Source organism: Nicotiana tomentosiformis, chromosome 2, assembly GCF_000390325.3.
Source record: "Nicotiana tomentosiformis chromosome 2, ASM39032v3, whole genome shotgun sequence".
NCBI lineage: Eukaryota > Viridiplantae > Streptophyta > Magnoliopsida > Solanales > Solanaceae > Nicotiana > Nicotiana tomentosiformis.
The window spans coordinates 104,807,207-104,879,295 of NC_090813.1; the positions used below are offsets into that span (position 1 = coordinate 104,807,207).

At 39.3% G+C, this 72,089-nt stretch overlaps 4 protein-coding genes and 2 long non-coding RNA genes across 8 annotated transcripts; 3 read left to right on the plus strand and 3 right to left on the minus strand.

Moving 5' to 3' along the window:
• Positions 1–598: 598 nt before the first annotated feature.
• On the plus strand, positions 599–8,483 carry LOC104100695 (glycine-rich domain-containing protein 2-like). Of its 2 annotated transcripts, none has more exons than XM_009608000.4 (9): positions 599–795; positions 924–1,142; positions 3,109–3,226; positions 3,322–3,576; positions 4,206–4,661; positions 5,215–5,753; positions 6,241–6,442; positions 7,628–7,783; positions 7,881–8,483. In XM_009608000.4, exons 2-9 carry the CDS (start codon positions 985–987, stop codon positions 8,013–8,015), a joined length of 2,019 nt encoding a protein of 672 aa, XP_009606295.1. In that variant the 5' UTR covers positions 599–795; positions 924–984; the 3' UTR covers positions 8,016–8,483. The 2 variants fall into 2 exon arrangements, with proteins under 2 accessions (XP_009606295.1, XP_009606294.1); XM_009607999.4 differs by having other exon boundaries at positions 600–795; positions 967–1,142.
• Positions 8,484–10,286: 1,803 nt separating this feature from the next.
• Positions 10,287–13,116, plus strand: LOC104100693 (uncharacterized). Of its 2 annotated transcripts, XR_687308.3 has the most exons (3): positions 10,287–10,492; positions 10,711–10,808; positions 12,843–13,116. It is a non-coding gene; the product is annotated as an uncharacterized lncRNA (long non-coding RNA). The 2 variants fall into 2 exon arrangements; XR_687307.4 differs by having other exon boundaries at positions 10,711–13,116.
• Positions 13,117–14,085: 969 nt separating this feature from the next.
• LOC104100694 (transcription factor GTE7-like) lies at positions 14,086–17,288 on the minus strand. The gene is made up of 3 exons (XM_009607998.4): positions 14,967–17,288; positions 14,671–14,872; positions 14,086–14,582 (listed from the first exon to the last, which is right to left on the minus strand). Exons 1-3 carry the CDS (start codon positions 16,497–16,499, stop codon positions 14,500–14,502), a joined length of 1,818 nt encoding a protein of 605 aa, XP_009606293.1. The 5' UTR covers positions 16,500–17,288; the 3' UTR covers positions 14,086–14,499.
• A 6,774-nt stretch (positions 17,289–24,062) lies between these two features.
• Positions 24,063–24,653, minus strand: LOC104100697 (uncharacterized). The gene has a single exon (XM_009608002.2). It carries the CDS (start codon positions 24,651–24,653, stop codon positions 24,063–24,065), a length of 591 nt encoding a protein of 196 aa, XP_009606297.2.
• A 15,150-nt stretch (positions 24,654–39,803) lies between these two features.
• LOC138905330 (uncharacterized) lies at positions 39,804–40,331 on the plus strand. The gene has a single exon (XM_070193841.1). It carries the CDS (start codon positions 39,804–39,806, stop codon positions 40,329–40,331), a length of 528 nt encoding a protein of 175 aa, XP_070049942.1.
• A 22,158-nt stretch (positions 40,332–62,489) lies between these two features.
• LOC104105547 (uncharacterized) lies at positions 62,490–64,525 on the minus strand. The gene is made up of 2 exons (XR_688397.4): positions 62,976–64,525; positions 62,490–62,653 (listed from the first exon to the last, which is right to left on the minus strand). It is a non-coding gene; the product is annotated as an uncharacterized lncRNA (long non-coding RNA).
• Between the last annotated feature and the right edge of the window lie 7,564 nt (positions 64,526–72,089).

Here is a 72,089-nt window from a genome sequence, read left to right on the forward strand (position 1 = left end):
TCAACGACCAAAAAATAAATGTTATGGAACCAAAAAAGAAGCTAAAAGAATATAATATTTACAAAATATTGGAATGTATCAAACATTGGTTTAAAAAACTATTGTTTGCTTCACGTTAAGAAATTCACGAAATTGACAAATTTTTGAGAATGACATCAGCAACGGCAAGATTAAAAATGGTGATTAGAACTGACACGAGGATTTAATTTGTAAGGGAAGGGTAGTTTTGGGTTTTAGAAAAAATGAAAGGGATAGTAGGGTAAATTATTTGGTCAAACATAAAAAGCTTTTAAGCCAAAAAGTAATAAGTTGGACAACCCCAACTTATTACTTTTAGCTTGTTTTGAGTATTTCAGCCTAAAAGCATTTGGCTTAAAAGCAATTTTATGATCTATCCAAACATTCAAATAAGCCAAAAAGTCATTTTAAGCTGATTTGAACAGCCAATCCAAACATAAGCCAATCCAAACACCAGACGGGTAAATTTGACCCTTTTTCGAAAGAAAAAAAAAAAGCATGTTATCAGAGGGTAGTTTTGTCATAAGAAAAGCATGGTGGACTTGATCAAGTCTAGAACTCGTCGTACTACTACTCTTATTCGCGGCTTCGTCCACATGCTAATCTATAAATATTGATTGATGTTCAAACTCGAAGCTTTCGTTGAAATTACTCGGCAAAATCTACTTATATTTGGAGTCACAAAGACTTTGAAAACCTCAAACTCCTACACAATATAAAAAAGAGTCGCTATCTCCATAGAGTTGTCCGGCGATCATCGTTTCTTTTGTTTTCTCTGTAAGTTCAACAAGCAAATTACTTAGTACTAATTGTGCATTTTTCCTTCTGTGCGATTCTGAATTAACTTTCTCCAAACTGGTGATTTGCCTTGGCTTTTCTATACCCAATCTTTTTAAAATTTATAGAATATCATTCTGCAATTTACCAATTGCGTTGTCAACCCAATAGCTTGTGGTCGAAGAAGGCATGGAGATGGAGCAGCAGTTGGAGTGGGATGAAGCACAGAAGATTGTGATAAATGTAGACCTTGTTGCTGCAGCCAAACTGCATCTTGAGTTTCTTGCTACCCTTGATAGGAACCGTTGGCTCTATGAGGGCCCTGGTCTGGATATGGCTATTTATAGGTAATCCCCAATTTTGAAATGTGACGTCTGTTGCAATTGTTCACTTAGCTATGATATTTTTTTATTATAACGGTGGTGTCCGCCCAGCTTGCACGCAACTTGACTATTCTATTGGGTACCTGCTAAATCGTATCCGCACAAGTACTATCAGCATGTTTGGATGGTTGTTACTTGTTGTATTGTATCCTATTATTACTTTAAATACAATGTTTGTTTTGATTGTTACTTAAATTTTATTGTATCATATCGTTAAATCCGTCGTTACGTAACGACGAAAAGTGTCGTTACGTAACGACGAAAAGTGTCGTGACCAATTTGGTATGGTCGCGTCGTTACCTTATTTTTTTCTCTCACCATGCCCTTCCTTATTCTTAAACAATCTTATTTTATGTTTTACCCTACCTTTTTATATAATAATTTTACTTCGTACCTTACTTTTTTTTATAATGACATCGAAGTGAGGCTGGACACACAAGTCATACCTAAGAGAGAAAGTTTTAAGTATCTTAGATCTATAATCCAAGGAAATAGGGAAATTGACGAGCATGTCACACATCTATTGGAGCGGGGTGGATGAAGTGGAGGCTCGCATCCAGCGTTTTGTGCGACAAGAATGTGCCACCAAGACTTAAAAGTAAGTTTTACGGATTAGTGGTTAGACCGGTCATGTTGTATGTGGCAGAATATTGGCCAGTCAAGACCTCTCATGTTCAGAAGTTAAAAGTTGCGGAGATGAGGATGCTGAGATGGATGTGTGGTCATACTAGGAGGGATAAGATTAGAAATGAAGATATTCGAGATAAGGTGGGAGTGGCTTGTGTGGTGGACAAGATGCGGGAAGCGAGGCTGAGATGGTTCAGGCACGTGAAGAGGAGAGGCACAGATGTCCCAGTGAGGAGGTGTGAGATGTTGGCTATGGTGGGTCCTAGGAATGGTAGAGGTAGGCAGAAGAAATATTGAGGAGAGGTGATCAGATAGGACATGACACATCTTCACCTAACCGAGGACATGACCCTTTCAAGGATTAGGGTTGTAGGTTAGTAAGTAGTCGAGCGTATTTCTTTTCCAAACCTGTACTTTCTTCCATAGCTGTAGTACTAGTGTTATCCTCGTGTTCCCTATTTTTAGATCGATATTATTACCTTATGTTTCCTTTGCTTCGTTGTGTTTTTTTTCTCCCTCTGGATGTTGTTACTATTTCGCTTACTGTAGTTTTTTTGCCATAACTGATGCGTTTTTGCTTTATTGAGCCGAGGCTCTTCCGGAAACAGTTTCTCTACCTTCACAAGGTAGGGGTAAGGTTTGCGTACATATTACCCTCCCCAGACCCCACTTGTGGTAATACACTGGGTATGTTGTTGTTGTACCTTACTTTTTCTTTATAATATTGCAAGTTTATTCTTCATATTATTTGTGCATGACATCATGAAACGGCGGAAAACTATACAACCTATCCAAACATATTATACATCAAAACGATACACTACATTACAATACAATACAATACAATACTATACGATACATTATGAAGCGATACATAACAACCATCCAAACAAGCTGTAAGTACTCTGCCTACCAAGGTTTAGGCAAATTAGAAAAATCACCTAGTGGTTTTTTGCCGCTACTGGGATTTGAACCTGAGACCTCATGGTTCTCCGCCCAGTTCACTTAGCTATGATGTCTTGTTGAGAATGCTTTCTTAATTCGACATTTTATCGTGTCTTCTGGTCTTAGGGTGATACTGGCAATTAATATTGCATTGGTTTAAGTATAATATTCAGTGCTAGATACTGATTCAGATTTTATTTTCTTTGGCTTCTCGCTCATGTCGTGTATTATACTATTATGTTTCGTGATCCTTGAAAAAGACTTGAGATTGTTTCTGTTATCTTGGGGGATTTGACCTTGATTCATGTATTTCAGTTTTCTTTATTTGGAAAACTTGCAATGAAAATCTCCATTTCAGGTATTATTCGTGTTGGCTACCGTTATTGGCAAAACACTCTGAGTCCCCCTTCTTTGAAGGACCTTTGGTCATTCCCCTTGATTGTGAATGGGTTTGGCATTGTCACAGACTCAATCCTGTAAGCTTCTGAACAGTTGAAACATTTGTTTTCAATTATACCTTTGTGACTGATTGCTTTTATTGACACGTGAAATGGTTATTCTACCTTTCCAGGTTAGATACAAGACTGACTGCGAGCAATTATATGGGAGACTTCTTGACAACCATAATGTTGTATCTTCTTTGAAAGGAATATCAAATAGGGAAACGGAAGAAATATGGAAGCACTCGTATCCAAATGAACCCTATGACTTGGAGTCAGAAAGAGCTCTTTCAGATAATATCCCTGTACAAATTCTAGAATCTGAAAAGTGCAGTAACTATGATTTAGTCTCTGCTGTTAAAAGGCAAAGCCCTTTCTTCTACCAGGTGAGCAAGAGGATGCTAACACTTCATTTTAAGTAAATCACAGGCCAAACAATTAGCAAAATTCAGTTTTATAAAAATCACAAACTTTAATTTTTGTTACAAGTCTTATTTGAATGTAATGCTTGAGTGCTTGACAATCAATGGTACGTGACAAACTTTATAAACAGAATGATATAAGACAATTCTGAAAGGGATAAATAAGGAAAAACCTGAAATGGGAGGTAGAGGGATCATTTCTCCTGCCTGCCTGCTCATCCTTGTCATATATAAAGGAGATAGAGAAGCGAAGTAGCAAAGATCAACTATCTAGGACAATTCTGAAAGGGACAATTATGAAACAGATAAATAAGGAAAAACCTGAAATGTGAGGTAGAGGGATCATTTCTCCTGCCTGCCTGCTCATCCTTGTCATATATAAAAGAGGTAGAGAAGCGAAGTAGCAAACTTCAACTATCTCTTGCAAATTATTGTGGATGGTGATGTGGCTATTTGGTCTTTATATCTTTTGCATTATTAGGAGTGGCCTATAAGTTAGCACGTTTTCTTAAACTTTTTATTAATACCACACTGTTCAGACATGCTAGTATAGTATGTATCATTTGCTGTCTTATATCATATCTTTCTTCCAGGTGTCTAGACCCCACATGAACAACGAGCTCTATCTTGAAGGAGCTGTGGCTCGATACAAGGGTTTCTTACACTTAATCCGGAGAAACAGAGAAAGATCAATCAAGAGCTTCTCTGTTCCGACTTATGACATTGACCTTATCTGGCACACTCACCAGTTACATCCGATTTCTTATTGTAAAGACCTTGTTGATATTATGGGTAAGGTGTTAGATCATGACGATACTGATTCAGACAGAACAAAAGGGATGAAGCTGGACACTGGGTTTTCTGGAACTACAAAGCTATGGGAGGAAATGTATGGTTTAAGATATTGGAGAGCAGGTGCAATGTATAGAGGAAATGCACCATCTCCTCTTAGAATTTGTCCTTATCCTTCCAATTCCATGAGCAAGAAGGCAGATACATTCCATGCAGATCAGAAGATAATTCATCTTCCAGAGATGAAAGTTCTTGAAGTAATTTTCTGAATCTTTCTAGTGTTTCTAAAGCCTGTTCTGTTTTTGTTTTATTTGTTGGATTGTTGATATAATTTTGTATATACATCCAATGAAATTCATTACCAGCTTTATATCTTAAAAAATAGTGCAAAAAGGGGATCTGGAGTATGTGATGACCATATAAAATTGAGTTGTTTCCATCAATCGGTGTGCAGGGAAAGTTAGAGATGATAGGGGAACCACTACTTCCGAGCCACTTTAATCGGGCATAGATTATTTGATTAAAACTTTAACCTTGATTAGGAAATTTAAGACTGCTGTCCTTTATAGTATTTTGTTAGCTTGGAATTGGGTTAAATCATTTTTGTGTAACCTAGACCGCTTGATCGCCAAAAATAGAACAGAAGCCTCCTTTTCTTCTGTCTCAATCTTCGAGCCTTCGACAGAACTATTGCCATTTCTTCGGTTCTTCATCATCCATACCTTATCTAGTTATCATCTGTTAATCTGATTTTAGCTTTGGACTATGTGATGTTCAAAAGTTTGTAACTTCTAGCAATTTCTTTTGCAGGTCATGTTGGAGATCATAGGCATAAGAAACTTACCCGAAGGTCAAAAGGGATGCTTCTTTGTTTCTTTTAGCAAGACACAGCCTGATAGGATCTTTAATGCAAAAAAGAAACTTACTATTTTCTCTGAGAGTGGAGAAAAGCAGGTTGCTTATTTCCAATGTGAACCTAGTGGCCATCTTCTATTAGAACTCATGTCCCAATCATCTCATGGTTTGCCGATTTCAAAATCTGGTGAAGTTCTGGGTTCTACTGCCTTCTCTTTAGAAGATTTGATTTGCCCAGCTTCGAAACTCACAATGGAAAAATGGTTGGAAGTTGTGCCAAGCACTAAAATAAAAGTACTGGAACCAATCTGTATACGAGTAGCTGTATCGGTTACAACACCTACTGCAGCACCATATGTTTTTCACATGGTTCGCTCCCGAGCATTCTCAAAAACTTCTTGTTTTTTCCCACTACCTGGAAGTATTCAATATGCAAAGAATTGGACTCGTGTCATTGATGATGCTGGTGATGAGCTCATTAGCCTGCAAATGAGGTATGTAGCTTTTGGTATTCTTTGTTGTTAGTGCTGTTCTAGTTTTTGACTTGCTCATAAATCTGCATGTTGTTTGTGTATATATCTACTTTACTTTTCTTTTCCCTCTAATTCAAGATTAAAATTTTAATCAATCGTAACATCTTGTGTGGTCATATAGTTAACACATCGGTAACCTTTAACATCACCATCAAAATATTGAGAAAGTTATTGTTCCTTTAAAACAAACTTGGAGTAAATCCTTTTCGTGTTTTTAATTAAGCCTAACTGTTTGATTTGGTGGAAGGGGACCATCTGATATTTGAATGTGCGTAGAAGGATGTGCTTGTTTTGACTTAAGTGAGAGTTCTAACCACTTCTACAATTCCATGGAACACTTTCAATTAAAACAGTTAAAAGACTATTGTCACCTTTACTTCTTGCTGTTTGAAACTGTCAGCTGTATTGAACTTGAGCTATTCTCATGAAATTCATGTTTTGACTGCAGGAACTCCAAGAAATCAAAGAGATTGAGCAACTCTACATTGCAAAAGGAGGTGATTGGCATCAGCAAGTCTGGTGAGACGCATTCTCTTGCGGAGTTAGTCGGGAAAGAGTGGTTGCTGTTAGATTCCCACTGGTCCCTCCAACTTCAAACTTGCAGTGGTGATGAAGGTTACCTTTTGGAGTTGGTTGGTGGTTCCAGGATTGTGAGTATTCATCCACTACACCTTACAAATTTTTTCTTCTTAAAACAGGATAGATTGGTAAACATGCGCATTAAATGCCTATGATTTTCACTTATCACTCTTTAATTTCACTCATCGACTGAATGATTGATATTTTCCATCAGATTTTAGGAATACTTCTTGCGGATAAGCACTATGTGTTGTTCCTTATACATTCATTCAAAACATTTCTCATTGATTTTTATGGGAATACAGTTTTGCTACATCTGAGTTCTTCTATTTAGACTTACTCCAGTCAATATCATACTATTTTGCTTCCAGCTGTACTGTCCAAACTTCAAAAGCTTAATATGAGCAGCCTTTGTCAGATTTGATTGTGTCAAAATTAGGTGCACAAAACTTCCAGTCGCCAAAAATCAATGAAAGACCTAAAAAACTTATACCTTGTGTGGTCGTTGTCGTCTTCTGAAGAATTAAGATTGTGTTTGAAGTCTCCTCAATCATTAGGAATTGGAGGTGGTGGTTAGTACTCCTGAGATTGCCTATTTTCCTTTATGTTGAGAATTTTATAAGAATAGCTCCTTGTTTTGCTTTTTTCTCATCTTGCTTTATGAAAATTTGTTTGGAAGAAAAATGAGAAATCTACCTTATCTCCACAACTTTAAATTATGTAAATAAATAACAAAGCATTAGCATGCACCATGAATGTTCAGCAATGAGCAATCTAAGGAATTAGAATCAACCAAAAAAAAAAAACCAAGGGAAAATAAGAAAAGAACTTAAGGAAGTAGCACAGAGGGGATACGGTTTAATAAACTAGAAAGAAGCAAAAAACCATAGTTGAAGATAATCTTGGTTTTGGATTAAATCTGTTCTCACTCACTTCGTCAAAGCATGATAATGAATTGCTTATTTGACAGGAGATAGAAATGGGTCAGTGGTTCTTAACTTAGAGAAAGAGAAGAGGCGCAATTAAGGTTTAGAGAGAAAGAAGTGAATCCAATTGGCAGGTGGAAGTTGGTGAGGAGGGGAGGGGAGGCGGGTGTTCAATGGTTTTCTGCTATGTAGGACTAACGAAAAGAGAGGATAGGAAGATGGATAATGCATAGCTTCTAATTATTTCTTTTGATTGTAGTTTTGAGGATCTCACAAGTTTGCATCGTCTATGCTCTCCATGACTTTACACTTTCCATACTCATTTCACAGGTAAAATTCTTCCCTGGTCAGAGATTGGATTATGAGCACAAGCATTGTGCAAAGCGAAGAAATCAAGATGATTTTATGACAGCAGTTGAATTCTCTTCAGAGCACCCATATGGAAGGGCACTGGCGTTGCTCGACTTAAAATGTGGTGTAATCAACGTAAGTCTATTAAATTCATTTACAATATTTTGCTTGTTTCAATTTCAAAACATGGGGTTACATCTGCCTGACTGCACGTGTTTCTTTGAAAAATCAGGTGAAAGAGGAGTGGTTACTTTTGCCTGGCACCATAACAACTTTTATACTAGGTGATATTTTGAGAAAGGAAGGGTATAGTAGCTTGCTGAGCAGCGGCAACAATTTGAAGGATAAGAATAATTCAACTGAATAAACTAATGCATGCAATGAATAGAGCAGTAAAAATAATCTACAATTTCAGATGCTGAGAAGACAACGCATGTTGATGTAGAGACTGCGAAAGGAAACGAGTAAATGCTGCCAAAAGGAGGAGCAAACAGCTGAGGCAGTGGCACTAGCAATGGCTGTGGTAGTGTCGTAAATAGCATGGTTCTCGTGACGGTGGTTATGGTGGCTCTGTGTGTGTGTATGTTTTTTTTGGGGGGGGGGGGGGGGGAGGGGGGAGTTATCTTGTGCAAGTAGGTTAATGAGCGGCGGTTGTGATTGCTGTAGGAGCAGAGATGTGGCAGTGGCTGTGCTGATGAATTTAGAGTAAAAATGGCGTGGGGTAGCCACTATTTAAGGTGGTATTTATTTTTTATCCAGCAATTCTAATGTTGAGCAAAAATAGCCACTACTCTATTAAAATTAATATGAAAAGACATTTTTACCCTTTCTTCCATTGCTTTTCTTCCCAAACCCTCGCTTCTCTCTCTCAAGTTCGATGCAGAGACATGTTTTATTGGATGCATATGTTGTTTGTGATAAAAATGTTGGATTGGGTTTTTTGATTCTTGTGAATTTGATGACTTTGAACAGTTACGAAGATGAAAAATGATATCTTGCTGTTTTTCTAACGAGGGTCAGCTTTGTCTTGTTTCGTGTGATTGCCACCTTTATTCGGTTTTTGCCTTCAATTTTAAGTATGGATTCAATGCTGAATTGGGTTTCTGATTCTTGTTGATGCATGTGTTGTTGAAAGGATTTGGTCCTTAACTTATAGTTACAAGCACAGAAATTAAGGACAAGTAGTCCTGAACTTAGAGTTACAAGTTCAAAAGTTAAGGACATGTAGTCCTGGATTTAGAGTTACAAGCTCAAAAACTAAGGACAGGTAGTCCTTACCTTAGACGTACAAGCTCATAAATTAAGGACAGTTAGTCCTGAACTTATAATAACAAGCTTATAAGTTAAGGACACTTGGTCCTGAACTTAGAATTGGAAGTTCAAAAATTAAGGACACTTGGTCCTTAACCACAAAAATTAAGGATATGTAGTCCTGAACTTCGAGTTCCAAGCACAGAAGTTAAGGACATGTAGTCCTGAATTTAGAGTTACAAGTTCAAAAGTTAAGGACAAGTAGTCCTAAACTTAAACTTACAAGCTCATAAATTAAGGACAGCTAGTCCTGAACTTACCGTAACAAGCTCATAAGTTAAGGACACTTGGTCCTGAACTTTATGAGCAGAAGGGTATTTTCGTTCGGGCGGGTAAAGTTTATTAAAGCAGTGGCTAAAGACTAAAGACATTTTAAACAGTGACTTAAAAGTAAATACATGTCTTATTAGTGGTTAACTGTGCACTTCCCACGGAGAAAGGTCTGGACCAAAATAGTATTTGAGCTAATTTGGTCCTACTGATGGGTTGATGCTTGTATGTTTGTAGAGGTGGAACCACTCCCAATGTGTACATATAAGCACTTCGGGTTCTTGATGCTAGAGTGTCTTAATCATGATCTGGATGTTTGGAAATGTATTTATATAGTTATATGGTCTTCTGTGTGAAGCTTTCTGAGTTCTCAATTATTTACTTGCTTTGGTGGGGACTGTTACAGTCAAATTTATGAAAACCGGGTAGTAACAATAATACTTTGAGAGAGACTAACTAAATTGACAGATTCTAATGGTTGTAGGAGAAAAGCATACCGATGACCTCTTGACCACACATCTCGACTTAATGATGCATAATTTATTTTAATCGGTTTTGACTCTGATTCTTTACCCAAGTAGTATAATTTTACTTTGAGAAGCTCGACATCAAAAGTCTAACCGCAAAGAGATTCATAACGTGGCACAGTGGAATCATTGTCATTCAGCACAACGTGGTCCTACACACTTAACAAAGTGGGAATTGGGGTGTTGTAAGCATTTGCAAACTTTTTCACTTAGCCGATTGGTACAGTAAAACTTGCTATTCATTTTCATGATGTATATAGTATATTAAGATAGCGAAATTTTACCCACTCATTTTAGCTCCAAATTATGTATACATTGTTAAAAATTGAAACCATTATATGCGTGGTTCAATAGGTTCGAACCATTGACCTAAATCCTAAATTTACATGTCTGTGAAAGAGAGTAAAGATGCAGACAAATGATAGTGCATAACGCATCCAAGGAGTTGGTTCAGACAACTGTATTTGACCATTCCAAATGAGTATTTTTCGCAAAGATAAATATGATTTCATGAGTTAGTTGAGGTATCATTTCCCAATTTCCAAAATATTCTGTCATCTCTTCTATTCCAAGTTATACTCTATGCTTCTCCTTAATTTTGCCGTCAGCAGAAAGAACAAGAGGCAAGAGAGAACAAAAAAAACCACTCAAAATTTATCTAAGAATGACCCTTACCTAAAAGTTGATACGACTTTAATACTGATCACACAAAGTGGTGCTCTCTCAAAAGAATCAGGTCTCAAGTCTGAACATGTCCCTACTCTGTTCCTATAGCTTTTAAATTCCTTAGAATTAAAAACCCGTGTCTTTTTTTGCTCTAAATTTATATGGATTTGCTTATTTACTAAATGAAAATCATAGTGAGTTGATCTCCAAAAGAAAAAAAAAACTTGTGTGTGAGCTGGGTATAGCTTTTATTAACCAATTAAAGTTCTGTTAGTCATTTGATTTCAGATATGTAAAGTAAATCCAACTCTGAGTTCTTCTGAAGGTTGATTTGGAGATTCGGATGGCTTTTTTTTTCTCCAGAAACTTGCTGCGTCAAATTGAAGGTATGTTTTCCTGCATCTACTCCTTTTGAGGATTTACTTTGCGATCTGCAATTTTTTTTTTCCTTTTGTGCTTTATTGGTGTTAGAGTATGAATTTAGTCCTTTTGATTCAGTCACGGATCTATTGTGACGTGATCTACTGTGATGTGATGTTTATCAATGCTCTGTGATCCACTCTGCAGGAGTTTCTCGTGACTCTACTTTCTGTAACTTAGGGTCCATAAGCTTCTATTATCTTACCTGCAGTGAATTAGGACGTCGAAGTCTTCATTGTTTTAAGTAAAATTTATGCAATTAGGATTTAAATAAAAATACTATGAGTTACAATTTTTATGGTTTAAATTGTATCAGAAATTGTTATAAAAGGAAAAACATATGTCAAACTATTGAGACAAGGAGTATTTTGTCATCAACTTGAAGTTAGAGGTGTTAAAGATGAACAAGTGTTTCCATTTGATTAGCAATGGGAGGAGATAGCATCTAAAGATGTTCAGTAATCCTCAATCTCATTCTAGAAGTCACAGGTTTCATAGGAGGAGATAACTAGTTCTTAGATTGTTTTATGTTCAGCACTTGTGAAAATAAGTGGGAGATCTGATGGATTGAAAAGGATCTTGCTCCCTTCTTGGGTGCATGGTTTGCAAAGAAGCGTCTTGTTACCATCCAACAAGTGTCACAGCACGACCTTTCTGTAGATTAGCTATGTAAACAATTTACATGTGTGATTTGTCTCTCCTCATTCAAATAAATCAGAGATGCTTAGTTGTAGTTGAGGGAATAGAAACCTTTATTTTTGTACATCCGGAATCTAACCTTTCCCGTTGCCAGTTCTTTTGGGATTGAGTAATTCCACAGCTTTAACATTGTCATTCTGAAAGCTAAGAGGGAATCAGTTTTAGATGGAGCTTGTATGAGTAAAACTTCTGCGAGCCTTATCTGTGGGTCGTCATAGTGGTCTTTATCGCAGATGTTGGAGTAGATGAATAAAAGACGAAAGGATCGTGTGGAGTTTTTTTCCAGAAATTCCATAGCCTAATCTTCCAAATGCTGGTTTTAGTTCTTATAGAAGAAAACATCCTTCCTGAATTTGATCTTTTTGTCCTTCAGCTTAGAGAATATGAAATCATGCAATCTCTCTAAGCTAGACATTATTGATTGACAAATTCAACTATTACTCTTTTTCTCTGGAATCAGCTATTAGTGTAGAAGATTTTTAAGGCAAACATGTAACAGGTTTTGTTTCATGTCTTTTGTAACAAAGCTATCACATTTCTCTGGCAAATGGATGTGGATTTTGAGAGGTTTCATAAGAACCGGAATAAATAAATAAAAACTGACTCTTTTGCCATTACATATTCACAAGATAAGTTGGGAGATCTATTTGAACGGACATATATTAATCCTTGTTCCATCCCCGACTTTTGAGCAGGTCAACATTTTGCCATCTATACATGGTACTATTTATTAAACGTATATATACTTGACTCCACATATCCATAACTGCAGTCAGTCTGGATCCTACTTCCACGGACACTGATTAAGTGATTATTCTTTCCACTAGCATCATTTACTTTAATGTACAATTAGATATTTAGGAAGAAATTTCTGGTTTCAAATTATGAATCTCCCCTTAGGTTGACTATAACAAAGTCGCAACCTAAGTTGAATCAAATGGTAAGCGCGTAAAGTGTTTTTTTCACAATGGCCATAAACAATTGCTTCGAGGATGGCCAAAAAACACTTAGCTGATCAGATTTACTGTATTTTCAACAATCTGGATTGGCAGAATGATCTGTGTCATTTCCCAACTTTGTTTTTATAAATGATATAACTCCTAGTTTGTTGGTAGCAGACCTGTTTGATAGCTAAACCACTATCTCCCGTCTAACTCACCTTCAGCAACTCAAATTTTTTATTTTTCTTATTTCTGATCAAAGGAATGACATCTTTTTAAATCCTAACTATTATTAGCACGATATTGGAAATCTTATTGCTATTACTCAAACAAGCATGAAACTTCTGGGGTTTTCAACAGATGAACGGCTAACTAGATCTGATTTGTCAGATCAACATGAAAGGCATTTGCAGTGGCAGCATCTGTTGTCTTTCGGGTTTGGTAAGGGGAGCAGTTCATAGAGCTTATAGATGCTTATTTGACTGTACTGATACTGCAGACTGTTCCATTGTTCTTTCTTGCTGCAAGCTTTGGCTAGATAACATCATTGTGATTCACGATATTCAGAACTTTAGTGTTAGTAATGTTTTATCTGGATATTCAGATCTTTAGTTTTAGTAATGTTTTATCAGGATATTCAGAACTCTACTTATTGTCAACAATGTTATCCATTTTGTCACTTACTCATTCAAAAGGAAATAACTGTTGAGCGATAACTCTTCATAAAATACACTCTCCATAAGATAAGCAGCTAATCTTCTCGACTCTCAAATTGGTTCATAACAAAATGTGATCGTCATTGTAGGAGAAAATAGTTGATGTATAATTAGATAACAGTTAAATGCCCTTGTTTTTAGGCATATTCGAATGCTTTTGTTAGGTACTTGATGCTATCAGTTGCTACCAACTTGCTGTTGCAAGATCTCTAGTGTATAGTAATCTTTGTTGGGATAGGCAGCCACTCAATCGACTCCTAATCTTTAATAAGGGAATCAGACATTTGTATTTACGATGTTGCCTATGGGGATGACATTCTCTTTCTGTAAATCCTAGCAGTTTTAGCACTTCCCCTCTTTCTGAACGATTAAATAACACTACAAAAGCCTTTAGAGTCAGAGTAGCAAATTTCTGATGCAATAATATCACAACAGGACTACAGGAGCCTTTTGAGTAGGCATAGGAAGCTTATCTTTTCATGTGGTAGCAGGTTCCACTATTTATAGTAGTATTATCTTTTTCCTTTGCAAAGAAATTATTGAATCTCTATTACCGATGTTTTACTAGTGTGCCTCATAATTTTGAGTTTTAATTTATCAGTTGGACCTTGTGGCCATTGAATCAGTTCTAGGAGCTGTCACCTCACCCTCTAGTATTGGCAATTACTTGGTTCATGAGGTGAAAAGCATTTGCCTTCTCTTTGCTTTCATTTGAGGTCGCTATCCTGCTTTAATCAAATATTTGATTGATTTGCCTGTTTCAAATTTGTGCTAATTGTTTTTCCATAGTGGCCCAATTTAAGGGTGAAATGGTATTCCTTTCAGCAGAGCTAGGGATAAGGAACAATCTCAAAACAAAAGCTTTAGAGAAATAACAAGCTTTCAAATAGAAGAGCCAAACGAGAGATTTCTTCATCTTTGGGTCAATAGAGACTACAACTTTGTTTCGTAAACTCAGTCATGTCTTCACTGTACAAGTTACTCCTATCCTCCCTAAACACTGAAAATCAGCAGGTGGTTTTCTGTATACAAGCAAAAAATAAACCCAAATCTTTGTTGTCAGTCCCCAATTGTAACATCTACTCTGAAGTTAACTAAAACCTCTCAATTCCTAATCTTGAGCTAGTCATAATTCCAAAAAGCCAAACCCAGCCAAACTATGATCATCTTCTGAGCTGCTGCAAAAACAGATGTACAAAAACCAGCCAAGGAAAAAACCTAATACAAAAACACCAAATTCACTATTCAATTGACCTAAAACCCAGCAGCACCGACATTTCTTAATCAAACCCATAAATGGCTTATATCTCTTTTGCTTCAACATAAGGTGACTGTACACTATCCTCATCAGAATCACTCTCAGACGAACTTCCTGAATCTGAATCTGCAAATTTACCATGGCAAGAGTAAATAATACATCATACCGATTTACCAAAATGAATGACGAAAAAAAAGAAATATCAGAATTTTACCACTGGAAGAGGAATCGCTGCCAGAACTTGAGCTACTAGAACTGCTTGACCCACTACTTGCACATGGGGCATCCTTCTCAATCTGCACCGGAGGAAAGTTTTCAACTGGTATTTCCTCCCCGATATCAACATCCTCTTCCCCAATGTCCCCCTTCTTGTTTTTCTGCATTGCATGCTCTGGTGTTGGTGCCTTCTCAGGCGACTTAAATCACAGAACCAACAGGGTGATCAGAAAATGAGGCATAATAATATTGATTAGTTAACAAATGTATGAAAACTCCAAATGCTATGCTTACCTTGTTGAGCTGTGTGGCAGCAACATCTTCAGTGATTCCTTGTCTCTGCATTGCGCTCAGAGCCTTCCTATGGTAACTTACAAATCTATCCAGTTCCCATAGCGTTTCATTGTCAAGGACCTCGAAGTCGAGCTCAATCTCGTCATCTTCCTGTGCCACATTAGGGTTCCTCCTCTTCACAATTTGCACCACATGACCCATCTTCTCTGGTGGAAGATTCTGCAAGTTAACCCCTAACTTTGCCTTCTCCTCAAAGGTCATCTGCCTTTTGTTTGGATCCTTAGTCTTAGGCTTGGGCAATTTAGCTGTGCGAGGCATAATGACAGGCTGCTGTGGAGGAGGAGTTTTCACTGCAGGGGTTACAAAAAAAGGTGCAGGTGGTGCACTCAAATTCTGTACCTGAAATTGGTGTTGATTCAACAATGTGGAATGCAATCGCTCAGGGTCTGATCTTTTTGTAACTGGCAATGGTCCACGTAACACATTTGGTGGCGGAATTAGTGCAGGCTGAGACAGATTCTTCTGGCAATTCACCTGCATAATAGTTGCAACCTTCTGATGCTCAGCTTCATACTTTTTGTAAGCTGGTTTAAACATCTCTTCAAAGTCAACTAGGAACTTTTCAGCCATAGCATGCACATCCTGGCCTTTAGGGTTATAAGTCATGGCATTGTTGAAAGTCAGTCTCACATCAGCTGCAAAATCTTGTGGCGTTCTGTACTCATTCCTGTCCAGCCTTAATTTCACAGTTCCGAGATCCATAGGGTGCTTTATGATATCAAAATAGTCATAAAGTCCCAGGCTCTTAACATCCACTGGTGTATTAAACACCCAGCCATTCTTATGCTTCATTAATTTCGCCAATATCTGCCGGCACTTCCTCATCAGAGTTACAAAAAACTTATCCCCTTCGACCACTGGCTGCCGCTTAGGTTCTTTCCCCGATGCTAATGCCGCTAAAGCTCGCTTTTGTCCAGAGAGCTTCTTGCTCTTGCTCTTTCCACCAGGTTTCTCATGATGCGGGGGCAATGCCGGTTGGTTCTGCTGAAGCTCTGGTGCTACCGTCGGCTGTACGAGTTCTCTGGACGTCCTGGAGACGAAATCATGGGATTCGATGCTGTTCAGAACGCCCCGGACCCGATTTAGATCAGAGATTAGCCGCTTCTTGAGATCCTTCAACTCTCTTCTCGAATAAGAAGCCAAATTGAAAGTCACGTACTCTCTGTGAAACGAGTCGCTGAGATCATGAACAGCATTTGGTTTCCAACTGAACGGCGGCACATTAGTGTTAGCCGTTTCCACCGCCGGCAACGGAACAGCCCTAGGCAATGGCTCGTTGCCTTGCCGGAGGTGAGGTAAGGCTGAAACATTTTGGACTTGTCTGCTAAGGTTAAAATTGGGGTTAGGGTTAGGGTTAGGGTTAGGGTTGAACCGGCTGTTGAGCTGAGAATGAGCAGTGGAATTACTTGTATATTTCCTCATAAAAACATCCCAGTGCGCTTCATTTCTGCTCGGTAAAACGGCCGATGCCATAGAAGTTTACAGGTTTCATATAAGGGTTTTCGAAATTCCGACAACTAATCTCCGGCGAGGAAATGGCGGGAGCCCATCATTTCAACGGAAAATTCAATTGCACCGGCCGGAAGATCAAAAGTGAGAAACCATAGGGAATTTTTTTTTTCCCCAGCGGAATGAAGTGGAGAAGAAGCAAAGAAAAGGCGAGGGTTTCCAAGACCCTCTCTTTAACCTGAACGAGGAAAAATGTGAAGGCCACGATCTCCTCTTAAAGACAACAAGATCTGCCCCTTTCTGTTTCGGGCAGTTTTTGAGCCCTTTATTCTAAATCACACGGTTGAGATTTTCATCATATATGCTGCCCGACATACTAACCTTGCCATCTGTCACGGACGGCCTAGATTTACGTTACGTACACGTGGAGAGAGATAAAAGCTGTTGAGGAAACTGTGTTTTCCTTTTGGTGGGAAAAGTAAGGACTCGTTTGGCTATAGATTTTGTCAAAATAAACTTGGGTTTTATTTGGCAAACACATGTTTGGCCATAGATTTTGCCTATATTTTGGCCAAATTCCAAATCCCAAAACCAGTAGCTGGTTTTGGACCAAAATATCACTATTATTTTTTTTAAAAATTACTCCAAACTTTTGTATTTTATAAAAGAGCCCACTATTTATTATTTTGTAATGATGTTGCTTCGTTTTCTCGGTCATATGATAGTGTATCATGTAGTTCATTATAAAAATGATAATTTTGTATCAAATTTATATATGTTCAGGATTATGGTTTGCGATAATATAATGAATGTTATTGATAATGGTACTGTTGGGTATTTATGATAGTTTTTAGAACTTGTGGGTATAAGTCATGTTTCATGTTTTTCCAAACCAAACTTCACCCAACACAGATGTCCGAACGCATTTTCATCTTCAAACCAAACTTCACCCAAATTAATTTTTTCAGAATAAATTTGGGAATCTATGGCCAAACGCTAGTTAAATTTTGGTTCGGGAATTTGGTTTCAAGTATATTTGGCAGGCGGTTGGACATGAATTCCATTTTTTATTTTTTCAAATTTGAAATTTCACTAAAATTTGAATTGAAGATGAAATTGTGTTTGGTTATAATTTTTGCAAACATATTTGAATGTCATTTTTTAAATATGTTTTGCAACTAAACACTAACAACCTTCCCATTTTTAATTGAAAAATTGATTCTCACCAGTTTTTTAAATTTAAAAATGTATTTTCAAGTGAGATTGAAAAAATTATAAAATTTTGATAAGCAAACATTATTTTTTTAAAAAAATTGAAAAAAAGAAAAAAAAATTTGTATGTCCAAATGACTCTTGGTTGGCAAAAAATGGAGCCTTACAGGTTGGACGTGATGACGTATTATGGATGGGACCCATTGGACCGTCGAAAATATCTATTGCGATGTGCGGTGATGTAGCGGAATTTTGTACCGGCCTAGAATCAGAGGATTATCTTTTCTTTCTTTTCGTTGCCAGGTCACCACCGTTAAAAATTTAGTCCACATGTGCATCCCATTATTTTGTGAAAGGTGACATTAGGGGTGTGTAAATGAAATTGACAAATCATACCAACTCGATAATTCGAGTCAAATCGAAAAAAAAATTCGACTATAGTTTGGTTTAATTTGGTTTGGTGTTACAAAAAAAATCCGACCATATTTGATTTGGTTTGGTTTTAACTAAAAAAAGTCAAATCGAAATCAAACCAACCGGATATTATATGTATAGAAGTTTTAAATATAGTTAATATATAAAAATATTTATGTAGTGTAGTTTATAAATATTTCTTAAGCTTTTTCATAGTTTTATCTTTTAACGTATTATTTCAAGCTTGGACTTATAATTTTTGGATGCTCCAATAAGTTTTATAGTCCATAAATGTTAGTAACTCAAATAAATCCTAAACCAAAATCAAATCAATACTAATGCTAATTAAAAATATTCAATTCAATTGTACTATGAATGAAAATAGTGTTGGATATATAGTTTTTTAGTTTTTTCATGGTTTAGATAAAATGTATAACTTATTTTTCTTTTAGTGGTTAGTCATGTAAATAATACTAGTACTTATTAGTCATAATTTTAAATTATGTTTGTTTTTATTATGGCTTATTAATAGTAATATTTTTTTTATGCGGTTTATTATCTTTATTGTTGAATATTTTAATACAATGCTATGACTCATCTCATATTTATATTATTTTTATTGAAAAACACCTTATATAGTTCTGTCTTATTAGGATTAAAGAAATATTTGGAGCACAAATTTTACGTTTTGTGCTATGAAGACTTTATGAGGAAAAAACAAAAAAAATTCGAAAATCCGAGATTAAAAAAATTGACTTTTATTAGTTTGATTTGGTATTTAAATTTAATAATCCGATATAATTGATTTGATTTGGTAATTAGAAAATCCGAACGTCATGTACACCCCTAGTGGACATAAGGAGGGAAGAGGGAAAGACTACTTCGGCTGACTATATTGGCAAAGATAAGCATAGAACTTTGCATAGATCGCCTGATAAAAATAAAAAGCTAGATAGTAATGCATGTTTGATTATCCACATGCGTAAGCACAACGTTTGTTATGTGATATTAAATACTAATAATAATCTAAAGACATAGATGCTCTTAAAGAGATAATTCTTGTGTAATATTCTTTATATTATCATTCGTTGCATAACAATTTATTCATCAACGATATTTAATTATTCACAACTTAATCCCTTTTTTTTTTTTTTTTGTGATAACGCTAGCAAAACTAGTATATGTACCAAACGACTGAGATTTAAACCTACATCTACATTTAGAGTTGAGTTATGATCTACTAGAACTCTAATCGATCCAAGTCATGGACTCATGAGATGCCTCTCTAGATGTTTTTTTTCTTTTTTCTTTTTTGATGCCATTAAAAATAATAAAACATCAACTCAATATTTTCCAACAAGTTTCGTTTATTTCAAATTGTGCAACGAGATTCTTTTAAAAAAAATTATTTCGGTGGGAGAAGCCCAGTAAAGGAAAGGAAAAGAAAGAACAGGTGAAACGCTGAACCTCTGTCGCATCTTATTACCCTGTTTTTTTTTTTCATGTATCCTCCTTTGTCGCACCTTTGCGCATTACGCTGGTTACTCTTCTGCAAACGAGGTCTAAGCAAGTGTTAAATCTGACATTGAGGATGAGCTTGAAGCTCGATCTGGAGTTCCAATGGAGTACTTCTAAAGGATTCTATGAGAGAGAGTTTGTGAGAGATAAAAGTAGAAATTGGAAAGTGAAAATCTGACTCATTTCTCATTACTATACCGAGTATATACATGTGTGGATACAACTAATGCTGAGTTGGCCACTAACTACACAACTAACTCTACTCAATTATAATTAACTAACATCACTAACTATACAATTAACATATAACAATATAATTATACAAGTCTTAACACCCCCCTCAAGTTGGAGGTGTTGTGTACACTGCCAACTTGCTCAAAATTGCTGAGTGCTTCACTCCTGTTAGAACCTTGGTAAGGACATCAGCCAACTGATTGTCTGTTGCTACATGCTGAAGTGAGATCAGTCCCTCTTGTAGCTTGCTTCTGACAAAGTGACAATCCACATCTATGTATTTTATCCGCTCATGAAACACAGGATTTCTTGCTATATGTAGAGCTGATTGGCTATCACAAAAGACTTCTACTGGTTTACCAAAGGACACATTGAGCTCTTCAAGTAATCTGCACAGCCACACCAATTCCCCTACTACTTTTCTGAGTGCCTTGTACTCTGCCTCTGCTGATGACAATGAAATAGTCTCTTGTTTCTTAGATTTCCAGCATATAGGACTGTTCCCTAATAGAATTAAGTAACCACTCACTGATTTTCTTGAGTCTGGGCAAGCAGCCCAATCAGAATCACAATAGGCTCTAACATTATAGTTTGGATCATGTGACATGAATATTCCCATGGAGGGGCCACCCTTCAAGTATCTAAGCAGGTGAAAGGCTGCTTTCAAGTGGGGTTCTCTTGGATCTTGCATGAATTGGCTAAGATGTTGTACACTGTAGGCTATGTCTATTCTTGTGTTGGTGAGAAAATTCAATTTCCCAACCAGCTTTCTGTAATAGGTGGGATCAGTTAATGCAGTCCCCTCTTTAGCTTTCAACTTTACTGTTGGATCAAGTGGAGAGGCTAGGCTACTATAATCTATGCAGTTGTACTCTTTTAGCAAATCAAGCACAAACTTTCTTTGTGAAATTACAACTCCATCAGCTTTATAGAATATTTCCAGCCCCAGAAAATAGTGGAGCTTACCCAAGTCTTTAATCTTGAAACTTTCATGTAGAAATGCCTTCAGTTCCTCTATCTCCTCCTTGTTTGTTCCTGTCAGTATTACATCATCTACGTATACTTCCACATATATTGTTGATTCAGTTGTCTTCTTGTAGAAAAGTGAATAATCATACATAGAGTGGGTATATCCCTTACAACATAATGCTTCACTCAATTTTGCATACCATTGTCTGCTTGCCTGTTTGAGGCCATACAAGGACTTCTTGAGTTTGCATACTAGATGTCCATTGTCTACTACCAAACCTTGTGGCACTTCCATATACACCTCTTCATGGAGGTCTCCGTGAAGAAAGGCATTGTTCACATCTAACTGAAATATATCCCAGCCTTTCTTGACTGCTACAACTATGAGAGCTCTTACTGTTGTAATTTTCACCACATGACTGAATGTTTCTGTGTAATCAATTCCAGCTTGTTGGGTATATCCCTTTATCACTAACCTGGCCTTGAACCTTTCTACACTGCCATCTGCCTTATGCTTCACTTTATACACCCATTTACACTCTATGGCTTGTTTCTCAACTGGTAATGGTACTAGCTCCCAAGTGTTGTTGGCATGCAATGCCTCAAACTCTTGTGTCATTGCTGTTTGCCAGGCAGGATACATAGCTGCTTCCTCATATGAGTTAGGCTCTTTGTCACTGTAAGTGCTTCTCACAGGGCACTGATTATCCTGATTTAGATTCTCAGTAGATATGTTAATGTGAGGAGAGGATAAAGCATTAACAGAAAGAGAGGCATTGGTGTTTTTGGCATTTGGTTTCAGTTGGGGTAGTTTGTGAACATAATCCCTCAAGTATGTGGGAACTTTGTGTGTTCTATGAGATTGCCTTGGTGCCAAGACATGTTCAGGTGAGGTATTCCTAATATATCTTACTGGTGAGTCATTTTGTGGATCTTCTGGAGTATGTGAATCAAGTGAATCTATGTTATTGGGGGAAAGGGATAAAGGATCAGATGACAAATCTGGATGTGTGACATTTGAAACCCCTTGATCATTTGATTCACTAGTTTGACTTTGCTCATTCTCACTAGACATATGATCAATAAAAGGAATGGATTGAAGGACATAGGGAAATGAAGCAGTATCCTTAGACATACTAAAAGGGAAGATATTTTCATTGAAAATTACATCTTTAGATACATGTGTTTTCTTGATGGCCAGACTGAGCACTTTGTATCCCTTTACCCCAAAGGGATATCCAACAAAAACATGTGGTGTGGTTCTAGGTTCAAATTTATCTCTGTGGACCTTGGGTACTGTAGGATAGCACACGCACCCAAAACTCCTCATGTGAGAGTAGGTAGGTTTTCTGTTATGTAATAGTTCATATGGTGACTTTCCCTTGAAGTGAGAAGAAGGCAGTCTATTTATTATATAGGTTGCACATAGGATACATTCACCCCAATATCTTAGAGGTAATTTTGACTGGAATAAGAGGGCTCTGGCTGTTTCCAATAAGTACCTATGCTTTCTTTCCACTATGCTATTTTGTTGTAGTGTATAAGGGCATGTCTTTTGGTGGATAATCCCTTTAGAAAGGAAGAACTGATTTGCTTCTGTATTATTAAACTCTAGGCCATTGTCTGACCTTATATATTGGATAGTGGTATTGAATTGGTTTTCAATAATTGACACAAAGTTTTTGATGACTTATAAGGCATTACTTTTGTTGGTTAGTAGGTGAGTCCAGGTGGATCTACTGTAATCATCCACCATGGTGATGAAATATCTGAAATTGTCATAAGTTGGCATATGGTAAGGACCCCAGAGATCAACATGAAGAAGTTGGAAGATCTTGGTAGAATTAGTGGATTGTTTTGGAAATGGTAATCTCCCATGTCTTGCCATTGGACAGACAGAGCAGGTAAATGGTTGTTTTGGTGAGAAAGATGCTGGAATACTGGATATTCCCTTCATCTTGGTAAAGGGCACATGACCCAGTCTGTTATGCCATAACACATTTATGTCATTACTTGAAGGAATGGAAGGATTGATACTATTCACAATGGGGAGTTGCACTTTATTATTTGGGGAACATGTATTTACAGCTGAATGAGATGTGCAATTATCCCTGGACAATGAGCTATTTACAGTGGAATGATGAAAACAGTGTGAGTTGTGTGTGCAACAATTGAAAGAAACAGAACTAGCAATTGAACTATTTACAATTGATTCTGAATGGTTGTTCCTGAGACACCTTGGGTAGAGGAGATAGAGTCCATTACTCACTTTATCAATTTTCAGAGGCCTCTTTATTGAAGGGGCATGCAGAATACACATGTTATCAGTAAAGGCAACTATGCTATGAGGAGTTAAACTAGTTAATGAATGAATTGATATGAGGTTGTATTTGAAGGAAGGTATGTACATAACCTTATGCAAAATGATCTTAGGAACACTGTCACACTTCTAATTTGTGTTACTCTTACCTTATATCCGTTTGGAAGAACTACCAATAAGGGATATGGTAAGGTTACAATGTTGGTTAATAAGGACATATTGAAGGTCATATGATTAGATGCTCCTGAATCTAATATCTAAGAGTCTGCCTTGTTTTTGAAGCACTCACAGGACAATTTGCTAAAATCAATAGAGGAAGTGCATACTATTATACCTGCAAAGTTCACAGCACCATTGACATAGTTTGTGCAACTGGAGCTTTCTCCTCCTGTTCCAATTTAAAAATGTTGCAGCAACTTTAGGATCTGTCCATACTGTTCCTTAGAGAGGTTGACTTGCCCGACCTCATTTCCATCTTCTAATGGCATTGCCTCATAAGGAGTCCCCTGCACACTAGCTACTATTCTCCTTCCTTTGTTGAACCTTTCAGCTTGGTTCATGTTCTGTCCTCTATTTGGATTCTGAGTGTGTGAATTTCCAAAGTTCTGAGGGTACCCGTGTAACTTGTAGCATTTGTCCTTAGTATGTCCTAGCTTCTTGCAGTAGTCACAAAATGGACGGGGCCTATTGCCTCCAGTTGAACTGTTATTGGCAGCATAATTTGTTCTGTAAGAACCAGATTTTGATGTGTTGACACTTAGGGAAGCAGACTCAAATAGCATTTGATTATTTGTCTTGATCTCTCTCTGTTTCTCATCCTGAATGAGTAGTGCGAAGGCTTGTGCAAGATTTGGTAGCGGATTCATCATGAGAATGCTTCCACGTACGACCGTGTAGACTTCATTAAGTCCCATAAGAAATTATTTCAATCTTCTGTCCTGCTCGGCCTTGTGCATATTCTCCTTGGCACCACACGTACAGATACAACTGCAATGAGTCTTTTTGCTCAAAGTATTTAGTTCTTCCCACAGCTTCTTCAGCTTAGTATAATAACCTGTAATATCCAGCACACCCTGAGACAAGTCGTTTATCTCCTTTTGGATCAGATATAGCCTAGCACCATTAGTCCGCTCATATCGATCCTCCAATTCTCTCCACAACTCAACATCATTATTAGCATATTCCACACTGTCCGCGATGTCTTTAGAGAGTGAATTTAGAATCCAAGACGTTACCATATCATCGCATCGCTCCAATTGTCGGAATCTCTGAGATTGAGGCTCTGGTGGTTTACATTCTCCACTTATAAACCCAAGCTTATTTTTGACGGACAGACCACGCATAACGCTGCGTCTCCAAGACCTATATCCAGTTCCACTAAAAGGAACCGAGACGAGCATCGCTCCAGGATTATCTGACGGATGTAGATAAAGAGGATCGCTTGGATCTATTCCAAAGTTTGTCGCAGCGGTGACACCAGCAAATGTGTCTTCCTGATCTAATGTGGCCATGAGTGTAAGATTTCGTTGAGTTACACACTACTTCCAGTAGAAATTTGAAGAATAGATTGTCAATTTGCGATTTGAAGAAATTAGGGCAAAAAAAAAATCCATCAGACCAGAAAAGCAGAATTATGGGAAGGAAAAAATGGGGAAAATTGATGGAGACGATGATGGATAGTCGAGCATGAGCGTCCCTTGCTTTGATACCATGTTAAATTTGACATTGAGGATGAGCTTGAAGCTCGATCTGGAGCTCCAATGGAGTCCTTCTGGAGGATTCTATGAGAGAGAGTTTGTGAGAGATAAAAGTAAAAATTGGAAAGTGAAAATCTGACTCCTTTCTCATTACTACACCTAGTATATACATGTGTGGATACAAATAATGCTGAGCTGGCCACTAATTACACAACTAACTCTACTCAATTTCAATTAACTAACATCACTAACTATACAATTAACATATAACAATATAATTATACAAGTCTTAACAAAAAGTATAGCTTTGCTGGGACTTGGGAGTTGGGGACCAAATGTGTGCCCAGCTGGAAAAGTTGGTCCTAGTGAATCTTATGTGGTGGGCACTCTTAGCTTGACTCATAACTGGAACGACAAAAGGTCTTGTTATAGAATATTGCAAGCAGCAAATTTGGTCGAACTTTCTTCTATCGGTTCAAACCAAAAAGAAGTTCAAATTGGTTAGCAACAATTATCAATAAATGCACATCCATTGGGATTTTATTTCTTTAATGCGCTGAATGGTATTGATTGCTCGTTCCGTGCTAATGAAGTGACTCTCATCAACCAATCAATATGACCGATGAAACTGTAGCTATTGAATGGTAATCTTGTAATCAAGTTATAGTTGTTGTACTCTATTAGTACATCTTCTTGGCTAAAAGGCGTTTTCGGGGCGAGCCCTAAGGCGAGACGTACCAAAAATACTCTAGTGCGATGGTGTGAGGCGAAAGTCTCAAGAGGCATACGCCCAACAATTTGGGGCGTACGCTCGGGCATTCGGGACGTACGCCCGGGCATTTGAGGCGCGTTTTTGTAGTGAGGCGTAAGCCCCAGAGACTTTTTCAAATTAAAATAAAATTTATTGTATAATTGTATAAGTCCTTCATATAATACCCAAATTCTCAAAAGTCAACTTGTAATTACTCACTATACTATATTAAAAGCATGAAACACCTTAGCGAAATATTGTTCACCTTTTTTATCCTCTAAAAATAAATTTAACACTTGACAAAATTATAATTTTAAATATTTTCCTAATATTTAGGACTTCTAAATCAAATAAAATTTTAGTCATTAAACTTTTTCTTATTTGGACTAGGTAAGAAGTCCTAATATTTAGAATATTAAACGAGTAATATTACTTTCCCATGTTTACTTTTGTGGAAGTTGTAAAAGTACGTACAACAACAAAATATATTATCAAGCAAACTTGTGTCATGTATATGAGGTACAAATTTCATACGGAAAATAATGGCAATTACTTTAAAAATGTTATTCATTTTTAATCAGCTATAAGTTTGTTTATTTAGTCATTGCTTTGAACCATGTAAAAAACCAAGTAAGAAATTTTAAATAGGAATTAAAATCAATTATTATTTAATTATTGAATATAAATTATTTATTTATTTTAAAAAATGTAACTTAACTGTAGTGTGCTAATTTTATAAAAATAATGGTTACCACTTAAGAAAGTTATCCCTTTTTCAAAATTAATTAAAATTTTATTTATTAGAGAATTTTTTATTTGAACTATGTAAGAAATCTTAATATAAGCATTTAAAATCATTTAATATCTAAATTATCTAATATAAATTATTTATTTATTTGGACAATGCAATATAATTATAATTATTTATTTATCTTTGAACTATATGAATGAACGATAATACATTTTCATATCAAATTTGGGCTATTTTTCATCAAATAATAAATTTTTTATATAATATTTGAAAACTGCATTTAATAATTAGAGCAAGCAACTACACTTAAAAATATAAAAGATTATAGATCGGAAGAGAGAGATCAGAAACGTAGTTGGCAAGAATCAATAACACTAATTGTTTTGCAAACACACAAAATTCAAAAAACAAATATGACTATATCAGTTTTTTGACCCTTTTCACATAATTCATAGTGGATAGATTATAATTATAGTTAAATATTTATATCATGAGATTATATTTAAGAATTTGAATCAATAAAAAATAAATTATTTTTGTTAATGCTGTTAATAAATAGTTAAGTCTCTAAATTATATAACTAATTCGCAAAAGAATCCTATTAAATTCCCCCTGTCGAATGGGTGTGGGTACTTTTTGTTGGTTCTTTAAAATGCACTAACAATTAGCAAAAAACTTGATGCGATCATATGGGATCCTTGCACATCCTGGACATGGTACGTGTCCTTGAAAAGATCTGTGTAACCTAAGTGGTTACCTGCATCAGTTAATCACACACGTAACCTTAGCCGTCTATGTAACATACTCCCTCCATTTCATTTTATATGACAATGTCCGATGGGGCACGATGTTTAAGAAGAAAAGGACTGCAAAAAAGGCTACTCAGTGCTCTATACCTAAAGTTTGTATCTCTGCATGCTATGGTTTCTTTCCCCTCTAACAAGAAGACTTAGACTCTGTGTAGTTTTATATTTCTTGCATAATGATATAGTGCATCTTTAATCAGTTATGTTGCGATTGATTGCAGGTCACAATCTGTCTAAATTGTGGTGATGAAGGTTGGACTAACGCATTTGTTTTCTGTGTGAAATGCCTGGAAGTTGCTGTGCATCGGTAAGTTGAATCAACACTGATGTTATTGTTATAGTTCAAACATTGTACTCTCTTTATTGCAATTTTATTCTCGAGCATGATCTTTCGATCACGGCTTGGGTCGTGACTGGCGCTATGTGAACTTGGCTCACCTAGAAATCCAACCTATTTTCATGACAAAAATTTGGCAGTTTCTATACTGGTAGCATTCCAATAATCCTGCTTTTAACCAATCACCACAAAAGATCCACCAACAAAAACCACAAACACAGAGACATTAACAATCAATATTTAATAGAAAAATGTCAAGACATCATAACGAAACTGTCAAACAAAACAATGAAAAATAATGCTTATCATAGAAAGTGTAGGGATTACTTTGGGCAACTCTCTACTAGTGGCTAACATATCTTCTTTACTAGTGGCTCACATATCTAGAGTAGTAGTATCAGACATCTAACGAATCTGTAAAGGATGAGAAGAGGGGGTCAGTCACTGACGGGTGAGTGGGATAACTCAACAATAGTCGTTTTGTTTGGGGATTAGTATTATACACATACACATACAATTGGAAAAAACATGTAAAGTAACAATGAGAAGAGACTGTGAATACACAATATTCGACAAAAGTGATTTATTACCAGAGGTATGATCAGAAGCGCCTGAGTCCATGACCTACGGTCCAAGAGTACTAGACTGGGAAACACAAGCAAAAAAATTACCAGCAACAGAAGTATCAGTCTGAGCAACCGGGACTACTTATGGAGATGTCTGCTTACTTGCTCGATACTGAAGGAATTCATTATATTGCTTTTCAGATAAAGAAAATCCCTGGTTACTTGTAGTCTCGGTCTGAGCAACTTAAGCGTATTTGGGCGGTCGACCATGTAAAGAATAGCACACTTCACGAATGTGTCCAAGTTTATTACAATAAGAACACTTGGGTCGAGATCTTCCAAAATGACCTCCTCGTCTATTCTCCATAGTTTGAGATGCTCGATTTTCTACTGTTTGGGATGCAGCAGAGGAGTCAAGTGTCTGTGATGAGATCACTTGGTGACTGGGTGCTGTAGCAAGGCGAAGTAATTGAGAGAATAATTCAACAACTGTAGGGACAATCGAGCTAGCCAAAATCTGGTAACGTACTGAATCAAGGTCATTAGAAAGTCCAGTGGGTATAAGAGCTAGAAACATCTTTTGTCATTGCTCTTGTTGCTTTTCAATACTAGCAGAAACTGCATCAACTTCTCAAATTCTGCAGCATGTACTTGTCCCAAGTAAGTAGACATATCCAATTCATGTTTCTTCAAGCTTGTCATTCGCAATATCACATCATAGAAACGAGATATGTCATTAGTGTATAAAGTACGAGCCTTTTCCCAAACTAAATGACATGCCTGGAATGGACGAAACAAAGGCATCAACATGGAATCAATAGATCGCCCCAGGATACTACATAACTGAGCATCGATCTTTTCCCACTGTGCTTTGGCCTTTATCTCTCCCTCACTAGCTTTTTTGGTTAAGTGATCTTGAACACCTTGACCCTTGCACCACAGTTCAACAGAGGCAGGGTTTTGAAAAGCGGTCGTTTCCTTGCTTAAAGCGAGAAGCGAAGCGAGGCGACCCTATGACCGCTTCTGCTATATGAAGCGACTTAGGTAGGCAAAAACGTGCGCTTCCCACTAAAAAGCGAGAAGCGCTGAAGCGAAGCGAGGCGACCGAAGCGAGCGATTCCCTGTTTTAAACACATGCCAACCTATTTAATTAAAAAGAAAGGTGTTCTTTTATTAAAACATACGAGCAACAGAGAGAAAGAGGCGACTAGGGTTCCAAGTCTTGTACACTTTTCAACTTAAACATATGACCAACAACAACAGGTATGTGATTTCTTCTTTCACTGTTTCAGCGTCCAAATAGCAGCGAAATACTGGCGAATTTTTTTTCCCCTTCGGTTCTTCTTTTTCAGTCTTCTCATCTTCGTTGAAATGCTGCCCAGTTCTTCTTTCACTGTTTTTATGCTGCCCAGTTTTTAACAGAATGGTATACTGCCCTTCCGCTTCACTTCAAAAAAGCGAGCGCTTCGCTTCTCGCTTTAAGCGAAATGGGGGTTGTCGCTTTTCCTCGCTTTACGCTCTTTACAACACTGAACAGAGGAAGCCTAAGCTAAATACTTTGAACTTCCCATTAAGGGCTCTGAAGTAATTATGAAGCTTGAATTTTCAGAATCCGTGTTTTTAGGACCAAATATATCAAATCCCAAAGACATCGTTGGATTGGAGAGAGGTCTAGAAACAAATAAAAAAAATAGTCAATTGTATCTCACTAAAACAGGAAGGAAACACTGTTTCTGCCGGGAAAAATCACTGTAGCTGCCGGAAAAAATTGAAAGTGATCGGAATAAAAAGAAAATATTATGGGTAGGTTCGGAATTACTAGACGATCAAACTATCCAAAAGAAAAAATTTCAAAATCTGGCCGGAGTAGACCGCACACGCCAGCACGTGGGACAGACGCACTGCCAGAAACAGATCTCCGACAGGCGCTTGGGGGCGCGTGGAGGAGTCTTTGCCGGAGAATCTTTCTTGGGTTGGTCGCCTCTGTCTTGGGAACCTTGTGGCGGTGTTGGATTTTGCACAACACCAAGAAAAAAGGAGGGAACACAAATCAGCCCTAAAAAGGTCGCCGGAATTGAAGCACGACGACTGTTTTGGCTGGGTTTTCTTTCCAGGATGTTTTCTCACTGCCGCTCTGATTGCATGTGAGAAATAATACATGGGAAAAATATTGTTTATGTATTAACAATAATACAATGAGCTCTATATATAATACATCTATTCCTACTACATATGGGGCTAGGACTAATTACACATATACATATTCTAACATTCGATATTCAGAGGCGAGTCCTAAGCAAGAAAAAAACCTGGAAAAGATTCTACTGGAAATGGCTCCACATGCCGGCACGTAACATTGACACGTTGTCCGAGCTTTTGGTGGCTCGTGAGGGTGCGTCTAGGGGTGTTTTTAGCTGCGGCTGGTAGGGGTTTGTTCGCCAATGCGAAGAACACCTGACGCGCAGTGATTTAAACACTCTAAAATCGGGGTTCTCTTCATTTTTCACTATTTTCAAGTTTGAGCTCGGCCTAGAAGCGATTTGAAAGAGGTTTTTCATCCCAACTTCAGAGGTTAGTAAATTTTAACTTGTTTCATTACATTTCTATAAACACCCATTGATTTTAACCTTTAATCAATGCTTTTTCATGGTAAAAATTAGAGATTTAGGTAGAAATTGGGGATTGTTTGAGAAATTGCGTTGTTTTGCATTTTACGACCAACAAACAAGAATTCCGCCTAATTCCCATATTTTCGTGTGTTACAGCCCACGCCTTCCGAGTGGGCCCGGACCCCGATCGCCTAAAACTTTTTCAGGCCATAGAATATGACCAAAGGAACCATAGACACCACCCCTCCATGAACGTTGATCATTTTTTTGCATTTTAGGCCAAAAAACTTGAATTCCACACGATTCCCATATTTTCGTGTGCCCCACGCCTTCTGACTGGGCCCGGGCCCCCCAAACCCTGATCGCCTAAAATATTTTTGGGCCATAGAATACGAACTAAGGAACGATAGTTACCGCCCCGCCATGACCGTTCCTCGTGGTTTTGCGTTTTACGACCAAAACCTAGAATTCCGCACGATTCCTATATTTTCGTGTGCTATAGCCCATGCCTTCTGAGGGGGCCCGAGCCCTCGAAACTGGATCGCCTAAAACTTTTTGGGCCATGAAATATGAACTAAAGAACCATAGTTGTCGCCCCTCCATGACCGTTTCTCGTTATTTTGCTTTTGACGGCCAAGAAACTAGAATTCCGCCCGATTCCCATATTTTCGTGTGCTATAGCCTACGCCTTGTGAGTGGGCCCGGGCCCCCAAACCCGGATCGACTTAAATTATTTCGGGCCATCAAATATGACCTAGAGAACCATAGTCACCGCCCTGCCATGACCGTTCCTCATTTTTTTATGTTTTACGGCCAAAAATCTAGAATTCTGCCCGATTCCTATATTTTCGTGTGCTATAGCCCACGCCTTTCGAGTGTAAAAAAAAAGAAGCCCGGACCCTGACCGCCTAAAATTTTTCCGGTCTATCAAATACAACCCAAGGAACCATTGTCGCCGCCCTATCATGACTGTTCCTCGTTGTTTAGCATTTTACGACCAAAAAACTAGAATTCCGCCCGATTCCCATATTTTCGTGTGCTACAGCCCACGCCTTCCGAGCGGGCCTGGACCCCCGGACCCCGATCGTCTAAAATTTATTCAGGCTATAGAATATGACCTAAGGAACCATAGACACAGCCTCGCCATGAACGTTCCTCGTTGTTTTTGCGTTTTAGGCCAAAAAACTAGTATTCCGCCCAATTCCCATATTTGTGTGTACTATAGCCCACGCCTTCCGACTAGGCCTGGGCCCCCCGGACCCTGATTGCCTAAAAATTTTCCAGGCCATGAAATACGACCTAAGGAATGATAGTTACTGCCCTGCCATGATCGTTCCTCGTGTTTTTGCGCTTTACGGCCAAAAAACTAGAATTCCGCACGATTCCCATATTTTTGTGTTCTCGCCCACGCATTCAGAAGGGGCCCGAGCCCTCGGAACTGGATCGCCTAAAAATTTCCCGGACCATGAAATACGACCTAAGGAACCATAGTTGCCGCCTCGCCATGACCGTTTCTCGTTGTTTTGCGCTTTACGACCAAGAAACTAGAGTTCCGCACGATTCCCATATTTCGTGTGCTATATCCCACGCCTTCCGAGTGGGCCTGGGCCCCCACACCCGGATTGACTAAAATATTTTCGGGCCATCAAATACGACCTAAAGAACCATAGTCACCGCTCCTCCATGACCTTTCCTAGTTTTTTGCATTTTACGGCCAAAAAACTAGAATTCTGCCTGGTACTCATATTTTCGTGTGATATACGCCTTCCGAGTGTAAAAAAATAAAAAAAGGCCCGGACCCCGATCACCTAAAAGTTTTTTGGTCCATCAAATACAACCCAAGGAACCATAGTCGCCGTCCTGCCATGACCGTTCCTCATTGTTTTGCATTTTACGACCAAAAAACTAGAATTCTGCCCGATTCCTATATTTGCATGTGATATAGCTCACACCTTCCGAGTGGGCCCGGACCCCCCGGACCCCGATCGCCTAAATTTTTATCAGGCCATAGAATACGACCTAAGGAACCATAGACACCGCCTCACCATGAACGTTCCTCGTTTGTTTGCGTTTTAGGCCAAAAAACTAGAATTCTGCCTGATTCCCATATTTGTGTATGTTATAGCCCACGCCTTCCGATTGGGCCAGGGCCCCTCGGACCCTGATTGCCTAAAAATTTTCTGGGCATGAAATAAGCTCTAAGGAATGATAGTTACTGCCCCACCATGATCATTCCTCGTATTTTTGCGATTTACGGCCAAAAAACTAGAATTCCGCACGATTCCCATATTTTCGTGTGCTATAGCCCACGCCTTCCGAGGGGGCCCGAGCCCTCAGAACTGGATCGCCTAAAAATTTCCCGGGCCATGAAATACGACCTAAGGAACCATAGTTGCCGCCCCGCCATGATCGTTTCTCGTTGTTTTGCATTTTTCGGCCAAGAAACTAGAATTCCGCACGATTCCCATATTTCGTGTGCTATAGCCCACGCCTTCCGAGTGGGCCCAGGACCCCACACCTGGATTGACTAAAATATTTTCGGGCCATCAAATACGACCTAAAGAACCATAGTCACCGCCCCGCCATGACCTTTCCTCATTTTTTGCATTTTACGGCCAAAGAACTAGAATTCTGCCCGATTCCCATATTTTCGTGTGCCATACCTTCCGAGGCTAAAAAAAAAAAAGGCCCAGACCCCGTTCGCCTAAAAAAAATTCGGTCTATCAAATACAACCCAAGGAACCATGGTCGGTCTCTGCCATGACCGTTCCTCATTGTTTTGACCCAGATCGCCAAAACATTTTCCGGGCCATCAAATACGATCTAAGGAACTAGAGTCACTTTCCGCCATGACAATTCCTCTTTTTTTGCTTTTTACAGCCAAAAATCTAGAATTCCGCCCGATTCCCATGTTTTCGTCTGCTATAGCACATGCTTTCTGAGTGGACTCGGCCCCCCGGATCTCAAACGCCAAAATATTTTTCTGGCCGTTAAATACGACCTAAAGACCATAGCCACCGCCCCGCTATGACCGTTCTTTGTTGTTTTGCATTTTACGACAAAAAAACTAGAATTCCGCCTGATTCCCATATTTTCGTGTGCTACAGCCCACGCCTTCCGAGTGGGTTTTTTTGTTTATTTTCAGTATTAACTCAATAAAATATCAAAAACAATTATAAAATATTCCTAGAAAAGTCCTCAAATCACAATAAGGCATTTGCGGACTTTAGTGGGACACGATTACTTTCTTTATTGAGCTAGCTAAATGGAGTCAACATTCATCATTTTTAAGAACTTATATTTTTAAAATTCTTAATTTATAACTCAAACGCATTAGTTGATAATATCTAAGTGATTTCTTAAACTTATGTACTCATTAAAATGGGTACACGCGCAAAGCGCGTACCCTAAGACTAGTTACTCAAAAATTTCAAAACGGAACTGAAATGTATTAAATTTAAAAGTCAAGATATTTTTTATTGATTGAAACCTTAATTTATGGTCTTTCCCAGTTCTTTATCTTGTCCGGTAGTCTACTAATATCCCCAAAAAGCAACGGATATTCAATATTTTATTTTTTTACAAATACAAAGAGAACTCTATTCTCTTTCATAGCAGCTAGTTCAAAGTTCAAATTGCAGGTTAGTCATCCTTTTTATTCATCCATGTAGAAAACTTTATTTTTTTCGACTCAAGTTATTTGGGCTTGTAAGTAGCGTATAATAGATTGTTTTGACTAATTTTTTATTGGGATGGAGCATATATACACATATGTATAGTTTTCTTCAATTTTTATGCAATTTTATCTGTTTATAAGTATTTACTGTAATTATATTATTTCTTAAAATATTAAAAATTAAATACCCATGGGGCTTATGCCTCGCTGAGGCATATGTAAAACGCTCCGACTTATGCCCGCCCTTTAAAATACTGATCAGAAACAATCAAAAATAGTAGGTTTTTCGCTTTCTATTTCCTTAATATGCATATTCACTCGGAGCAAATTAAAGTCAGTGTTAGGGTAGGAATGGTTCTTTAGTAGGTCCAAAATGGTGGTGTGTTTTGAGGAGGCCCAATAAGTTTGCTAATAGATGTCCAAACATGAATGAACTTGAAGCAGTGAGAGTAAATAAAATGGCAGCAAAATGAATAATAAAATCTTCTTACACGACCAAATCTGTATCTGTGACGTATTGTATTAAGGTTGGCGGTGGCCAATGTTCAATTATTTTGTGAAATATTAAAATCTCGGGATAAAAATCCAACTTTATAAATGTTAATCGAGTCGTTCACCTCCATATTATTTACCAATTTAATTTATCGCACCTGTTTTGGCCAAAGTGGAGAACTAATACGACCTAGATCATAAATAACAATCAAACGAAAGGGGAAAAAGACAGCCTTCTAAATACAGACTGCTGAGAGCTAAGGAGCACGAAGGTAAATGAGGAAGCAATTTTGGTTCTCTCGATGTAAGATTTATAAAACTGCAGAACTTAATATTTAAACTTCTACTGGAATTATTTGTCCGGACCTAGTTCATGCACTAAAGCAATGAGTGATGGCATGTGTCCTTCATATAAAGTTTATCACTTAATCATGAATTAGTTAGGTAATATATGTATTTTAACTTAAGTTTATCGTGTAATCATGTAAATAGGAAGCGGAAGTGGACGTGAGACTTGAATCACAGGCCATCCCCAAGAGGGGCCGTTTCAAGTATCTTGGGTCGGTTATTCAGGGGATGGTTAGATCGACGAGGATGTCACACACCGTATATGGGTGGGATAGATGAAGTGGAGGTTAGCGTCTGGAGTACTGTGTGATAAGAAAGTACCACCGATACTCCAAGGTAAGTTCTATAGAGCGGTGGTTAGACCGGCCATGTTGTATGGGGTTGAGTGTAGGCCAGTTAAGAACTCTCATATCTAGAAGATGAAAGTAGCCAGGTGGATGTGCGGGCACACTAAGATGGATAAGATTAGGAATGAAGATATTCGAGAGAAGGTGGGCGTGACCCCCATGGATGACAAGCTGCGAGAAGCAAGGCTCAGATGGTTCGGGCACGTTCAGAGGAGAAGCCCAGATGCCTCGGTAAGGAGGTGTGAGCGGCTGGCTTTGGTGGGTACAAAGAGAGGTAGAGGGCGGCCTAAGAAGTATTGAGGAGAGATGATCGGGCAGGACATGGCGTGTCTTTAGATTACCGAGGACATGACCCTAGATAGGATGTTGTAAAGGTCGAGCATTAAGGTTGTAGTTTAGTAGGTAGTTGTGCATATTTCTACGGCGCTCCAGAGTGAGGCTAGTCTGTTAGGGTTTAGTCTTAGATTGCTAGTGGTTTATGTTGAGTTCGCATCACTCTTTCATTTCTCATAGTGCCGGGCTTTATCTATCGATTATTATTTTGATTCTCATCTATTTTCTTGTTCTTGAGATGCTGCTATGTTTTTCTATGATTTTTGTTGATGATACTGATATATTGCCTCTTTTCGTCTTCTTGAGCCGAGTGTCTATCGGAAACATCCTCTCTACTCCTCGGGATAGGGATAAGATCTGCGTACACATTATCTTCCCCAGACCTTACTAGTAAAATTTCACTAGGTCGTTGTTGTTGTTGTTGCATCATATGCAGTATATTATTCAATGCCAGAAAAATTGAAGAGAATGAGAAAGAATACTTAGTGGCGTGTATGATACACTATCCTTAAAGAAATATTGTTTGTGTATTCTTTTGGGGAAAACAGACAAGTTTCTTCAGGATTTCTCAAAGTTAATTGTTACTGCAGAATATTTAGCCACTTCCTGGGATGGTGAATTTATAGAGGAAGAAGAGAACTATTCGTAAACGGCAATTCACTTCTGAACAGTCACTTAATTAAAATTTAAAATTTAAATTAATAACTACTGCAGAAATAAAATCGAAAAAACATAATAGTCCGTTTGAAGGTCCAAATCCAAGTCATTTAATATATAATATATATAATCATATATTACAAAGGAAAGGACAATTGGTGGGACTCATCTGTTCAATTTCAAAAGCTAACAGATCAAAGAAGTTCAAGATATATAAGTGTTTACCCTTGAAATTGGATAACAATTAAACTTATAGTGTGACTCTAAGAACACGTGATTTCACTTAATACCAATTGATAAATATGAGAATTAATAGCAGAAATGAACTGTAAAATAAAGCAAACCAGTGTTAGAATGGAACTCAGCCCTCGAGTCGGGATACCCTCGAACTGGTTGATGCAAGAACAATTAAAATATAGCAAGCTGATGAACAAGAGAGTATAAGCTAGAGAGAAAGTTACATTCTTTCTTATACGAGAACAATGTGTCCTACAAATGGTTAATACTTTCCTTTATATAGTAGAGTAGTTCTACTTATGGTATAATTCTAATTACAGAAGGAAATCCCATGATTAGCTAATTAACCGTTTCTGATTTGATCCGTTCCGAGATTTACGCCACGATCCTCGACCAATCACCGAGATTTACGCCGTGATCTTCGACCAGTCACGGATATCTCGCCTCCCTGTTATTATGCTATCTTTGATCTTGCTCGATGTCTGTCTCATTTGGCTTCGATCGCTACTAGCCTAGATCTCGACAGGTACCTCGGTTCTGAACTTGGTACCTAGTCCTCGTGATTTAGTCTGTTCCATTACAAGGCCGCCCTTCGATGCAATCTCCTGGTCTCGGTCAAATAGTAAAATCGGGTCGCCCTGGCTTCAACCGTATACAGATAGTCCCCTCGTTTTTTTTGAAGTGTAATGACAAGAAACGAATTGAGCCTTCGATTTTTCTACCTCGACCTGTCATGACATCATCCTCATGACGTAAGCGATGGAAGTGACCGAAACGTCCTGTCTGTACAGTTACCAAGGCATTAAATGCGCGTCAGTCGATGGTCGGCCACCGCCAGTTTTGAACCGTCGTTGTGTAATCTATAAATAGATCCTCTCTTCACCATTTCAAACTTTTACTTTCAGATTTCCAATCTCCAAAGCTTTTTACATCTTCTAAGTTCTTCATCTGTAAATCTACGATTCTCACTGCTAACCTCTTCTTAGAAAATCAAATCTTATCATCCCCATCTACTTTTAACTTTAAATTCAAATGGCGAAAACGTCAAAAACTGTTCCTCAAAAGGAAAATGCTTCTTTATCGCAGCCGGCCGGCGACAAAACACCGGTGGAGCCGCGCCCTGAGGAGTGTGTTCCCGGGGGGTACGTTCTCACTTCCGACTTTAAAACTGATAAAGCCTCGTCGATTCCTGGTTGATGTGAGCCAGTGTCGAGGTATATATGCTCGATAACCGAATGATACCTTAAGTAGGTAAAGAAAGACAGCAACTGGGAGGGCAAAGAGGTGGTGATCCCGACCCCCGAAGAGGATATCACCACCCACGTGAAAGGGTTTCTAAGTGTTTACACTTACCCTTTCACGATGGGCCCCCTCGACCCCGTCGTCGTTGATTTTTGCCGTCAATACCAAATAACCCTAGGCCAAATCCATCCTTCCTTTTGGCGAATTGTTATTCTGCTCCGATTCTTCGTGAGCAAAGTCGAGGGGATGCCTTTCACCCTCGACCACCTCATCAGGTTATACAGTCCCCGCCTCTATCGAGGCGGATTAATAAAGCTCCAACGCTGGGCTACCAAAGTGTTGTTCTCGAGCATAGACGAGGACAAGGACCGAGGCTGGATGGGTCGGTTCGTTCGAGTGAGGACTTCCGACCTAATCCCGACCGAGAAGATGCCATTTCCCGAGAAATGGAATATGAAGCGTAAGTACAATCCCACTGCTAGCTCCTATTTATTGTTTTGCTCTTTTGCTTCTTCTCATTGATATCCTTTTCTGTGATGTAGCGGTCGCTTGGATGCTCGGTGCAATCCCTAACCTCAAGAGTTGGGTTCGGGACCTGGCCTTGACCTCTACGTATGCCGAGCGCTCATGGCACGATTTATCAAACGGCCGATGGGAGGCCAAAACTCATGGTAAGATTCTTTTCCATATCTTTGGTGATTTTGTTAAAGCGTCTCTTAATTTTTTTTCATACAGGCCTTGACAAAGATGTTGTCATGAGGCCCATATCTAGTGAGGAGAAGACTTCGATCCCAGAACCGAAACCGGCGAAGGACGAAAAGAGGAAAAAGATCTCAACCTCCGAGGATCCAGAACCTAAGAAGAAGAAGGCTCGTAAGCCGAGGAAGAACATCATCCTCCTGACCGAAGACTCTGTTCAGCATCTAAGGGATAAAGATGAAGAAGAAGATGACTCCGGGCTAGTGGCCTGAGTGAGAATGAGCACCGAGGCCCAAAAAGCCACTGAATCGGTGAAGACCGTAGAGACTCCGTCTCGAGATGAGGGGGTCTCGGGAAGAGACTTGGGCGAAATCCCCGAGTCATCGAGGATGCCTCCCATCATAATGAGCCAACAGTGGGTACGACTGTAGGGGCTGGTCTCGAGGCCCCTCGAGATGGAGAAAACGTCCCAAGTGATCCACTTGGGGCAACAGAAATAGGAGGCTCCCCGCTGCTCCTCTCATTTTCCGAGGAGATGATTCAAGAGGATTAGGCCTTGAATACCCTCTACATCGAAGGAACCCACGGAAGGGAAGATCCCTTCCGTGATTACTTTATTGGGGTCGAAGATGCTACCGGCCTGAGTGACTTGGAGGTCTCGAGGAAGGACTCGGGCAAGGCATCGAGCCTCTTCAACGAAGCGCAGCAAGCTCTGAATCGGGTAAGCCTTAACTCACCTTGTTGGTGTTACATTTTTGTTCATTTTTCTCTTCCTATCTAACTTCTTTTCTTCTTTCTACGTAGGCCTCAGTGCTTCATCGGGAAGCATTTTCTCGGTCTCGAGCTGAGCTGAGTCGGTATGAGGCCGACCTCCGAGGGTTCACGGAGGAGAGAAATGCCCTTAGACTTCTCTGTGGGCAAAAAGAGGAGGAGACCAAGGACCTCCGAGCCGAGTTGTCTAAGGCTCACCAAGATCAGACCGACCTGATCGAGCAGGTAATAAAAATCTTAAAAGCTCATGGGCTCAATTCGGGAACGGTGGCTAATATTTCAATCTCACAGCTGCATCAGAAGGTCGAGAGGATCGAGAAGCTCCGCGAAGAGGTCAATATGATGAAGGCTGAGACCTTGGGTTGGAAAGAAGGCATGGACCGCTTCGCTATAGAAAAAGAGACAGCTTTATCCCAATTGTCATCGGCCGAAAGTCAGCTTCGAGGCATGAAGAAGAAGAGCTCGACTCAGGAAAAGAAAATATGGGAGCTCGAAGCTCGATTGGCTTCCGAACTTGCGAAGGCCAAATCTGAAGCTGAAAAGGCTAAAGCCGAGGCAAATGCGATCGTGGCAGTCTACCGGGCCGATGCTGAAGCCGCTCAAGTCCAAGCGAAAGAGGCAGCCGCGACCGCTCAAACTCGAGCATATTGGATTACTGAACTCGCCAAATGCCAATCTCGGAGGGAAACCCTCGAGGAGATCCACGCTCGAGGTTTCGATCTTACCGACGAGATAATAAAGGCTAGAGAGAATGAAGTCGATGCTGGAGCGTTGGCCTCCTCCGATGATGATGATGATGCTGAGAGCAAGAGCGGGTCCGAGAGAGGGGGAGACCTCGATGAAAAAGAAGCTACCCCTGGAGAAAATTAGGAACCTTGATATTTTTTACTTTTGATTTTTTGTGTAGGATCCTGATCGGACCTTGTAAATATTCTCATATATATAAAGATCTCTTTCCGACTTGTTCTTTATTTCATTTTCTGCCTCGTGAAAATTTTGTTTCATTCATGTCTTATGAAAGTTTTGTTCATAAGTTCGAGGCTTAAGCAATTTGATCGAAGCCGGACTAGTTTAGTTTTTATAATCGAGTGAGTACTTGCTCGAACTCGGAATAGGGTGACCCTTAGGTTTTAATTGAGTGAGGATGATTTCTTGAACTCAAAAATAAAATGGCCCTTTAGGCTCTTAAATTAGGCCAATACGGCCATAGTAAAAAGAATGGCTTTCTCCCCTTTTTTGCTTGAAAAGTTTATTGTTTAATCATATAAAATCTGTTGTGCCTTAGCATGAAATAAAGAATTTGCTCGAGAGTTCGAACGACTTTGTACCCATTAGGGTTTTCGGGGGTCGATATTATCGAGACCCTTATTAATTCAGCCAAGGGTAGCCTTTTTAACCAGTTTATGAAAATATTCAAAGGCCTGTTTTATAACAGAAATCGGACGTCTTCGAACCGTGTTAGTTTAGCCGTAGCCTTTAACTTGGGACTCGTCTTTTAGTCTTGTTCCCCTGTTATACTTCAAACTTGTTCGAAGTATCAGTCCCCGAGTGGGGCGGCCATGGACGTGGCCTATAAAATCGAGGGTTGCCTTTTTAAGGTCTTACGATCTCGAGGTTTTAGTAATTCGATCATGTCGATTCTTTTGATGGTGGTCCCCGAGTGCGGGGTTAATTGTTCGAACTTTAGTTGTGACCGGCCCTTAAGCCAGTTTCCGTAATAGATCACAAGCACGACATTGTAAAGTAAAAATTTCTCTAAGGCATGAAAATCCGACAAGACAAAATACTTTTTTCAATAGATTAACATGCATACATGTTTGACATTAGGGCTCGAGTAATCTACATGGGCATGATTTGTTCAACCATTTGACCCTTACAAAATTTGCCTATCGAGTCCCTGTCGGCACGAAGTATTTTCCTATCCGAGGGTGATATCCCCCAGTATTCGAGGTTGATTGTAAAGGAGTCTCGAATACTGTTGAATTGCTCTAAGTTAGCACGAACAATGGTTGCCTCGTTAAAAACCTCACCGGAAAAAACCCATTTGGGATAAAAACTGGTCTAAGGGAAAAAAAGTGCAACGCGTGCTTTCAGACCTAAGGACTTTGTGTTTGAAGAATCCTTTGATGTATTTGATTAAACACCTGCAAATGGTTAGTATGAAATATAAATAAAAATGGAGAAGGTCGTACCTTAGCAGTAATATCGTTTGAGGAGTGATATATTCCAATTGTTTGGTAACTGTTCGTCGTTCATCGTGCCAAGTTTGTAGGATCCCTTTCCGATGATATCGAGGACCTAATATGGCCCCTCACAGTTCGGGCCAAGTTTTCCTTCGTTTGGGTCTCGAATATTGAGGGTGACCTTCCTCAGAACCAAGTCCCCGATTTTAAAGTGTCTAAGATTAGCTCTTTGGTTGTAATACCTTTCGATCCGTTGTTTCTGTGCGGCCTTCCGAACGAAGGCGGCTTCCCATTTTTCATCTAGCAATTCGAGGCTTGTATTCATAGCCTCATGATTTGACTCTTCTGTTGCATATCGAAACCTGATGATAGGTTCCCCAACTTCAACCGGGATCAGAGCTTCGGCGCCATATACTAAAGAGAACGGTGTTTCCCTCATACTGGATTTTGACGTTTTTCGATACGCCCAAAGGACTTCGGACAATATTTCTCTCCATTTTTCCTTAGCGCCGTTCAATCTTTTCTTTAGATTTTGAATGATGGTCTTGTTTGTCGATTCGGCCTGTCCATTCCCACTAGGATGAAATGGCGTCAACAAGATCCTTTTTATTTTGTGATCTTCGAGAAACTTTGTCATTTTGCTGCCTACGAATTGCTTTCCATTGTCACATACGATCTCGGAAGGAATCCCGAATCGACATATAATATGGTCCCAGATGAAGTCTATGACTTCTTTCTCTCTAATTTTCTCGAAAGCCCGTGCTTCAACCCACTTAGAGAAATAGTCAGTCACAAACAAAATAAATTTAGCTTTACCTGGGGCCGATGGTAGAGGGCCGACGATATTCATTCCCCATTTCATGAATGGCCATGGGGATAAGACTGAGAGGAGTTGCTCTCCGGGTTGGTGAATCATCGGCGCATACCTTTGACATTTGTCGCACTTTCGAACAAACTCTTTTGTATCTTTTTCCATATCGGCCCAATAGTATCCTGCTCTGATGACTTTGTGAACCAATGATTCGGCACAAGAATTATTTCCACAGGTGCCCTCGTGGATTTCTCGTAGGACGTAGTCAGTATCTCATAGTCCCAAATATATTTCCAATGGTCCATCGAACATCCTTCTATACAGTGTTCCATCTTCGGCCAATATGAATCGTGCGGCCTTCTTACGTAGAGTCCTCGATTCCCTGGGGTCTAATGGAAGCTTCCTGTTCTTTAGGTATTTGATATATTTGTTACTCCAATACCAGGCCAAACTTGTGGATTTGATTTCGGCGTGGCCTTCTTCGATTACTGACCTTGAAAGTTGTACGACAGTCCCCGAGCTAATCTCGTGGTCTTCGACTAATGACCCCAAATTTGTGAGGGCATCGACCTCACTGTTTTGTTCTCGAGGCACATGCTGTAGGGTCCATTCTTTAATCCAATGTAGAGTCACCTGTAGTTTGTCCAAGTATCTCTGCATTCGATATTCTCAAACCTCAAAGGTTCTGTTGACTTAGTTCACCACAAGCAAGGAGTCACATTTGGCCTCGATAACTTCTGCTCCCAAACCTTTAGATAACTCGAGACCTGAAATCATGGCCTCATACTCGGCCTCATTGTTAGTTAACTTGGAAGTTTTGATAGCTTGTCTAATTGTATTACCCGTGGGTGGCTTCAAAATTATGCCTAACCCGCACCCCTTCACGTTTGAAGCATCGTCTGTGAAGAGGGTCCACACCCGATGATGTACCCGACTTTATTAATAGTTCCTTTTCGACCTTGGGTACGAGGGTTGGCTTAAAGTCGGCCACGAAGTCTGCTAAGATTTGAGACTTGATGGTTGTTCGGGGTCGATACTCGATATTGTTCCCACTGATCTCGACGGCCCATTTGGCCAATCGGCCCGAAAGTTCGGGCTTATGTAAAATATTGCAAAGAGGATAAGTAGTCACCACGCATATTGGGTGACATTGAAAATGTGGTTTTAATTTCCTAGAGGCACTTATTAGGGCAAGCGCTAATTTTTCTAAGTGTGGGTACCGAGTCTCGGCCTCACCTAAAGTCCGACTAACATAGTAAATAGAAAATTGCGTACCTTGCTCTTCTCGAACTAGGACCCCACTTACCGGGATTTCCGAGACTGCTAAGTACAAGTAGAGTCGCTCATCCGCTTTCGGGGTATGAAGCAGTGGCGGGTTCGAGAGGTACCGCTTTAATTCTTCCAATGCTTGTTGGCATTCCGTGGTCCATGCAAAACTGTTCTTCTTTTTTAGCAGTGAGAAGAACCTGTGACTTCTATCTGAAGACCTCGAGATGAATTGGCCTAGGGCGGCTATGCGCCCTGTTAATCTTTGTACGGACTTAACATTGTCCACGACCGTGATGTCTTCGATTGCCTTGATATTTTGGGGTTAATTTCGATTTACCGATTTGATACCATAAAGCCGAGGAACTTGCCCGAGACGACCCCAAATGCACATTTCTCCGAGTTGAGCTTCATATTGTATTTCCTTAGTATATCGAAGGTCTCCTGCAAATGTGTTAAATGGTAGCATATCGTCAATATAAACCTCCATTAATTTACCTATTTGTTCTTCGAACATTCGATTTACTAAGCGTTGATAAGTGGCACCAGAATTTTTTAGTCCAAAAGGCATTACATTATAATAATAGGTACCGTACTTAGTGATGAACGAAGTCTTTTCCTGATCTTCCGGGTTTATTTGTATTTGATTGTACCCAGAGTAGGCATTAAGAAAATTAAGGATCTCGTGGACGGCCGTGGCATCGATCATGCGATCGATATTCGGCAGAGGAAAAGAGTCTTTAGGATATGCTTTGTTTAAATCTTTATAGTCTACGCACATTCTAAGTTTATTTTCCTTTTTGGGGACTACAACTACGTTTGCTAACCATTCGGGATAATTTACCTCCCGGATGGATCCTATTTTAAGAAGTTTGGTTACCTCGTCCTTGATGAATGCATGTTTTACCTCGGACTGAGGCCTTCTCTTTTATTTTACCAAGCGAAACTTCGGGTCCAAGCTCAGTCGATGTGTAGTGATCTCCGGCTGGATTCCTGTCATATCTAGGTGGGACCAATCAAAACAATCCATATTATCGATAAGAAATCTAATGAATTTTTCCCTGAGCTTGAGGGTTAACCCCGTACCCAGGTATACCTTTCGATCGTGTAGATGCTCGATCAATATGACTTGCTCCAGTTCCTCGACAGTCGATTTGGTGGCGTCATAATCCTCGGGGATTATGAAGGATCGAGGGATCCAGTAGTTATCGTCCTCGTCCGTTCCATGATTCTCCGACCGAGTCGAGGTTGGTGGTTGTGTTTGCTATTTAGCTTCCTGTTTTTCTTTGGACTCTGATCCCTTTGTTTACGAAAGCGCCGACACCGGTATTACTTCGTCGATCGTGAACATATCTTTTGCAGCATGATGTTCCCCATACACCGTTTTTACTCTATCCGGTGTTGGGAACTTCAGCATTTGGTGAAGGGTTGAAGGGACCACCCTCATGTTATGAATCCAGGGTCTTCCGAGAAGTGCGTTGTATCTCATATCGCCCTCGATCACATGGAACTTTATTTCTTGAATAGCCCCGACTACATTTACTGGTAGGGTGATTTCACCTTTAGTTGCTTTACTCGCCATGTTGAAGCCATTGAGAATTCGAGCTGCGGGTACGATCTGATCTTGTAGGCCAAGCTGCTCCACATTGAATAATATTGGCCGAGCTTCCTGGATCAATTAAAACATGTTTAACCTAAATTTTATTCATAAGTATAGAGATTACCAAAGCATCATTGTGGGGTTGTGAGATCCCTTCTGCTTCTTCATCATTGAATGATAAAGTGCCTTCTGGCACATAGACTTGAGTTCATTTTTCCCTGGCGATTGATACTTTAGTGCATTTGAACACGCGTCCTTGTGGAATATCGACCCCGCCAACGATCATGTGAATCATGTGTTGTGGTTCTTCCTGCTCGTTTTTCCTGTTTGCATTCTTGTCTCTTAAATGGTTCTTAGCTCGGTCACTTAAGAATTCTCGAAGGTGACCCTCGTTGAATAGACGGGCCACCTCCTCCCTTAGTTGTCTGCAGTCTTCGGTTCTATGACCATGTGTACCATGGTATTTGTATATTTGATTGGGGTTTCTTTGTGATGGATCGGTTTGTAGGGGTCTGGGCCATCTAGTATCTTTGATTCTCCCAATGGCTGACACAATACCTGATGTGTCGATGCTGAAGTTGTATTCTAATAATTGTGGTGCTTCTGCAGGATTGGCATGTTTATCGAAGCCATTTTTGCTCATGAGCCCTCAAGAGCTCTGTCCTCGATCATTCCTTTGATCATTTCGGATGGGATTGCGTCATGTGCCGCTGTTTCTACGACCTGCGTTTTATGGTTGATACTGATCTCTGTTCGACCGGGGTTCTCTGTTGATATCCCTTTGAGTTCTGCCGATGGGCCTATTTGGATAAACGGAACTGGAAGGGGTCCCCAATTGATCATCCTCGATCCTGATCTCTCACTAGTACGATTATGTACATCGACCGAGGGTCTTGGAGCAGCTCGGCCTACAATATCAGATCTTACCCGCAGCTCGAATTCTCAATGGCTTCAACATGGCGAGTGAAACAACTAAAGGTGAAATCGCCCTACCAGTAAATGTAGCCGAGACTATTCAAGAAACAAAGTTCCATGTGATCGAGGGCGATATGAGATACACCGCACTGCTCGGAAGACCCTGGATTCATAACATGAGGGCGGTCCCCTCAACCCTTCACCAAATGCTGAAGTTCCCAACACCGGATGAAGTAAAAATGGTGTATGGGGAACATCAAGCTGCAAAAGTGATGTTCGCGATCGACGAAGTAATACCGGTGTCAGCGCTTTCATCACCAAAGGGATCTGAGTCCAAAGGAAAACATGAAGCTAAATAACAACCACAACCACCAGCCTCCACTCAGTCGGAGAAGCAGGGAACGGACGAGGATAATAATTACGGGATCCCTCGATCCTTCATAATCCTCGAGGATTCCGACGCCACCAAATCAACTGTCGAGGAACTGGAGCAAGTCATATTGATCGAGCATCTACACGATCGAAAGGTATACCTGGGTACGGGGTTAACCCCCAAGCTCAGGGAAAAATTCATTAGATTTCTTATCGATAATATGGATTGTTTTGACTGGTCCCACCTAGATATGACAGGAATCCAGCCGGAGATCACTACACATCGATTGAGCTTGGACCCGAAGTTCCGCCTGGTAAAATAAAAGAGAAGGCCTCAGTCCGAGGTAAAACATGCATTCATCAAGGACGAGGTAACCAAACTTCTTAAAATAGGATCCATCCGGGAGGTAAAATATCCTGAATGGTTAGCAAACGTAGTCGTAGTCCCTAAAAAGGGAAATACACTTAGAATGTGCGTAGATTATAAAGATTTAAACAAAGCATGTCCTAAAGACTCTTTTCCTCTACCGAATATCGATCGCATGATCGATGCCACGGCCGGCCACGAGATCCTTAGTTTTCTCGATGCCTACTCTAGGTACAATCAAATACAAATGAACACAGAGGATCAGGAAAAGAGTTCGTTCATCACTAAGTACAGTACCTATTGTTATAATGTAATGCCGTTTGGACTAAAAAATTCTGGTGCCACTTATCAACTCTTAGTAAATCGAATGTTCGAAGAATAAATAGGTAAATAAATGGAGGTTTATATTAACGATATGCTAGTTAAGTCCCTGCAAGAAGAGGACCATTTGACACATTTGTAGGAGACCTTCGATATACTAAGGAAATTCAACATGAAGCTCAACCCGGAAAAATGTGCATTTGGGGTCGGATCAGGCAAGTTCCTCGGCTTTATGGTATCAAATCGGGGAATCAAAATCAACCTCGATAAGATCAAGAAAATCGAAGACATCACGGCCGTGGAAAATGTTAAGTCCGTGCAAAGATTAACAGGGAGCATAACTGCCCTAGGCCGATTCGTCTCGAGGTCTTCAGATAGAAGTCACAGGTTCTTCTCACTGCTCAAAAAGAAGAACAGTTTTGCATGGACCCCGGAATGCCAACAAGCATTGGAAGAATTAAAGCGGTACCTCTCGAACCCACCACTGTTTCATACCCCGAAAGCGGACGAGCGACTCTACTTGTACTTAACAGTCTTGCAAATCGCGGTAAGTGGGGTCCTAGTTCGAGAAGAGCAAGGTAAGAAATTTCTTGTTTACTATGTTAGTCGAACTTTAGGTGAGGCCGAGACTCGGTACCCACACTTAGAAAAATTAGCGCTTGCCCTAATAAGCGCCTCTAGGAAATTAAAATCATATTTTCAGTGTCACCCAATCTGCGTGGTGACTACTTATCCTCTTCGCAATATTTAGCATAAGCCCAACTTTCGGGACGATTGGCCAAATGGGTCGTCGAGATCAGTGGGTACGATATCGAGTATCGACCCCGAACGACCATCAAGTCTCAAATCTTAGCGGACTTCGTGGGCAAATTTACGCCAGCCCTCGTACCCGAGGTCGAAAAGGAACTATTAATAAAGTCGGGTTCATCATGAGGGGTGTGGACCCTCTTCACAGACGGTGCTTCAAACGTCAATTCACATTGGCCGAAGACGGAACACTGCATAGAAGAATGTTCGATAGACCATTGGCAATATGTTTGGGACTAGGAGATACCGACTACGTCCTAGGAGAAATCCACGAGGGAACCTGTGGAAATCATTCCGGTGCCGAATCATTGGTTCACAAAGTCATCAGAGCAGGATACTATTGGGCCGATATGGAAAACGATACAAAAGAGTTTGTTCGAAAGTGCGACAAATGTCAAAGGTATGCGCCGATGATTCACCAACCCGGAGAGAAACTCCACTCAGTCTTATCCCCATGGCCATTCATGAAATGGGGAATGAATATCGTCGGCCCTCTACCATCGGCCCCAGGTAAAGCTTTTTTTATTTTGTTTATGACTGACTATTTCTCTATGTGGGTTGAAGCATAGGATTTCGAGAACATTAGAGAGAATAAGTTATAGACTTCATCTGGGACCACATTATATGCCGATTCGGGATACCTGCCGAGATCGTATGCGACAATGGAAAGCAATTCGTCGGCAGCAAAGTGACAAAGTTTCTCGAAGATCACAAAATAAAAAAGATCCCGTCGACGCCATATCATCCTAGTGGGAACGGACATGACGAATCGACAAACAAGACCATCATTCAAAATCTAAAGAAAATATTGAACGACACTAAGGAAAAATGGAGAGAAATATTGCCTGAAGTCCTTTGGGCGTATCGAACAACGTCAAAATCCAGTATGGGGGAAACACCGTTCTCTTTAGTATATGGCGTCGAAGCTCTGATCCCGGTTGAAGTCGTGGAACCTAGCGTCAGGTTTCGATATGCAACAGAAGAGTCAAATCATGAGGCTATGAATACAAGCCTCGAATTTCTATATGAAAAACGGGAAGCCGCCTTCGTTCGGATGGCCGCACAGAAACAACGGATCGAAAGGTACTACAACCGAAGAGCTAATATTCGACACTTTAAAATCAGGGATTTGGTTATGAGGAAGGTCACCCTCAATACTCGAGACCCAAATAAAGGAAAACTTGGCCCGAACTGGGAGGGACCATATCAGGTCCTCGATATCATCGGAAAGGGATCCTACAAATTTGGCACGATGAACGGCGAACAGTTACCAAACAATTGGAATATATCACTCCTCAAACGATATTACTGCTAAGGTACGACCGTCTCCATTTTCATTTATATTTCATACTAACTATTTGCAGGTGTTTAATCAAAGACATCGAAGGATTCTTCAAACACAAAGTCCTTAGGTCTGAAAGCACGCGTTGCACTCCTTTTCTCTTAGACCTGTTTTTGTCCCAAATGGTTTTTTTTTCCAGAGAGGTTTTTAACGAGGCAACCATTGTTCGTGCTAACTTAGAGAAATTCAACAGTATCCGAGGCTCCTTTACAATCAACCTCGAATACTGGGGGGTATCACCCTCGGATAGGAAAATACTTCGTGCCGATAGGGTCTCAATAGGAAAATTTTGTAAGGGTCAAATGGTTGAACGAACCATGCACATGTACATTACTCGAGCCCTAATGGCAAACATGTACGCATGTTAATCTATTGAAAAAAGTATTTTGTCTTTCCGGATATTTCATGCCTTATTGAAATTTTTACTTTACAATGTCGGGCTTGTGATCTATTGCGAAAACTGGCTTAAGGGCCGGTCATAACTAAAGTTTGAACAATTAACCCCGCACTCGGGGACCACCATCAGAAGAATCGACATGATCGAATTACTAAAACCTCGAGATCGTAAGACTTTAAAAAGGCATCCCTCGATTTTATAGGCCACAGCCACCCCACTCGGGGACTGATACTTCGAACAAGTTCGAAGTATAACAGGGGAACAAGCCCAAAAGACGAGTCCCAAGTTAAAGGCTACGGCCAAATTAACACTGTTCGGAGACGTCCGATTTCTGTTATAAAACACCTTCGAATATTTTTCTAAACCGGTTAAAAAGGCTACCCTCGACTGAATTACTAAGGGTCTCGATAATATTGACCCCCGAAAACCCTAATGGGTACAAAGTCGTTCTAACTCACGAGCAAATTCTTTATTTCATGCTAAGGCACAACAGATTTTATATGATTAAACAATAAACTTTTCAAGCCGAAAAAGAGAGAAAGCCATTCTTTTTACTATGGCCGTATCGGCCTAATTCAAGAGCCTAAAAGGCCATTTTACTTTTGAGTTCGAGAAATCATCATCACTCAATTAAAACCTAAGGGTCACCCTACTCTAATTTCGAGCAAGTACTCACTCGATTATAAAAACTACACTAGTCCGGCTTCGATCAAATTGCCTAAGCCTCGAACTTATGAACAAAATTTTCATATGTATGAATGAAACAAAATTTTCACAAGGTAGAAAATGAAATAAAGATCAAGTCGGAAAAAGATCTTTATATATATGAGAATATTTACAAGGTCCGATCAGGGTCCTACACAAAAAATCAAAAGTAAAAAATCCTAAGGTTCCTAATTTTCTCCGGGGGCAGCTTTTTCTTCATCGAGGTCTCCCCCGCTCTCGAACCCGCTCTTGCTCTCGGTGTCATCATCATCATCATCGGAGGAGGCCAGCGCTCCAGCATCGGCTTCATGCTCTCTAGCCTTTATTATCTCGTCGGTAAGATCGAAACCTCAAGCGTGGATCTCCTCGAGGGTTTCCCTCCGAGATTGGCATTCGGTGAGTTCAACAATCCAATATGCTCGAGTTTGAGCGGTCTAGACTGCCTCTTTCGCTTGGACTTGAGCGGCTTCAACATTGGCCCGGTAGACTGCCATGATAGCATATGCCTCTGCTTTAGCATTTTCAGCTTCAGATTTGGCCTTTGCAAGTTCGGAAGCCAACCGAGCTTCGAGCTCCCCTATTTTCTTTTCCTGAGCCGAGCTCTTCTCATTCATGCCTCAAAGCTGACTTTCGGCCGATGACAATTGGGATAAAGCAATCTCTTTTTTTGCAGTGAAGAGGTCCATGCCTTCTTTCCACCCCAAGGTCTCCGCCTTCATCATATTGACCTCCTCGCGGAGCTGCTCGATCCTCTTGACCTTCTGGTGCAGCTGTGAGATTGAAATATTAACCACCGTTCCCGAATCGAGCCCATGAGCTTTTAAGATTTTCATTACCTGCTCGATCAGGTCGGTCTGATCTTGGTGAGCCTTGGCCAACTCGGCTCGGAGGTCCTTGGTCTCCTCTTCTTTTTGCCCACAGAGAAGTCTAAGGGCATTTCTCTCCTCCGTGAGCCCTCGGAGGTCGGCCTCATACCGACTCAGCTCAGCTCGAGACCGGAAAAATGCTTCACGATGAAGCACTGAGGCCTACGCAGAAAGAAGAAAAGAAGTTAGATAGGAAGAGAAAAATGAACACAAGTGTAACACCAATAAGGGGAGTTAAGGCTTACCCGATTCAGAGCTTGCTGTGCTTCGTTGAAGAGGCTCGATGTCTCACCCGAGTCCTTCCTCGAGACCTCCAAGTCACTCAGGCCGGTAGCATCTTCGACCCTAGTAAAGTAATCACGGAAGGGATCTTCCCTTCCGTGGGCTCCTTCGATGGAGAGGGTATTCAAGGCCCGAGCCTCTTGAATCATCTCCTCGAAAAACGAGAGGAGCAGTGGGGAGCCTCTTATTTCTATTGCCCCAAGTGGATCACTTGGGGCGTTTTCTCCATCTCGAGAGGCCTCGAGACCAGCCCCTACAGCCGTACCCACCGTTGGCTAATTATGATGGGAGCCATCTTCAATCCTCGATGACTCGGGGACTTCGCCCATGTCTCTTCCCGAGACCCCCTCATCTAGAGACGGAGTCTCTGCAGTCTTTATCGATTCAGTGGCTTTTGGGGCCTCGTTGCTCATTCCCACTCTGGCCACTAGCGCGGAGTCATCATCTTATTTATATTCATCCCTTAGATGCCGAACAGAGTCTTCGGTCAGGAGTATGATGCTCTTCCTCGGCTTACGATCCTTCTTCTTCTTAGGTTCTGGATCCTCGGAGGTTGAGATCTTTTTCCTCTTTTTGTCCTTCACCGGTTTCGGTGTCGGGATCGACGTCTCCTCCTCACCAGATAAGGGCCTCATGACAGCATCTTTGCCAAGGCCTGTATGAAAATAAATTAAGAGATACTTTAACAAAATCACTAAAGACGTGGAAAAAAAGCTTACCATGAGTTTTGGCCTCCCATCGGTCCTTTGATAAATCGCGCTATGAGCGCTCGACATACGTAGAGGTCGAGACCATGTCCTGAACCTAGCTCTTGAGATTAGGGATTGCACCGGGCATCTAATCAACCGCTACATCATAGAAAAGGATTTCAATGAGAAGAAGCAAATGATCAAAACAATAAATAGGATCTAACAGTGGGATTGTACTTATGCTTCATATTCCATTTCTAGGGAAATGGCATCTTCTCGGCCTGGATTAGGTCGGAAGTCCTCACTCGAACGAACTGACCCATCCAGCCTCGGTCCTTGTCCTCGTCTATGCTCGAGAATAGCACTTTGGTAGCCCAGCATTGGAGCTTTATTAATCCGCCTCGATAGAGGCGGGGACTGTATAACCTGATGAGGTGGTCGAGGGTGAAAGGCATCCCCTCGACTTTGCTCACGAAGAATCGTGCAGAATAACAATACGCCAAAAGGAAGGATGGATTTGGCCTAGGGTTATTTGGTATTGATGGCAAAAATCAACGACGACGGGGTCGAGGGGACTCGGCGTGAAAGGGTAAGTGTAAACACTTAGAAACCCTTCCACATGTGTGGTGATATCCTCTTCGGGGGTCGGGATCACCACCTCTTTGCCCTCCCAGTTGCAGTCTTTCTTTACCTCCTTAAGGTATCATTCGGTTATCGAGCATATATACCTCGACACTGGCTCACATCAACCAGGAATCGACGAGGCTTTATCAGTTTTAAAGTCATAAGTGAGAACGCACCCCCCGGGAACACACTCCTCAGGGCGCGGCTCCACCGGTGTTTTGTCGCCGGCCGGCCGCGATGAAGAAGCATTTTCCGTTTGAGGAACAATTTTTGACGTTTTCACCATTTGAACTTGAAGTTAAAAATAGATAGGGATGATAAGATTTGGTTTTCTAAGAAGAGGTTAGCAGTGAGAATCGTAGATTTACAGATGAAGAACTTAGAAGATGTAAAAAGCTTTGGAGATTGGAAATCTGAAAGTAAAAGTTTGAAATGGTGAAGAGAGGAGCTATTTATAGATTTCACAACTACGGTTCAAAACTGGCTGTGGCCGACCATCGACTGACACGCATTTAATGCCTTGGTAACTGTACAGACTGGACGTTTCGGTCACTTCTGTCGCTTACGTCATGAGGATGACGTTATGACAGGTCGAGGTAGAAAAATCGAAGGCTCAATTCGTTTCTTGTCATTACACTCCAAAAAAACGAGGGGACTATCTGTATACGGTTAAAGCCGGCCCCATCCAATTTTACTATTTGACCGAGATCGGGAGATTGCATCGAAGAGCGGCCTCGTAACGGAACAGACTAAATCACGAGGACTTGGTACTAAGTTCAGAACCAGGGTACCTGTCGAGATCGAGGATAGTAGCGATCAAAACCAAATGAGACAGACATCGGACAAGATCAAATATAACATAATAATGGGAAGGTAAGATATCTGTGACTGGTCGAAGATCACGGCGTAAATCTCGATGACTGGTCGAGGATCGTAGCGTAAATCTCAAAACGGATCAAATCAGAAACGGTTAATTAGCTAATCATGAGATTTTCTTCTGTAATTAGAATTATACCATAAGTAGAACTCCTCTACTATATAAAGGGGAGTATTAACCATTTGTAAGACACATTGTTCTCGCATTAGAAAGAATATAACTCTCTCTAGCTTATACTCTCTTGTTCATCAGCTTGCTATATTTTAATTGTTCTTGCATCAACCAGTTCGAGGGTATCCCGACTCGAGGGCTGAGTTCCATTCTAACACTGGTTTGCTTTACTTTACAGTTCATTTCTGCTATTAATCCTCATATTTATCAATTGGTATTAAGTGAAATCACGTGTTCTTAGAGCCACGCTGTAAGTTTAATTGTTATCCAATTTCAAAGGTAAACAGTTACAAACCAATAGAAGAAGAGAGTAGAATGATTGGTCTAATTTCTAATGGGGAAGAGTAGCACATTTATACAGTGATATCAAGAGTAAAGTTATATCTCGCGCTCACTGATATATTGACTCTAATATATACTTTATGCGTCATGAGACCTATTCGTCTTTAAAGTGCATTCTTAATTTTCTCTCTCTCCCTTACATGCGTGATAGTATGTGTGCCCTTATTTTTGTCATTAATTGAGCTCATGCAAAGAAGACTTTTGTTGGAAAATTTCACTCCATAAAATTTACATTCGTCTAACTTTATTAGTAGGTAAAATAGAGTCCCCACCACTGATGTCATGGACAATATTATCTATATATCCCTTTAGTTAACTCTCTTTGGTCGATTTCTTTTAAGTTTTGTCGAGTCCTTAATTATTTTTAGTTTTTTTCGAAAGGGAGGTCGGGGGGTTGAAGAAGAACTTCTATACGTATCAAAGTCCAAAGAGTGCAAATCATTTGAGCTTTGCCTCTATAGTTTTGAGCTTAAACTAGTTCCTCCTTTAGTTTTCACTAGAAAAAGAAAAGAAAGAAGGAATTGAAAACAATTGAATTCCCCATGAACTCGAGGAAAATGTTCAAGAGAAACCCTAAGAATATTTGTGTGTATAGAGAGAAAGAAGTATGAGCTGAACAGAGCAATTTTATTAATGTTTAAGAAATGTACAAAATAATATGAAAGTCTGTATTTATATTTATACAATCCGGGTAGGGTAAAGACTTAAATTAAAGGACCGGGTCCAGACTAAGAAGGCTTCATCAGCTTCAGCTTCTTCAAGTGGGCCTCTCCTTCATTAGGCCCGTGTATTGCTTCATGGACTCCAACATCCTTCATTGGGACTGTGTATTGCTTATTAGACTCCAACACCCCCTTCAATCTGGAAGGAGAAGCCACTCCAAGCTTGGAGATAAAGGTCTGTTGACTGCTACCTAGAAGAGGCTTAATAAAAATGTCAGCAAGTTGAGAATGAATAGAGATAGAATGCAGAGTAATGAGCCCAGCCTTTAAAGCATCCTCAACAAAATGGCAATCCACTTCAATATCCTTAGTACGCTCATGGAAAACAAGATTCTTGGCGATGTGTATGGCAGATTTACTATCACAGAAAACATCAACAGGGACAAGACCTGCCACACCAAGCTCAGCCAAGAGTCGAAGGACCCAAGAAACCTCAACAACCAACAATATAAGTACCCTGTACTCAGCCTCAGCAGAGGATAAAGCAATGGTGGGTTGTTTCTTAGACTTCCAGGCAATGGGGAAGCCACCAAGAAACACAATAAGGCCATCAACAGACCTTCTAGTATCAACACAGCTTGCCCAATCGGCAACACAATAACCTTGGAGAGTAAAGTCAGGAGAGTTACACAATAACAAACCAACTGAGGGGGTGCTAGCCAAGTACCTCAAGACATGATAAGCATCATTTCAAATGGTCCAGTCGTGGGGCATAGGGCTGTTCAAAATCGAACCGAAACTATTAGTCGAACTGAACCAAACCGATGGCTTATTGGCTTATTGATATCGGATTATCGGGGTAATGGATGGTGAACAAATTGAGATTTTATAATTAACGGCGTAACGGTTTGGGGGCGGATTACTCAATTTTCTTATTGGGTAAACCGTTAACCCGTTAATTTTTTTTATATTTACACTTTTACCCTTATGTATACAAAGTACTATTGAAACCCTATATGGCTAAATCCCTAATTTTTATTTTCTAATTCTCAATTATCTGCAGCCACCAGAGGCAGAGAAGTCGTTAGTCTCGTCCCTCTCTTGAATTAAGAACTGAGAAGTCAAAAAAATCGAAATCTGAATCTGCTCGTGGCCTCGTGCTCATCAGTCATCACTCGTTACTCTTTAATCGTCACACAGTAAGGCAGTCTCGCTCTCGTCTCATTCTGAATCTGCTCGTAGAATTTCATCATCTGATAATAGGATGATTAGTACTTCTTGTGAACTACTTTTCATCAATTTGGAAGTGTTTTCTTGGAAATTTAGAAAGCTTATCTCAACTTTCTACTAAATCTTCGTTGTTTAACGGTTTAGGAAATTATACCATTGTTTATCTGTCTTCTTTTTTTATTTCCATGCATTTCCATTATTGTTTGTATATTACTAATCTTTTTCCAACTTCTTGATTCAATTACAGGTGGCTGCCCAGTTTTATATGAATATTGATTTTTCTCACATGCTGTACCTTTTATTTGCATATTACAGAATCGAATTACAACTTCTAGCTAAGTTAAGCGTAAGAGCTTTGAGGGCGAAGGCTGAAGCTTTTGCCTTTTGGTAAGGTTTTTCCCTTCACGAACTGAGAAGTCGTCAGTCACCAGAGCTTAGAAAATCCTTCAGCAATTCAGCTTCAGGTAAGGTTTTTGAGTTTTTCCTTTAGTTTGTTCTTTATGAAAGTCAACTATGTTTGGATTAATATAGTGTTTGAATATCAACATAGTCTGCTGGGAAACCTTAGGAACGTAATCGGTTGTTTGCCGGCATATGTACCATCTATGATAATGGCACGCCCTTTTTTCGCATCGTGTTAACAGATTAATTTGGCTACATATGTATTCATTAATTATTTTTTCTTATCGTAGTGAGTCATAACATGACTGAAAATATACAAAGTGATAAAAGGTGATGGGTGAAAGTAGAGCTTCTAATTCAAATGCAGCAAGTCAAGCTGAAACAACTGAGTCAAATCTAACAAAAAAGAGGAGAAAAAGGTCTGTTGCATGGGATCATTTTACAGAAGTTGTTGCTTCTGAAGGGAATACAAGCAAAATGTGACTATTACTTTTATGAGTATTGTTTTAAGACAAAAGACGGTACATCGACAATTCTTTATCAAATGGTTAAGTGTCCTAAACGTTGATAAAAAACAATCAAACTTAGGCTTTCAATCTGTTGCGGGGGGTAGCCAAGGTGATGTAGTTGTTGTCACTTGGAAATTTGATCAAGAAGAGTGTAGGAAGGCGTTATGTCATTTGGTAATAGTTGATGAGCTCCCTTTCAGCTTTGTTGATAAAGAAGGTTTAGAGACTTTATGAAAATGGCACAACCTTATTTGCGGATCCCTTCTCGTAGCACCGTGAATAGGGATTTTTTAATAAAGAAAAGCAAAAGTTGAGGAGGTCTTTTATGAAGAAAAAAAACAAAGAGTATGTATTACCACTGGCACCTGGACTTCTATACAAAGAATTAATTATATGTGTATCACTGCCCATTGGATTGATACTGAATGGAATATCATAAGAGAATACTTAATTTCTGTCATATTGTTAGCCATAAAGGCGAAGATATGAAAAATGGTATTGGTAGGTGCTTACGTGAGTGAGGGATAAATAAGATCTTCACTATCACAGTTGATAATGCAAGCTCAAATGATATGACAGTAAAAAAATTGTCTAAGCAATTAATGAAAATGGAAACTAATTTGATGAACGGTAATCACCTTCATGTGAGATGTATGGATTACATCATGAATCTTGTAGTCCATGATGGTTTAGAAGAATCTTCTTTGTCTATTGAACGTGTGAGGCATGCAGTGAGATACATTAGGCAGTCACCTGCGAGGTTGAAGAGATTTCAAGAAAGTTTTGATGATGAACAACTCAATTGCAAAAAAAAATAATTTATGCTTGGATGTTCCAACTAGGTGGAATTCTACCTACTTGATGTTGAGTAGGGCTATTGAATTTGAGAATGCATTTTCACATTATGCTTCTCATGAAATTGGCTTGAGGCATTATCTTGAGCATTCTTATATTGAAGATGGAGTTCCTACGGGTGAACTTTTGAGTAGTGATTGGGAAAATGTAAAAAGAATTACGATACTTCTTGAAATCTTCTATCTTCTTACTTTGAAAATATTTGGATCATGTTATGTTACATCAAGTATCCATTTTCTTTAAATTTGTGCGGTTGTTATTTATTTGAAGCAATTGATAGAAAGTGAAGATATTGTTTTAAGTGAAATGGCAATAAAGATGAAAGAAAATTTTGATAAATATTGGAGTGTTCTAGGGAAAATGAACAAGATAATTTTTATTTCATGTATTTTGGATCCTCGTTACAAGCTCGAATCAGTTGGTTATGCACTTCTAAAGATGTTTGGTGAAAACCCAGGGGCAACTATACAAGCAAAAGTTAAGAAGTGCATAACTTCATTATTTAATGAGTATTTAAAGTCCAGCTCAAAAGGTGTCGCGCTTGCTTCATCTTCAAGTTTCTCTTCATTGGACACTTCTACTTCTGGGCTTAGTGGCAGTCAAGTAAGTGCCCAAAGTACATGACTTTTAGAATCACTCATGCAAGATCTAAAGAAATATATAATTGTGAGTGGAGGTGTGGATGCTAGAAAAGAGTTAGATAAATATTTTGGTGAAGAAACTGAGGATGACACTAAAGAATTTGATGTCCTTCGCCGGTGGAAAATGAACTCAGCTAGATTTCCTATTCTTGTGGATCTGGCTCGTGATGTATTAGCTGTTCCAGTTTCAAGTGTGGCATCCGAATGTGCGTTTAGTACATGAGGACGTCTTCTTGATTCATTTAGGAGTTCATTGACTCCTAAATTGGTACAAGCTCTAGTGTGTCTTCAAGATTGGCTTCGAAATGAAAAATTAAAACAACTTGTAAATGTTGAGGAAGATCTTGATAAAATTGAGTAGCTTGAACAAGGTAATAATATTATTAATATATTTATTGTATACTGTTGTTGTAAATAGTTTATATTTATTGTATGACTCATTATTATAATTTTTAGCGCCGGAAAAGACCCTTCCGTAGTTGATGTGTAACTGACTGACTGAAAATAGGGAAACAGAGGGTTTAGGCGGCAAAACCATTATAAGTTTTGTAGTTCAGTAGAATTAATATGGAATGCAGACAGCCGCAAATGTTTCGCAGTTTGTGGAATTGCTCTGCTGGTGGCATTATATATTCTAATACCTTTTGTTAGATGAACAGGAGGATGATTGATAAGCTTTGTGGAATTGATTAGTGATCATATTGTAGATTTTTATTGAAGAACTTTTCTAATGGTGATAACTATGTCCACATCATAAATTGTGTCACGTGTGTGACAGACAAGGTATTAACAGATTATTGACAACGGCATCTTCCAATTGGAGCCCAATCCTTCTTGCCAATTCCATCTTGGATGAAGAAGAAGCCTTCAAAATGTTAGCTGCTTTAAGCAATTTCAATAAGAAACTGCACCCTTTTCAGCTGGTAACAATGTGATAATTGACTCCAATAGCATCCTGTATTTTCCAATCGAATCCGAGTCTTTCTGATTATATTATAGCTGCTTCTTAGGATTTGCATATTTTGAAATGTTTGGTAGTCATCTTGATGCATAAATTCGCAATGCATCACCGATAACATTAGCAGGTACTTTCCCACCAGATTTGATAGCTATCATAGTTCTCCAATAAAGATCAATGAACTGGAAGTACTTGACTGGATTGTCTGTTTTATGTTCTTTTTTGCATGCATCTAACAAATTAAAGTATGATTTTCTAGATATTTGGTTTTACAATCCGGATATCTTGTGAAGAACGAATGTTAATAAAAGTTTGATTGATTAATACTTGTATGTTTGTATGAGTAGTCTTGATGATATTAAAAATTTGGTTAATACGCGTATGACAGTATGCATAGTCTTGAAAACTCTTCAATTCAAAAATATCATTTGGTTAGTCTTGAAAACTCTTCAATTCAAAAATACCATTTGGTTAGATCCTAGATGGTATTAAAAATTTAGTATTGATTTGAAACTGTTTGGTATTGATTGAATGATTTTTCAATTTTGTTAATTTGGTTTAGCCGATAAGCCGCCCGATAACCGCCTGATAATTATTAATCTGATACCAATCAGCCTGTTATCTTATTGGATGGCTAACGGATTACTATACTTATAATCTGATAACCGTTAGGCCGAACGGTTAAGCTTAAGTATCCGTATGATACGCCCGATAAGAACCCCTAGTGGAGCAGCCATGTATTGGCTCAAATGTTGAAGTGAATGATATGTCAGGTCTAGTATGTTGCAAGAAATTTAACTTCCCTACCAACCTTCTATAGACAGAGGGAAGCAACAAATATCTAGAAACAACTAACTTAACATGAGGATCTAGGGGAGAAATAACAGCAGAACAATGGAACTCAGAAAGAAGTTCCACAAGAAATTTATGTTCATTAACCAGAAAACCATTTGCTTGCTTTACAACTTCAAGTCCAAGGAAAAAAATAAATTTCACCAAGATGTTTTATCTTAAACTGATCATCTAAAAACTGCTTCAAGGTAGCAATTTCACATAAATCATCCCCAGTCACCAGTATATCATCAACATAAACTGCTACTATAGTCACGGAATTCCCATGCAACTTCCTAAATAAAAGAATAGTCATTAACACTAGTCTGAAAACCCTTAGACTGAAGAGCTGAAGTCAACTTAGCATACTATTGTCTAGAGGCTTGTCTAAGACCATAGAGGGATTTATTAAGCTTACAGGCTAAAGGAGTATTAGAAGTAGAGGATTGAACAGTCAAACCAGGAGGTATTTTTATATACACCTCTTCATCAAAATTGCCATGTAGAAAAGTATTGTTAACATCAAGTTGGAATATTGTCCAATGTATTTAATTGCTATGGGCAGTAGACATATAATAGTGGTCAATTTGACCACTGGAGAGAAAGTTTCAGTAAAGTCTACTCCTTCCTGTTGACTATCCCCTCTAATCACCAACCTAGACTATCTCTCAATAGAGCCATCTGCCATCTGTTTTATCTTGTACACCCACATAGCTTTCTTCCCTGAAGGAAGAGGCATGATAGTCCATGTGTTATTGGAATCTAAATCTTGAAACTCATTCATAATGGCCTCTTGCCAAGCAGGATTAGACACAGCTTAATGATAAAATTGAGGCACTAGTAAGTAATTAACATCAGACGAGGACAACACTTTAGAACTAGAAACAGAGGTACATACATAATCATTAAGATAAGTAGGAGTTTTGGAGGGGCTACCAGATCTTCAAAGAGGAGGATTAGCAACACATGATGGATCATTAGAAGTGGAGATAGAGGAAGATGTAGATACATGAATAACATCAGGCATTGGAACATTATCAGGCATAGAAGAATGTGGGACTTGTGGAAACAAATGAGTAGAAGTAGATGCATCAGAATAGGGAATGTGTTCATGGAACACCACATCCCTTGAGTGAAAAATGACTGAGCTGGATAAGTTGAGCAACTTATAAGTTTTCTTACTAGAACTTTATCCAATAAAAACATATGGATTAGTCCTGGATTTGAACTTATCTATGTAAGGCTTAGGCACAACAGCAAAACATAAGCAGCCAAATGTTTTCAAGTGTGCAAATGAAGGAGAGTAACCATGCAGCAACTCAAAAGGTGACTTATTTTGAAGTAGAGGTGAAGGAAGCCTGTTTATGAGGTATGTGGCAGTCAAAAATACTCATTCTAATATTTGAGAGGCAATTTGAATTGAAAAAGGAGTGCCCTGGCACCTTCAAGAAGATGTTTGTGTTTCTTCTCCACTACACCATTTTGCTGTGGTGTATGTGAACAGGAAGTCTGGTGAAGGATACCTTGAGTAGAGAAGAAGGTTATATCCTCATTACTACCTCCCAACTCTAAGGCATTATCTGATCTCACAGTTTTAACAGGAAGAGAAAACTGAGTGCTAACCATAGCAATAAAGGATTTCAAAACAGAAAAGGCATTTGATTTAGATGAAAGTAAGTGAGTCCAAGTGGCTCTAGTAAAATCATCTACAATAGTCAGAAAATAGTTAAAACCATTATAAGTTTGAGTGTGATAGGGTCCCCACAAATCTACATGAATTAGTTGGAAAGGCATATTGGAGTGAATGGTACTTTCAGGAAAGAGTATCCTTTGCTGTCTAGCCATGGGACAAATGGAGCAAATGAAAGATTGTTTATTAGGCAATTTATCAGAAATAAAAGAAATATGTTTCATTTAGCAAAATGAGCATGTCCTAATCTCAAATGCCATGCATGGTCAATAGACAAGGCAGAAGTAGAAAGATTAGCAAACACACAGAAGAATAGAGAGTAGAACCGCTCTTATTCTTTATATCAACATTGACAGTTATGGTTTTTATAGAGGAATTAAAAGAAGAAACATCACATTTACAAAGATCATTAGGCTGAAGGATGTAGAGACCCTTCAGAAGTCTACCACGCACCACTGACTTCTTCAGAAAAAGGCCCTGCAAAAAAGCACAAGCAGAGACAGTAAAAAAGGCATTACATTTAAGATGAACAAGTAGTTGATTTAAAGATATGAGATTATAATGAAAAGAAGGAACAAGTAGGACATTAGGAAGAGATATGATTGGAGAAAGAGAACCAGTACAATGGAAGAGTCACAAGGTAAGGGAAAAGTAAGGGTCTAATATCAGTTAGTAAATATTGGGGGGGGGGGGGGGGGTTCATATGATTAGTAGCACCAGAATCTATGATCCAAAAGTCATATCTCTACTTTAGTAAAATTGCAAACATAAGAATCACAACTATTGAAAGGAGAAATACCTATTAGACCTGCAAAATTTCCTGAACCAGATGGAATTTCTTGAGAAGCAGAGGACATCTTGGACTGTTGAAGAAAATTGAGCAGTTGATCATATCGATCCTTTATTAGAATGTTACCCCCAATGTCAAGTGGAATTACCTTGGAGCTCTCAGAAGTAGAGTTATCAGTAACTCCCATATCAGGTGAATCTGAGACTTGAGCAAATGCAGCTGACCTTTTGAATGCAGCTTATAACAGTTTTCAATCAGATGCCCATGTTTCTTATAACATCTGCACATCAAACTAGAGTTCCCCTTCTTAGCAGAATCAAAATTTATCCTTGGAGTGAAAGACCTTTGAACTCTAGTATTGTCCCTAGTAGTGTCAAATGGTACCCTTGAATTCATAGGCTTCTGAACATTTGTGGCAAAAGAGGAAGACTCTGGACTGAAGGAAAAATTTGAAATTTGAACTTCAGCTTGGCTTTCATCCTCAATTAGCATTGCATACACACTGTCATTATCAGGCAAAGGCTTCATCAACAAAATGTTTCTCCTAACCCCAGTGTAGGTTTCATTTAACCCCATCAAGAATTGATGAACCTTTTGCTCTTCTTCTAGCTTCTGAAAAGCCTCTTTATAACCACATGTATTGTCTAGATAAGCAATTGAGTAAGCCAACTCATCCAAAGATTTTTAATACCACTGAAATAGGAAGCAATGTTAGAAGGCCCCTGGGAAATGGAAGCAAGGTCCTTCATGATTTGAAATACCTTAGTCCCATTTGCTTTCCCATAACGTTGTTCGATTTCTTTGCAAAGTTTTTGAGCAGATTCTGTATACATCACACTCTCCCTAATCTCAGTGTCTAGGCTATTTTGTATCCACGCAGTCATTATATTATTATAAGGAACCCAGGGTTCAAACAACACAGAGTTTTCACTAGGTTTAGGGATTTTTCCATTCATTATCCCCAATCTGTTTTTACATGATAACCCAATCAAGATGCTTCGTCTCTAACCCCCATAACCCATGCCATTAAAGGTATTCATGACCAAAATTGTACCATGTGAGTCAGACGGATATAGGTACAAAGGGTGTGACGGTTCAACAGAAGAAGAAATAGTTGAGGTTGAAGCTAGAGTAGAGTGGTAGAATCGTCGATATGAGCCATTGATAGAAAATTACTCGGTCGAAAATTAGGGTTTTGAAAGAATTAGGGCTTTCACAAAATTCAATCAATTCTCACAGCAAAGCAAATGTAGACAACAAAAGTTATAGCAGAAGTAAGTTATCGGTCTCTGACGACTAATTTCAACAGAACACATCGTTAAGAAAACACCGAAGCAAACTCACCACCAAAAAATCCAAAACCACGAACCAACATCCAAGGATAGTATCGATCGATATGGAATGCTCATATGTCTTCAATTTTGAGCTTTGATAACATGAAAATAGTCAAATTCCCCATGAACTCGAAGAAAATCTTCAAGAGAAACCCTAAAAATATTAGTTCGTATAGAGAGAAAGAAGTATGAGTTGAACAGAGCACTTTATTAATGTGTAAGAACTGTACAAAATAGTATGAAAGTCTGTATTTATATTTATACAATCCGGGTCGGGTAAAGATTTAAATAAAAAGGATCGGGTCCAGACTAAGGAGGCTTTATCAGCTTTAGCATTTTCAAATGGGCCTCTCCTTCATTGGGCCTGTGTATTGCTTCATGGACTCCCCAGAATAATTTACCTTTCCCTTTTCTTTTTTATTTTTATTTTGGATACAACAATATATGTCCTGCAAATCCTTTGTTTCGAATTAATTAAATATGTAAAAGATTGGTCCTTGCGTTTTGCTCTTATTAGCTTGTGAAATGGTGTTTAGAATGGAAAAGGGAGGAAGAGGAGGAGAAAAAGATATTGAACTTAAGAAAGAATAATTATACTAGTAGTACAGATGATGGTGCAATTGACTTTTGTCCTTTGGGTGGAAAAATTCTATAATGGTCTTGGTTGATTGGAGTTAGTGACACTGCAAATATCATATATATTATATTTTGGAACAATAATTTTGGAAGTATGATCCACAAGTTCCCCCCGTTTCCTTTATAATATAGTAGCTTATATAATAGTAAAACTAAACAGCTATGATGAGATTTGTGTAGACACATAAAAGCAAAAAGGACATAAAAATTAACCAAAAAAAATCTTAGGTTAGTAATTATCAATTAGCCACAAAAGAGAAGAGTCAAAGCCTGCTATCGAGTTCCCAAATGAAAAACTAAAGTCCACCTTTGCTAAAAGACTCATCGTAAGTCTTATCCCGTGTCAACAAAAACCAATAGAAACACAAAAAAAAGTCAAAAATAGGGCTAAACTATCCAAAATCAGCAAACTTCTTCAAAGGTGATTTAAAAGTTTAAAAAGCACCGTAAGGGTGATGGCAAAGAAGATATATCATTTTTGAATCGTGAAGCCAAACCTCAATTCGGATAGGTTAATTAATAATGTAAAGTCAAACGAGAAAATTATAAAAAATAGTTTAACAGTTTAAACTTTTAACTAAAACTATAAAAAGCGGACACTAGCTTCAGTTCATCTAGCCACATGATCAAAGCCAATTTATAGAACACACACAAAAAAGGAAGATTATGATTCTGCTTAGGTCTCCTCCTTGCCCATGCACCAAGTCGGAAACGAAGTTATGTTGTTTAGAGTTAACCAACCTTCCAACATGCTTATGAACCTTTTTAGGGGTAAAAGATCACACTACAAATCTTTTTTTTTTCCGATAACCTCGTACCAATCAATCGAATATTGGTTAATACGACAATCTATCGATTGAATAAGCACTTAAACTTATAAGTTCATACCTCTAGAAAACAAAAATATGTGCGCGTGCATGTTTCTATATGGAAAACATTCTCACCCATGTCTCAAATATTGCTCATTTTCTCCAAGTTATTCTTGGCCGACGTCAAATAATTGGAGTTTTAAAGCACTCTGGGATCAAGACTTTGCTGATTCATAGCTTGTTTGGTCGAACTTCTGCGAAGTCAAAAGTGCTCATTTCAGAGTGTTGAGGTGTTTAGCCAAGCGTCTAGAAAAAAAAGTATTTTTAGGTAGTAGTAGAAGCTATTTTTGAGAAGCTGAAAAAAGTAATTTCTCCCTAACTTGTTTGGATGGTTGTTACCTATTGTATTGTATTGTATTGTATTGTTATTTTAAATACAATAGTTATTTTGATTGTTACTTAAATTTTGTTGTATCGTATTGTTAAATCCATCGTAACGTAACGACGAAAAATGCCACTTTTTGGAACGAAAAATTTGGTGTGGTAATGTCGTTTTCTTGCTTTTTTTCTCCCATCTTACCCTTTCTTATTATTACATAATAATATTTTATTATTTACCTTACTTTTTTATATAATGATTTTACTCTGTATCCTATTTTTTTTTAGTAATGTTGTAAATTTATTCTCCATATTGTTGGTGTGTGATATTATGAAATGATGGCAAATAATACAATTTACCCAAACATTGTATTCATCAAATAATACAATACAATACAATACCATACATTATGAAACGACATGTAACAACAATCCAAACAAGCTATAGAAGCACTTTTGAATGTTTGCCCAAGTACAAATTGATGCCTAATATTGATAAAGTATTTTTCAAATTTATTAGAGAAACACAAACTGTTATCTATAGGTGAAACTCTAGGACATTATCATGAAGTTTCACTTATGAAATTTGAAACTTCATGTCAATGACCATTTTTCAATTATAGAGTCGAAAGTGGCTAGCTCACACCATTACTACACTTTTGCTAGATGTACTAAATTTGTTGTCAGGACCCAAAATCTACGGTAGGTCGTGATGACGCCCAACATCACCGTTAGGCAAGCAAACACTTAATTATTCATTTTATTATTTTTAAAATAATGAATCTTATTTAGATACAGAGGTCAATGCATTAAAATAAATCATTGTTAAGTACAATTTTAGTTAAAATAATAAGTAAAAGTGTATTAATGTAAACAATCCATAAACAAATTCTAGAACACCCCCAAAACTTGGTGTCACAAATACATGAGCATCTACTAGAAGGTACAATAACAATACAACATCTGTGCAGAATATAAGTTAGACAGAAAAATATAAATAATTCTGATGGAGACTCTGTATGCTGCGGATCGTAATATGTGATGCAACTCACCGTAAAGTCCACGCAATAGCCGCGCCTTTGCGCCAAAAATACTACCAGAAAAATATATATATATATATATATATATATATATATACACACACACACAATAAGTGCAGAAATGTAGCATGAGTACGTAAATCAATGCGTACCTAGTAAGTATCTAGCCTAACCCCGGAGAAGTAGTGACGAGGGGTCGACATCGACACTTAATAGTGGTCCAATAAATCAAGTACAATAGAAAGTAAACAAGTATGGGGCATGGTAAATAAACAATATAAACAAATATAGGTACGTGGTACGATCCTCCTCTGAACAGTAAACACAAGCTCTAAATTATCGGTTACCTCCTCAACCAGAGTATATATATAAAATAGTCCCCACCAGATAGGTCGTCACAATTCAAATCGGGAAAACTCATGGATACACTGGCTTCTTGTCAAATATCACACACGATTCTGCCAAGGCGAGCAGCCCGATCCCATAAGAGTCTTTCATGAAGTTGCCGAGGCGAACAACCCGATCCCATAAGAATATTTCAAATAAATGTCGAGGCAAATGGTCCGATCCCATAAAAATATGATACATGATACTGCCGAGGTGAACGGCCCGATCCCATAAGAATATGATACTTGATACTGCCGAGGCGAACGACCCGATCCCATAAGATTGTGTTACATAATCATGTCGAGGCGAACGGCCTGATCCCATAAGAGTGTGTTATATAATCCTGCCGAGGCGAATGGCCCGATCCCATTAGAATAAGAAGCTTTAACGGGTCCTTGACCCCACACACGAATATACATGTGAGTTATGAAATTTAAGGAAGCTTTTCGATAAAAACGCACAATGCGGGAGAAATTCGTACGGAAAGTACACTTATTCCGCGGCTAATCAAGTAGCCTGTTAATTCTCTACAATAGCGAGTCTATCACTCTATGCAAGCCTAGTCTCAAGACGTAACGCAAAATCAAATATCTAAGCAGGCAATAATAACTCAACTAGTACAAATAAAGCATGACGTGAATCCTAGTCTACCCGTACATACTCAGGAATTCTAGCATGCGCACGGATACTCGTCACCTCATACGTGCGTAGCTCCCACAACATGTAGCATATAACAAGAATAATACCTACGGGGTAATTTTCCCTCACAAGGTTAGACAGGAGACTTACCTTGCTCCGCATAAGGCAAAAATCCTGGCCCATCATTCCTTCTCCGTGATCGCAGTTCCCAAGTCGCGATCGCGTAGCATAAACCAGAAGACCCCAAATTCCTTCTTCGCGATCGCGTACATCACCTCGCAATCGCGATGCACAACACCAGCACCAGCAACCAGCAAGATCCAAAGCACCCAAACTTGGTCCGAAACCATCTTGAGACACACCCGAGGCCCCCGGGACCCCATCCAAACACACCAACAAGTCCCAAAATATAACACGAACCTGCTCGAGGCCTCAAATCACACTAAACAACATCAAAACTGTGAATCATCGATCAAAACCTTTCTTTAAACTTTCATACTTCCAAACTTTGACGAACGCATCCGAATCATATCAAAATATTCTGGAATATCGCCAAACTTTGCATACAAGTCATAAATCACAATACGAACCTATTCCAAGGCACGGAACCCCAAACGAACATCGATAACATCAAAATTCACTTCAAATCAATCTTAAGAAATTCTCAAACTTTTAAAATGCCAACCTTCCATAATAAGCATCGAAATACTCCCGAGCGACCCGATACTCAACCCAAACATACGCCCAAGTCCGAAATCATCATACAAATCTATTGGAACCTTCAAATCCTAATTTTGAGGTCGTTTACTTAAAGGTCAAACCCTTGGTCAACTCTTCCAACTTAGAGCTTCCGAATTGAGAATTTTCCTTCCGAAACAACTCTGAACTTCCCGAAATTCAATTCCGACCACTTGTACAAGTCATAATACATGAAGTGAAGCTACTCAAGGCCTCAAACAGCCGAACGACGCACTAGATCTCAAAACGACCGGTTGGATCGTTACATTCTCCCCCACTTAAACATATGTTCGTCGTCGAACGTGCCAAGAACTGCTCTGGAGTTGCCTCAAAATCACTACTCAACACCATGTGCACCTACCCGTGCCACCACAACCCAGGTGAGCACATTAGCTCGAGCCAAACTGAAGATCCTCCTTTTTATTTTAGCCAACAAGCCTTAGGACCAAATTCCAACATCCGGAATTCTCTACCAGGTCTGATTCCAACATACGATCACTGTATCAATCTCAACCCACTGTACCAAATATGATCATACACCCATGCTGAAACCACACGATGCACCGCATAATTTGTATGCCCATAATAACATCCTCCAACCATGGAAGTTGCAAATTGACTAACCCGATGCCCGTAGTACACCTCATATGCGCATAAGCCCTAATCTAACCCTCGCGATACTGCAACGATGAAAACGACGCGTAGAAGCTCATAACCACCCGCCAAACCAATAAATCGTAGAGTCCTCCGCTCAACAAGAACTCTTGCCTCATTCTGAACTGAATAGTGACATTTTCCCTCTAATATACCTTATATAAATCTGATTGCACTAATTCCATGTCTAATAACCTAGTCTCACCCAACATAATCTTCTCAGGAAATAAGCCACTTCAAACACTAACCAAAATCTCATATGCCGCCATCAATGCACCAATAAGCTATAACTCGAATATGACACATAAGGAAGAACGAACTCTCGAAAAAAACTACCCAGCCCGTGTAACGAATAAAACAACCGAACAAATGCTATGAACCTTTCTCCAGGAATGAGAAACAAAATACGCAAAAATAAATATAGGGAACCATACTCAACATCTCAATGTTGCGACATGAAACCCGATCCACACATGATATCGTTGCGGCGTGCAACCCGATCCAAACACCATACTTGTGACAGCGTGTTATTCGATCCACACATAACAGTCCATGAAGAAATACCCATCGAGCCATAATTCTCATACCTACGAAATGCCCAAATATCGACCACAAGCACACCAGGTACATAAATGCGACCCTGGAGAGACGGATAGCGCCACACGCTACAAAAACTCAAGTACGCCTAAGGTACAATAACGACAAGCTACACATGACTACAACATACATGCGAATAATCAAGCCTTCTCACAATCCACATAGCATAATATAGTGTTACAGAGAAAGGCCACGATAGGAATAACATCCAACACCCGAAGATTCATGCATAAGTAGTGTTATGCTGAATGAACACATTTGACCTGATTTGATGTAGAGCACCATTTACATTAAGTCTACTAGCGGACCTCAAGTCGATCCCGATCATCCCATATTGGGTCACTAACCTTTCAAGGATCCAAAATAACCCTATTCATGACACCTAAGAGCAGCCGTCAAATCCGGAACAACTCACACAGTCCACAACCAAAGGAATAGTGTGCCTCTCCGTGATTACCTCTCCCATTGGCGACAGTACCAAAATCTCCATATCTGATTTGAATCTCTAATAATCGAATAACTAGCACGTCACACTTATACGATCTTCTCATGGGATATACCCCCACAACCTTCTACACCAGGTAGTAAAATCTAAATATTAATGGTCATTGACAATGCTATTTCCATAGTGCTAGTCAAGCATTCGCATTTCAATACCCAACACTTCTTCCACAAAATAGACCATCCTCCGGCCGCCCAAAAAATATGCCAGCATATTCCGAACATCTGGAATCTTCCCGTGCTCCTCCGAGCTCGTGACATTCTTATCGAAACTAAACCGTAACCTTGATCCTCAACTTCCAACTATTGTACCGCTCACCGCACCTATCATGCCGCTACGCAAGAGCATACGAATATGATCATAACTTCTGATCCACTAACAGAATAAATACTTCATCATCTAGAACCTTTTCACTCAACACATCTCAGAGGAATAATTGCAACACGCAACCGAATTCCCATAATCGCGGAAAATCAAACCTCAGGTCATAGTGCAAACTGCCATAACTCTTCCGGGGATCTATTTACACATCACATAACTAAAAAAATCAAATACCTCCAAATCAATCAAATCATGGAGGTTGTTAAGCCCACACGTACAACCACAAATCACCTGTATAGTCTTACCACACCGAAGGAACCGACCCTTCCCTCAACCATGCTAGTTCAACCCACTACTAACTCACTCAACTACTTCTAATTTACTCTTGACTTTCCCTTGAAAAGATAATTCCATTCAAACACATAAGGGACCTCAAACAACACTCATCCCAAGTGACCCAAATCACAAGACTACCTCGTGTTCATACCCATAATCCATCTCATACCCTCCTCATGCACTCAATAGCATTTGCAGTTGATACAACTGTTTTGAGAGAGCTCATACAAACCCAAAGTTGTTTCCTCCATCTCTCAACCATCACATCGTAGACCCGGTGACCTTCATGGAAATAATCCAAGTCTCTTTCACACTTCGCTGCAAAACTAATTCCTTAGCCACACGACAAACTCGAAGATCCTGAGGCACCGTACTTTACTTCTTGAACCCACTAAAACCATTGTTAAGAGTCACCCACTCTGCCATGGTCCCGAGTACATAACCAAATGCTGGTTCTTCATAAGCACATGAACACTTCCAAAGAAGCAACCAGATGAATTCTTTTCCTTGTACATCACATACACCAAAAGCATGAACTCTGAGTCATCCCAACATCTGCACATGAATCGTTAAGGCGAGATGTAGCACACATCCCTCAAGTCCTTTGTCCGAATTACCCCTGATGTTTCCTTTTCTTAGTCATAATTTATTCTACCAATGCACCGACAACTAGAAAATGCACAAGCACACAACCATGTGAACTAACCATAAATGGTGGGCTCCCCCACTTAGCTTTACACTGCAATCCTATA

Coding starts and splice junctions, on each gene's coding strand:
- LOC104100695 (XM_009608000.4), top strand. CDS start 985: ATGGAGATGGAGCAGCAGTTGGAGTGGGATGAAGCACAGAAGATTGTG. Junction 3,227..3,321: donor ATTGTCACAGACTCAATCCT/GTAAGCTTCTGA, acceptor CTACCTTTCCAG/GTTAGATACAAGACTGACTG. Junction 4,662..5,214: donor CAGAGATGAAAGTTCTTGAA/GTAATTTTCTGA, acceptor TTTCTTTTGCAG/GTCATGTTGGAGATCATAGG.
- LOC104100694 (XM_009607998.4), bottom strand. CDS start 16,499: ATGGCATCGGCCGTTTTACCGAGCAGAAATGAAGCGCACTGGGATGTT. Junction 14,873..14,966: donor CTGCCACACAGCTCAACAAG/GTAAGCATAGCA, acceptor CTGTGATTTAAG/TCGCCTGAGAAGGCACCAAC. Junction 14,583..14,670: donor CAGCGATTCCTCTTCCAGTG/GTAAAATTCTGA, acceptor GTAAATTTGCAG/ATTCAGATTCAGGAAGTTCG.
- LOC104100697 (XM_009608002.2), bottom strand. CDS start 24,653: ATGGCCACATTAGATCAGGAAGACACATTTGCTGGTGTCACCGCTGCG.
- LOC138905330 (XM_070193841.1), top strand. CDS start 39,804: ATGAAGGCTGAGACCTTGGGTTGGAAAGAAGGCATGGACCGCTTCGCT.